Below are 59513 nucleotides of genomic sequence, written 5' to 3'. Positions count from 1 at the left end.
GATGGTTGATTTAGGTGGTTTCCAGTTGAATGCGTTAGTGGAACATGATAGTTATGTTGGAAAAAGTAGGAAGTACAACTTGTTGGAAGTAATCATCAGTTACTATGACTTTGTTAGTTGTTAGGCTTTATTCTTAGATAAACGATCCGGTTGTATAGGAAGTCTAAAGTTCATTAAGCCAATGAACTTCTATAATTACTGCTACCAAGGGCAATGGACTTCATTCCCTTTAGATAAAGAACTAAGGTGAAGGAGTTTAGTCGAATCATACCCTTTTGTCAAAATATCTCACTATTGCATTATTCTGGTTCATTAATCAGTTTCTTAGGCCATGGAAGTGGTTCTGATGAAGCTGTTCCTGGCGTGGGGAAAATAGTGTTGGTTCAAGCTGCTGGAGGAATTGTTGCAGGTGCAACAGCATCCTGCATAACAACCCCATTGGATACCATAAAGACTCGGTTACAGGTATTCATATAACCAATTAATGTATGTGGTTATTTTGCTAGCTTAGAGCTTGCTCATCTTCATTTGACCAAGTTATTACTAATATGTGTTTTTTTTTTTTGTTGTAATAATTATTCCTGCACTATAGGTGATGGGACACGAAAAGAGACCCACTGCAAGAGAAGTTGTTAAAGGCTTGATAAGAGATGATGGCTGGAAAGGTTTCTACAGAGGGCTAGGTCCAAGATTTTTCAGCATGTCAGCCTGGGGCACGTCAATGATATTGGCTTATGAATATCTGAGTATGGACTCTTACCTATTATGCTTCCTTATCATATATTTTGGGTCTTTTCATGATCTTTCTTTCACATCATGTTTTCCTTACCTAAGATTCAACTTTAGGCTCAAGTTTCTTTAAAAGTCATATGTAACACTCTGTGAAGGGAGAACACTTATGCAATCTATATATTCAGGAATGATGAATTCCTCCTATTTGGCTTCTTCTTCTTCATTTTTTCCCTTCTTGAAAAGTCCTGCTATGTGGTTTCTCATGATACTTGCAAAAACCGAAAATTTGAAAATTGATTTCTATTGTTGTTTCCTTGTGTTCTTTCAGAGCGCTTGTGTGCAAAAGATGAATAGAGGTAATTCTTCTTTCGGTCCACTTAGCATGGAATGATAGGAATTTTGTTCTGACGTGGGCTGGTATTGAGCATTTCTGATGAAGGCTTTAGACTGGTAAATTCAGAATTGGGATTATGGAAGTTTTGATCGGGCGATTGGTCCTGATATTATTTGATGCTTTACTTAATTTTGGAGAAGTCCTCAAATTCTTTTAGGAATTTCTCTACTAGATAGTAGTGATATCATTCTTCGGGTAATTGAATTTATTTGAGCTGTAGGAAGTGCCAATTTTTTCTTCTGTAGCAAGTGTATCTTCACCCCGAGCAAGGAATTTGAACTTATTAACACAGTTCTTTTTATAAAATTTGTTTTTTCGCTATATTGTCTCCTTTAGTTGTAATTCTCAATAATTTAGAACACCAAATTCATTCACCGGAAATGATTGTAATTGTAAATGTACTTTTTTATAGTTGAAATGTTTGATCCCTGAAATTATTGATGATTGTTACGTGTTAAACTAGTTATGGAGTAGATCAAAAGATATAATGAACTTAAAACTCAGGCTGGACCATGGTGTGGCAAAATAGTAGTTTCCGCTTCCCATGGTGAAATTGACACCAAAGCTTTCAACAAATCCCCACTTGGTTTGTTAAAAAACTTAGCAGAATCATCTGCAACGAGTGCAGTAGAATTATGTACTTCAGATTCATCATCATTGGCAAATTTACTCTAGATGAATGTGCATATTGAGCTTTTTATGAATTTTGTGAGAGAAAAAACCCAAAGGTACCAAAAGATATGCTATGTACACTTGACATGGATGTCAATATTGAGCTTTTTATGAATTTTGTGAAATTAAAAAAACACAGAGATAACAAAAGGATTATAGAACTTTATAAAGTAGTGAGGGTGAATTTACACCAATACATGGATGAAAATCACCTCAAGATACCATTTACATCTAGTGGCTTCAAATTCTTGGTCTTGGTTTTCTTATACTCTGACTGGTTTCTCCAATACAGCTGAGAAGAAGAGCTCATCTCCAAGCTTATCAGTCTTAGGTACAACCCTCCATAGTAATGGCTTGTAGCCTAACCTGTTAAACTCATCCAAATACAACTTCATGTCCTCCATATGACAGAAGAAGCGGTCTATCCAAAGAAGACCCTTTGGCCGAAGGACACGGTCCCAATCAAACAACACAAACTGAAGGAGTTCAATTCCTATCCAGCCATCCAAGAACGAAGTAGAGTGGATCATGTCAAGGGTGTTGTCAAAGAAAGGCAATCTTGAGCCAATTGATGTGTAAAGAGGAAGAAGGCCTCTTAAGGCAATGACCTCATTGAAAGGAGCCCCTAAGTTTAAGGTACTAGAAGCAATGGTAACATTCTTTTCCCTCATGATAGCAGCAAATGTTCCTGTTGTCGGGCTAAAATCTAGGCCGATTCTTATCTCCTCCGGCTTTAACCCTAGAAATTCATCAATGGTGAACTCTGCTGATTCAGACTTGTTTGTTGGAGTATCCCACCCTTTTTTTGAAAGGTTGAAGCAGTCTGAGCATTTGAAGAAGCCTCTTCGGTCCTTGGTTTCTTTGGAGACAAGGCAAGAGTAGTCTTTGCACTTGTAATTGTTCCATAAGATGTTAGCACCACTAGGTTGAGTCCAAAGGTAGGAGTTTATAGGAAATGGCTTGGTGTAGTGTGGAGGTGATTTTGTGAAGCATCTTCTTCTTGGTAATGGATCACATCCATGAACTATAAGCTTCTGAGCTATTTCCCAATCATCCGGGCATGTACTGTGAACCTTGTAACTCATAAACCGGTCTAAATTGGTGGCCATATTGGCACAAGCCAACCCAATTGATGGAGTTACTTCTTCTACCCCAAGAAAATTCTTCTTCCCAATTAGCCTGTTTTGTTTTGGTGAAGTGTAATTGTGAATCTCACCTGAACTGAAGACCTTCCCACCCATAAACTGTTCTTCAGCTTCCTCGGGATCACTGAAATCTTCATCGACATTGCTCATCTCAGCTTTAGCAGGGGGAGAATTCCTGTAGAGCCTTGATAAGCTGTCTGCAAGTTTGTCCAGAGAAATGGCAATGTGAAGCACCTGATCCGAAAATTTCGCAATTGCTTTTGAGTCTGAACTTTCATTATGCAGCTGCTCCAGTAAAACCCCCAGTTGGATCTGCAAACGAGAGATATCTCCGTGCAGGGAATGAGGCAAAACAATTTGGTCATGGGAGGTATTGGCAAAAGTAGCAAAAATGGATTGTGGATATGAAACATTGAAGCCAAAAATGAAAACTGTGAGGGGGCTGACAAGGAGAATAGCACATAACATTGCGGCAAGAAGGCATCTGACTGGCTTAGAGGAGCTTTCCTTCTGCATTTCTAAGATGGGTTATTTCTCTTCCTTAAACACTTCTTCTGGGGAAAACAACCATTTGAACTGTTCATTCAATCTTTCAAGCTGTTGACTGGAAGAGTGAAGTTGGATCTAATTCTCTTAATTTTCTAGTGCGTTTTCAATAATCCCTAGGTGCAAGTTACCATACTTTATAGTCAGTTATCTTTGAACCTAAGTCACCCCTCATAGCAAACCATCTTGATCTATGATAATATTATACTAAATTTTTTGCCAACTTTCACATAAGTTTTCCCCATGCAGAGCATTTTGTACACAACTCTGCACAAAATTTGAAGTTTTTTTTTAATATATTAAGTGAAATAAATTGAGATAATCTTTGGTTTTATTCACTAATAAACAGACTGAATAGGGGTAATGGCCAGATTAGGTGGAATTAGCATTTGATTTCTCAACTACAGAACTTGGAAGAACAAGAGCGCTTTATAACAGTTTCTCATATGGAACTCAATTAACACAAACTCAAACGACATTTGAGGGTTCCTGTGCATAAAGCACTTGTACAAAAACGAAGAATCAACGGCTATAAGAAAGAAAGAAAGAAGAAGAAAACAAGAAAGATGTTGATCGTTTAAACTCTTCAAGACCACCTTCATAGGGGTTGAAGATGGCTGACTTCCACTTCCAGAGTAACGGAAATATCTTTGTCCAAAATTGCGACTGAGAGTACAAAGAGATGCCTCAAAACTGCCCGAAACAAAGACAACAAATCAGTGTCCGTAACTTATCATCATCATTGTTTGTAAGTTGTAAATGTAAGAGTCCACACAGCAAAAGCTATTGAAATACTACCTCCATTAATTACAAACACGGTCCTCATCTTCTTCTTCTTCACCTTCTTCATCATCATCATTATCATCTCTGCTTGCCTCTGCATATTCTTCAAGTGATGCAGAGGGGAACAAATCCCAGCCTTGTCATCTTTGTCGGTTGTCGCTTTCGCTAAACCGGTAGCTTTGCCTGCGTTCATCTGTTGCAGTACAATTTGAGCTTACAAAGTATGTAACTTTATTCATATACAATACAAGAAGCTCAGAAAAACAAATGGGTTTCCATTAGAGAACATACCGCACGTATCAGAGTCCTCCTATCTCTTTCTCGAGCATTTTTTATGGCCTGCACGTTATAAGTTGATAAAACAAAACAAACGCATCAATCCCATTAGCCCATTTTGTAATGCAAACGCAATTAGAGAATTAAAAATGCAAAATAAAAACAAACCTCCTGAAGCTTTTTTTGCTCAGCTTCCACTTCCGAAGGGTCTTTTCCAACGATGCGTTCGACACGGCAACAGCACTTTGCACAAACACCTTGTTCCTTGGCGCAAGCAGAACAGAGTTTATGGTGAGACTGACGAACAGCGCGCTTGGTACAACGTTGGCACTTGGTTGGCTCCGTTAGGGTCTTGTACTTGCCGTAACGGCGTTTCCATTCGATCTGCTCCTTACAGCGAGGGCAAACCCCCGTTATCTCCGACAGCGGCCTGAACCGGCCTCCGACCTCCGTTTCGTTGATTTTGACGCCGAGGTTCGGCTTCCATGCGAATTTGTTTTGGTGCCTACCGTTCATCATAATTCCTTACACGTCTCAGAGCAAATACAGCTTACGATTTTGAAAATGCAAAGCAAAAGCAATCAACTGTGCTTTGGGAGTTGCAGAAATTCAATTCATTTGCCCAAACCAAAAGAAAGAGAAGAAACTCTAGGGTTTTAGCGAAGGCAGCGAAGACTAACCCGATTTAAAATTTGGGTTTCCTGACCCGAATTCGATTTGGATATGGGCTGTCCTGTAAATGATTTGGGGTTTTGGTTTTGGGTCAATTTAGCTCTTGGGCAAGTAGACATAAAGTAGCCCAACAAATTTTGGGTTGGATTTTGAAATTAAAGTCATGCTATTTTCACACGAGGTAATACCATCTTTGATCAAGAATAAAGGGCATCAACAGTAAAATTAAATGTTTGAAAATAATTAAAACATTGTGATGTAGAACCCAATTAGAGCATGGCATGTAGGATCTATGGCTGGGAGTACAAAGCTTGTATGCCGGCAATATCATCACTGTGCAAAGCTTGTCTTAGGAGACTTTCCTACTAGAGAAAGAATATAATTAACTACACAATATCAACTACTTCTGATTTGGAAAGTGAAGTGTGCATAGAGACTTCTGCAAACGACTGAATTCGTCAACTCCACTGCCCTGCTGGCAGCTGCTACTGTTCTTGATCGAGAATCTTTAATTTAGAAAACATATGCAGACAAAAGTTCGACATGCAAGTCTTGGAAGCAGCTGTCGAACTTGCATGGATCCATGCAAGTCTTGGACCACTTCTGCTCAAGAAATTCAATAATATCACAACTCAAAGTTGAAGACAAAGCTGATTTAATCATCAGAAAGATTGGGCCCTGTTGCATGGTTGAAATAGTCTTATGTTATACAGGGCAAGTGCTTAAAACATGAGAATTCCTTCAAAATCAGGAATTCAATTTCTAATTTTATGTGATTTTCACTTACTTTTTAATTCTTTGATGTGAAGTAAACGTAAGAATCTTCCATAGATAGAATTCAATTCCTCATAAAAATTTCAATTCCTGATTAGTAAACACACCATCAATCCAAAAGAGATCGCAAAGGTGTTTTTAGAAATAGTTTTTCAATTTAGAGAAAAAGAAAAAACTTTGGAAAATAGCAGAAGATGACAAACTTCTTTTGCATTTCCAAGCAATTTCTTCACTCACTTTTTTTTTCCCCAAAAAATATATGTATGTCGTTGATAAAATGAAATCTTCACTTACCCAGTTGACATGACAACCAAAGCCTTACATATGGGCGCAAAGTACAAGATCATTCACCGCGACGTGAAGAGCACGAACATCTTATTGGATGAGAAATGGGTGGCTAAGGTTTCGGATTTCGGGCTTTCGAAAATGGGCTCCACAACCATGTCCAAGACCCATATCAGCACAGTGGTGAAGGGTAGTTTCAGGTATTTGGACCCAGAATACTATTGTCATCAACAGCTGACGGAGAAGTCTTACGTGTACTCATTTGGAGTAGTGTTGTGTGAGGTATTGTGCGCGAGCCCAGCTTTGATATGTACAATGGAGAAGAAGCAAATGAGCTTGGCTGAGTGGACCAAAATCTGACATCGGAATGGGAAAATTGATCAGATCATTGATCCGAGCTTGAGGGGTAACATTGGAAATGCGTGTTTGAATAAGTATGTTGAGATCGCAGTGAGCTGCCTCCAAGATAATGGGATTGAACGGTCTTCGATGAACGACGTGGTGTGGGGCTTGAGTTTGCATTGCAGCTTCATCAACAGGGCGGATGAGGAGATTCGAATTTGAGCGAGGAGAAGAAGGGTAAAGATGAGGTGTCGTTAGTGAATGCTGCAAGTAATGCATGGTTTAGTTGTAGCTAGGAAGACTCGTCATTGGAGTTGAAGTTTAGTAAGGTGACCAAGAGTCTTAGTGATCACAATTCTTCAACCAACGAGTCCATAAAAGCAATGTCTGGGACAGTCTTCTATGAGATTAACGATCCCAATGGAAGATGATTGCCCAACAATTTTTAATGGAATTCATATATATGTATGATAGTATATATGCTACAATTTGCAATTCAATTTGTAACTTTGTTGTTTCTTAAATTCCATGAAATTAAACTTTCTTGCAATTGGTGTTTTTCTTTTTTAAAAAAATTTATACAAAATAGTAATGTATTCGTATGATAGTATTGTGACATTATATAAAGTGAGGATCGTTATTAACAAATAAAATAATCTAAGTTTGATAAGCGCAGTCTTGTCTTCTCAATCCTCCATTTTCTGTTGCCAACTAATAAAAACAGGGCATCAACATGACAAATGTTCGAATTGAAAGTGATCATCATTGAGAATGGTAGTTGCAACTTACAATTTCACATCAACACAAAATAAAACTAAGTTGGAAGGAAGAGCATTACGACCTAGAGGATGAAATGCATATGCTTCAAATTATTTGGTTATACATGGACAAAGACAATGCAGCATATAATTCCATTTCAAATTCGAATTAAATCAAACACCATCAAATCAAAGTCTTCTCTCTTGGTCTTTTATATATCTAAGACGAAGACTTTGCAAGTCATCTAGCCCTAGTCATCTGAGGCTGATAGAATCAGCTGGTCGCAGACTTTTCTACTAATCAAGACAACAGGAGGGTACAATTATTACAATTCCCAATTTGTTGTTATCTCAAGCTCCACCAGAGAAACTTCCCAACCTTCTCACATTTCCATCTCTAAGTCTTTCTACCTACGTCATCAATGACGAGATATGAAAAGGGTAGAGAGTGGGGATCACATATGTTCTAGTCAATTTGCACTCCACAACTTCCAACCATTGCAAATTGATTGTGGGGTTGGAATTTTGAACCAATTGGTAATGGGGGATAGTGACTCAACCCCTTATAAGCCTTTACAAAATTGTTTAACTTTCCGATATAAGGTAATTCTTATCCTCGCACGATGCTACATGTGTGGTGAATTGGAGTGGGGAAGGGAGGCTGCCACCAATGGGGCGGATGGCTGCTAGGGATTTAATTGCTTCTGGCAAATAGATCAATTTGAACAAAATCAGCATTTGTTATATAGTTGAATATGAATTGAACTTAATTTTTTTTGTCCCTTGAATAAATATATGATTAATTATATTTTGCAACGCACTAGTTTGGATTTCAAATTCTCAACCATTATGTGCAGTTTCGTAGACTAACTTATTCTTATCAACTCTAACTTGCGATTTTAGGTCAACAAAAATAAATGTTTGAAATGAGTGCATCAATTGGGGTTATTTCTAAGTATATATATGGGAATACTATCCTTGTGGATCCGTATGCACATGCTTTTCTGTTTCTTTGTCGTATACAAGGGCTTAATTGGTACTTTGCAAAATGATTAATTTGGACAAGATCATGCCTCAAGACACGTTTTGGACTAGGCACGTTTTGGATGGGCGCGTGCTTGAAAATAAGACGTGTTACAGTCCCCAGTCTGTTCTCTTATTATCTTTTGCAAATTGTAATCCAAAGACTTGTTAATTGTTCCAAGTCCACGGCCAACCCAAAAAAGAAGTTTAAGTTGTTATCAAAGTCTCTATTGAATTGACTGATGTTGATCAAGATTCTTGAATTTAGAGTAGATGCAACCAAAAGCTTGACTTGGAAAAGTCTTTGATGATCATATGTGTATGTCCCCACTTTTGTAATAATTTTATTTGAGGGCACCTTTTAGGATCTCGCACAAATTTTTTTTCAACGATCTAAACTATCTATTTTTTACGTTTCATAGATCATCCTTGCAAAAAAATTAGACAAATCGAAACCGTTTCAACATCCAATCGTGTCTCTACAAAATCAATTAATACGATCTTCAAGAAAGTCTAAAATTTCAATAATTCAATTGATATCGGATTCAAGTGATTTTTTGTAAAGATGATCTTTGAATGAGTATCTACAAAATAGACGGTTTGAATGAATGAAATACAATATAGAATGAGCCCAACAAAAATTTCCCTCAAATAAATTTATTTGTCAACCAAAGTTATATATATCATGAACATGTATATAATAACCCAAGCATCAAACAAACACCTTGAGACAATTACCATGTTGTTTATCTCAAGCTCCGCCAGAGAAACTTCCCAACCTTTTCACCTTTCTATCTCTGAGTCTCTCTACCCACGTCATTGATGGCGAGATATGGAAAGGTCAGCAGCAGTGACACAAATTTTACATGCACAGGACTTACTATATCTTGACTGATACGGAGCCAGCCAGCCGCCTAATAATAATTCTTTTTTTTTTTTGGTCTGATAATAATAATTCTTTGATGGAATAGAACACACCTGACTTGAAACCACTAACACAACACACCTGACTTGAAACCAACCAGCTTGCTATAAAGCAGAGCAGCAGCCTTCCCACTTCATCCACCACCAACACAACACACCTGACTTGAAACCACCCTGTCTTTCTTACCATGCAGAAGAACGTCCCAATTCTTACTACTCAACTTTACCTTTCCTTGTTTCTCCACATTATCACCAGCCTACTCGTGGCGGCTAGAGATTCGCAACCTATCTACACTCCGGTGGATGATATCACCCTTCAATGTGGCTTTTCCGGCCACCAACTCAATCCGTACGACACCAGAACTTGGACTGGAGATATCAACTCAAAGTTTTTCCCCTTTGAAAACCAAGCAGCTGGCAGCCCCTCCATATCCAGACAAGCACCTTCTTCCTCCTCTGTAAGCCAAGTACCTTACAGCACCGCGAGGCTTTCTCGCTCTGAATTTACATACAGATTTCCAGTCACCACCGGCCAAAAGTTCATCCGCTTGTATTTCAACCCAGCTTCATATGGCCCTGACTTCGACCGATCCAATGCCCTCTTCTCAGTCAAAGCCGCTGGCTTCACCCTTCTCAAAGACTTCAACTCTTCAGTCACTGCCGATGCTTCTGAGTCTGATGCAATATACAGAGAATTTTGTCTCAACGTTGAGTCAGAACAGAGCTTGAACATCACTTTCATGCCAAGCAGAGCAACTGCAGATGCGTATGCGTTTATCAATGGAATTGAAATTGTGTCCATGCCCAACAATCTTTACTACACCTCTGCTCAAAATTCAGTTGGAGTTAATTATATAGGCAGCGAAAACACATTTCGGATCGATAACGGCACTGCGCTGGAAATGGTGTACCGATTCAACATCGGTGGAAGATCACTGGTTTTCAATCAGGACACTGGTATGTACCGAAACTGGGATGGCGAGCAAGAAGAGCACAAGTACTTAGACGATTTAAGCTCTAAGTTTAGTGTTTTACCACAAAACAGTAGTATCGAACTCAGCTTTACTGAAATAGCAGAGTACTCTGCTCCAGAAGAACTTTACCATACTGGCCGGTCAATGGGCATGAACAAGACCATAAACAAGAGCTATAATCTCACTTGGAATTTCCCAGTTGACCCCAAGTTTTATTACCTGGTTAGGCTTCATTTCTGCGAGTTTGAACCTGACATTGCCAATCCCGGAGACCGAAAATTTCTAATCTACATAGCCAACGATCTCGCTGAAGGAGGAGCAGATATCATCAAGTGGAGTGGTGGAAATGGGAGACCAGTGTACCGTGACTACTTTGTGTTCATGACATGCCCTGCAGCTTCAGAATGCCAGAAGAAAGTAAATCTCTCCATTGCACTGCAAGCAAAGCCTTACGATTTTATGACGAATTTCCCCGATGCAATATTGAATGGGCTCGAAATATTCAAATTAAATGACACAAGTAGCAATCTTGCCGGACAGAACCCAAGCCCACCTCCTCTGTCGACCCCAAAAAAGGCGTTGCCGCCAAGCCCAGAGACAACCAACACCGAGTCAACGCGGACTCCTATGCTTGCCATTATCGCCGGTGTAGTTTCCACCGTCACAATTGTAATGTTTCTTGGGTTAATCTTGGTTTTCAGGCGAGAACAGAAACTCAAAGACTCCCGGCGCTCCAGCAACGGAACAACTAACTCATCTTTACCGTCTGCTTTGTGTCACTACTTTTCCTTGGCGCAGATCAAAGCCGCCACCCGAAACTTCAGCGATATTTGTATTATTGGGCGCGGCGGGTTTGGCAATGTGTATAAAGGGTACATCGATGGTAGGGCTACTCCCGTTGCAATCAAACGGCTGAAACCCGGGTCCTCGCAAGGGGCCCACGAGTTCAAGACAGAGATCGAGATGCTCTCCCAATTACGCCACCGTCATTTGGTGTCGTTGATTGGATATTGTGTGGATGAAAGTGAGATGATCTTAGTGTATGATTTCATGGACCGTGGGACCCTTAGTGACCATCTCTACCACAAAGATAACCCATCTCTTCTCTGGGAGCAACGGCTTGAGATCTGTATCGGGGCGGCGCGTGGACTGCATTACCTTCACACGGGAGCAATGTGCACAATCATTCACCGTGACGTGAAGAGCACCAACATCTTGTTGGACGAGAAATGGATCGCTAAGGTTTCTGATTTTGGGTTGTCAAAAATGGGCGCCACCACCATGTCTAACGCCTACATAAGCACTGTGGTGAAGGGTAGTTTTGGCTATCTAGACCCGGAATACTATCGTCGTCAGCAGCTGAGTGTGAAGTCTGACGTGTACTCCTTCGGTGTAGTATTGTGTGAGGTATTGTGTGGAAGGCCAGCGGTTGTGCGTATGGTAGAGAGGAGGCAGATGAGCCTGGCTGAATGGGCCAAGACTTGTCATCGCAATGGGACACTTAATGAAATCATTGACCCTTGCTTGAAGGGCAAGGTTGCGGGCCTTTGCTTTAATAAATTCGTGAAGATTGCGATGAGTTGCATGCATGATAATGGGATTGAACGACCGTCGATGGCTGACGTTGTGAGAGAGCTTGAATTTGCTTTGAAGTTTCAACAGAGTGCAGACGACAATATGGACTTCAATATTGTTGAAAACAATATTTGTGAAGATGAGGTTGCCTTCATCAAAGACAAGGAAGGGTCTGGTAAAAGTGAGCAAAGTTGTGCGACCGACCAATCCATTAAATGGATTTCTGAGACAATCTTCTCTGAGATCAACAATCCAGATGGGAGATGATCTCGATGAGCAACAACATTTTTAATGAAATTTGAAGAATCTAGCCACAATTAATGGGAGATGATTAATGATCAACATCATTTTTAATGAAATGAGAACAATCTGGCTACAATGAGAGCCTCCCTTAAAACATAAATATGAAAGTGCTTTATCTCTTTTTTTTTTTTTTTTTTTTATACAGGCAATATTCTACTTTAATCTAATCTAAACTACAAGTAGTGGCGGAGTCAAACCCCTTCTCAACTCTCTATTCTCTCTCTCTCTCTCTCTCTCTCTCTCTCTCTCTCTCTTGTTCTTCCCAGCCATTTCACTCTCCTTTTCTTTCCATCTTTCTTTGTGTAAATAATTTAATTGTGTGTATGATACAACAATTAGAACTTGATGTGTAAAATCTGTCATCTAAAAGCTTATTTCTTGATTTTTACTTTAGGGGATATTGAGAGGTCAAAAAATGATGCACGAGAAGTTCTACGAGAACTTGCAATGCTTATGCTCTCATTCCCTTTATTTTTATATTTTGCAACAGGGCCCTCTAACATCAATTCTTGGCTCTGAAATTTGAACTCGGGTGTAGAGTGGAGAGTATATGCTCTAGCTAACTTGGGTAGGCCCACATTTGCAGTGCGTTCTCTCTTTAGCAAATGCTTTTGCACTCCACAACTTTGAACTATTGAAAATTGGTTGTGGAATTTTGAACTAGTTGGTAATGGGAGCTAGTGACACAACCCACTATAATCCTTCACAAAATTGTTCACCTTTTCGATATAAGGTAATTCTTCATATCCTCACATGATGCTTCATGTGTGGTGAATTGGAGGAGGCTGCCCTAAAAATGATTTGGGGTTTTGGTTTTGGGTTGATTTGAGGCCATATGGACTAATTTCATGAGGTCAATTTGGCCCAAGGGCACGTAGACATAAAGTAGCCCAACAAATTTTGGGTTGGATTTTGAAATTAAAGTCAATGCTATTTTCACATGAGGCAATACCATCTTTGATTAGTCTATGATCAAGAACTGCATGCATAAAGGCATCAACAGTAAATTAAAAACATTGTGATGTAGAACCCAATTAGAGCGTGGCATGTAGGATCTATGATTGGGAGTACAAAGCTTGTATGCCGGCAATATCATCACTGTGCAAAGCCCTCTTAGTCTTTCCAGCATAAACGTAGGCATACGTAATGGCATTTTTAACCGTACTGTGTTGATTAGGCATCCACGTGTAGCCTTCCATTTGTGGGCCCAAAAGCATGGGCCGAAACCTTACCCGGCCCATCAAACGGGCTCCCGTCTCCATGATCACACCGTTGAAAACTGATCCTAATTAAGGTCAGCAGGTGGACCCCAGCCCCACCTCCTGAAATGTAAATATGGATACCTTGACCCACAATCCAAATGCATGGTTACGAGCCAGCGTCAAAGCCAACGGCCCAGATTTGGTTTGGGCTCCAGGCTCAAATTTGTAGGTGAGATGTTGCTTTGTGGGTGGCCATTTCAGATTTCCAGCAAAGGCAGCATAGTGTTTATTTGGAATATTTTTAGGAGTTTCACTAAAACACCCAAAATGGGAGCTGAAATTATAAAAAAACCTAACACCCCAAACACTTTATAAACACACCCAAAACCCATTATTACACACACTCAAAACCCATTTATAAACACACCCAAAAAATATACAATTGTTGACTTTGGGGTTGATTTTGAGTGTGTTTCTATGTTTAAATAGTGTTTGGGTTTTTTTATAAATACATGTCTAGAATTGGGTTTATTTATAAATTTGTATATTTTTAGGTCAGATTCTAAAAGCTCATCATATCCAACGGTTATATTTAAGTCTTCCAAACCGTCGTCGTTTAGATATCCAAAGCCCCTGAGTTAGCTTCTGAGCCTGAGTTATCCAAAGGCCCCATTGCCTGTCCCTCTCCACCCCTTTGAATTGACTGAACTATAAAAGCATGAATTGCTAGAAGGGAAAATAAAACTCTCACATCACAGGATTGAAAAGAAAGTTTGTCGCCATCTCTGCCTAGTTGGCCCTCTGAAAATTCAACACTCAAAAAAAGAATATTTCCCTGCTCCTGTCGTTTAATTATTGATACTACTGTCTTAGGAGAGTACATGCATGCATGTATTGTACATCCCATTATTAATTGGAAAAAAAAAAGTTATTGTGCATGAATAATATAAAATAAAATTTGTTATTGTTCATGATGTTAAAATTTCAGAGGAATGGACTCTTAGTCCACTATTAGTAAAATCAATATTGTCTTCAACTTAATCACTGCTTAGCACGTGTGGGGTTTTATGCAAAAGGCTTCGATGTTATTTGTTGAGGCCTAAAAATCGAGGTTGGGTCAAATAAATTCTTGGCCCAACATAATGTCTTATTAAGAAAAAGACTCGGTTCGGAGCATGCAAAATTCCTCATTCATGCTTGCACAAGCCACGACCACATGCCATGCCAAATAAATATGTGATCTCTCATGCTAAGAGTTGAAATAAGCACTAACTCTATGAGCTCATGCTAATTACCTCGTCAAGCATCATGCCTCTATTCAAGGACGATAAAATTAAAACACACCGATTGACATGCCATACTAAGCGGAAATTATTATTTCACATCCAACCACGCTACAGCTTAAGTAGGCCCAAGCCACAAATGCCCTGGCTTACTTGAGTGGGTTGTGGTATGGATAATTAACTTTCATAAGTTGATGAGCCAAGAAATAAGTTTTCCAAAACTCAAGCCCATTTTTTGAGCTCAAACACATGGGCTAGCATGAGAGAGAGAACATGACCCAATGCCTTAGAGAATACATTAGTTTGCTTAGGAAACCCTATGTTAGTTAGAGCATCCAAATACTTTGTTAAATGCAACAGTAAGTTGCTTCCAAGCTTGATCAAACATATAAGTAACAAGCTAAAGACCCAACACTGTACATACAAGCCCAGCCCAAAGCCTTATGAAAAGCTGTCATCGTGCTCCACCTTTGATGAGATTCCAAACCAGTCAAACAAAGAGCCATGGCAGGAACCAACAGAAATCCATGAGTGTAGGAAGAATACCCATCTTCTTTTCCCTTACCAGCTTCACTTGGAAAACCAAGGAGGAAAGCAAGCGGCGCCTCACCCTCATGAGGAGGTCCAGCTACGTCAAACCCTTGGAACCACAAAGGGTTCCTTACCCATGCTCCTTGGATGGGAGAATTTCACTAAGGAAGATAAAGTGGAGAGGAGTGATGAGTCGATTTTATATTATATATTTAACCCTATTCTTAGTATATTTTGGTTAATATTTTGGAAGAATTTTGATACTTTGAATTATATTTCTAATATAGGTCTTCCAACTTCCTCTGGAGCAAAACATAATCAAATGGACGAATTTTGGAGTAATTCCAGTTGGAGGACGTTCGTGAGTCACTTAGCTTGATCGTGTCAGAATTTCAGACTTTTCCACCAAGCGATGATTTCCTGGCGAATAAATAAAGGAGCTGCGCTTATGCTTAATAGTGACGTTCTGGGCTTTATTGCGATTTTAGAGCCCAAGATGACCTCGGATGGGTTCGTGGCCTTCTGGAGAAGTGTTCGGAATATTTTTATCTTTAAAACGAGCTATCTTGGGCCAGATTTGGAGGAGATTTGAGACCAAAACGTGGCTGGGCAGATTTGGGCAGATTCTCCTAATCCAATTTGGACTTTATTTCCTAGTATTATTTTATTTTAACTTAATTTCCTTGTGGGGATTGGGTAGCTAGGTTTTAGGAGGTATTTAAGCTTCTTTTCACTGCAATTTTGGGTCTCCTTTTAGAACTTCTTTTTGGCTTTTGAAGCAATTGCTAGGGTTTTGGATTTTCGCTACTTTCAGGTGTTTTCATTCTTACTCATTCTAATGATATTTTCTTGGATTTCAATTATGATTATGTGTAACTAATTCCCTTTGCTAGGGCGAGGCCGTAAGCCTTAGCATGAATATGTAGTTTTATTAATTTGCTTATGAATGGATGCATGTTTGCTTTGAATTATTAATCACTGTGTTTAAAACTATCTATCTATTTTAATGACTGATCACCATTAGGATATGTAGACAAGTAATTTGATGCAATTTCTGTTGGAACATCACCCTGAAATTGAGGAGGGCTTCTTGTGATTAGTAATTGTAAGTTCACTTAAGGCGAACATCACGCTCTTAAGGGTTGCATGGTTTTTCAAAGGGTTTTCACAAAACTTAATGAGTCTTGCATGTTTAGATTTGATCCGAACATCACAGACGGATTGCATGTTAGATATACGTTTTCGCTTGAACATCACAAGGAAAATATGCATTAGGAAAACCTAACCTTCAAAGCATATATGTGGAAATTCATAAGTAATTGATAGAATTGCATAGGATTGCGATGGTGTTGGCTAAACCCTAGTTTTCTCTAAATTCTTAGTCTTTAAAAAGAAATCGTTTTTCTTCTTTGCTATTATTATTTCCCAACTTTCAGATTTCTTTTACTGTTAGTTAATCTTTTCAAATTCATGAACTTCAAATCTTTGATAAAATCTATTTTAGTTATTAATTAAGAGTTAGTTTAATTACAGATTAGTCAAACAATCTTTGGGGACAACGACCTTGCATGAGCATTTATACTACAATTACCTTGTGATAAAGTGGAGAGGAGCAATGAAAAGGGGAAGGAAAAGTTAGACGAAATTAGGATTCTTCAAGCCTATAAAAGAGAGCCTCAGCTACCCAGAAAATCATCCACAGCCTAACCCATCTAGAGCTTGACCAAGCTTTGTCAAGCAACTGGAAACTCACTCAATCCACAACTAGAGAGCAAGCTTCCTCTCATACTTGCAAAAACCAGCAATTTCGTGCACTGTTCATCTTCCTCCATTTTCTTATTCTGACAAGCTGCCAAAAGAACATAGTTCTTCCATTTTCTCTTCCTAGCCACATATGCTTGAAAACCTCTTCTTCCTCACTTTAAACACTCCCTTTTCTCCCTAGGAAGCCATATTTCCTTTTTGGTGCTCAACTCATGCTAATTTTGCTCCCATGCCACAAGCCCCTCATGCTAAGCCATTAATCGATTTATCATGCTTATTTGATGTTAGTGAGATGAACCTAAGAGTGTTTTTCTAAAGTCTCATCAGATTTTATGAAAACCCTAAACCCGACTGTAATGGAGCAATATCTAGGCTCGAAGCAAGGACCCACAGCTTCACAAGTCCTCCAGAGAAATCCTAGAGTTAAGTCACTCTTCGACCAACTTGGTTTCGGGCCTCAAGCGAAGGAAGTAGCTGTTGTAGCCCTCATGAATATTTCTGCAGGAACCAACCCCCATTGCTTCACTGCTCAACCTCAAAGGTCATTCTTGGAAAATGACAATACAACATAACATTTAACTTTACAAAATTTTATTACACTTGCCATTCATGAACCAGATAGCTTGCTTTTAATTCGTATTTTTACAAATAAAAAACACTTAATCATAATTTATATAAAAATGTCATGCATTTAGTAAGTTCTAGTTCGAAATCGATGAACATAAATTTTATCAAAACAATGCGATTTTGTTTTTGTTCTTTTATTAACGGAACAGGACGCATTCAAACTTCTCGGCACGTAAAAAACAAGTTCCACTAAACCAGTAGCTAGTTGATGAATGTGATTTTGATTAAAACGACGCTTACCAACTCATAGCTGGAGACCATTTAACGGGTTGTTTGCTAGTGGTGAATGAGACTTTTCTACTGAAGAAAGAATATATAATTAACTACACAATCTCCACTACTTGTCGTTTGGAAAGTGAAGTATGCATGGAGACTTCTGCAAACGACTGAATTCGTCAAGTCCGCTGCCCTGCTGGCAGCTGCTACTGTTTTTGATCGAGAATCTTTAATTTAGAAAACGTATGCAGACAAAAGTTTGGCATGCAAGTCTTGGATCCATGCCTCCACTTCTGCTCAAGAAATTCAATAATATCACAACTCAAAGTTGAAGACAAAGCTGATTTAATCATCAGAAATTTTGGGCCCTGTTGCATGGTTGAATCAGTCTCATGTTACACAGGACAAGTGCTTAAAAACATGAGAATTCCTCCAAAATCAGTGAATTTCATTTACTTTTTAATTCATTGATGTGAAATAAACGCAAGAATCTTCAATAACTGGAATTCAATTCATGATGAGAATTTCAATTCCTAATTAGTAAATATACCATCAATTCAAAAGAAATTGCAAGAGTGTTTTCAGAAATAGTTTTTCAATTCAGAGAAAAAGAAAAATCTTTGTAAAATAGCAGAAGATGACAAACTGCTTTTGCATTTCCAAGAAATTTCTTCACTCACTTTTTTTTTTCTTCCCAAAAAGTGTATGTATCTCGTTGATAAAATGAAATCTTCACCTACAGAATTGACATGACAACCAAGGCCTTACATACCATACACCCAAGCAACTCACCAAAGCTTTGAACTTTCCTCAGTAGAAAGAAAAAAAAAAACCTCTTATCTTTCAAACATCCACTCTCCAACCCCAAGATCTAAAACCCAGTTTTGCAAAGCTTATTCTCCTTGTGGCTAATTAGTATTGAACACAGCGTCATTAGGATTTCCATTTCCAATTAGAAATTAATTAAACAGGCAAGTTCTGTGCTTACAATAATAAACAGCAGCTTCCTTTGTTTCTCTTACAATCATGAAGAATCCAAGCAGCAAACACCTTCATAAATCAATAACCATGAAACCCTTTCTCACTCCTCTGTTCCTTCCCCTGTTTCTGCACATCATTGCCGTGCACGTGGCCGGTGATACTTCTCCTATCTACACTCCGGTGGACGATATCACCCTTCAATGTGGCTTTTCCGGCGACCAATTCAATCCAGACGACACCAGAACTTGGACTGGAGATATCAACTCAAAGTTTTCCCCCTTTGAAAACCAAGCAGCTGGCAGCCCCTCCATATCCAGACAAGCACCTTCTTCCTCCTCTGTACCTTACAGCACCGCAAGGCTTTCTCGCTCTGAATTTACATACAGATTTCTAGTCGCCACCGGCCAAAAGTTCATCCGTTTGTATTTCAACCCAGCTTCATATGGCCCTGACTTCGACCGATCCAAAGCCCTCTTCTCAGTCAAAGCCGGTGGCTTCACTCTTCTCAAAGACTTCAACGCTTCAGTCACTGCCGATGCTTCTAGGTCTGATACAATATACAGAGAATTCTGCCTCAACGTTGAGTCAGAACAGAGCTTGAACATCACCTTCAAGCCAAGCGGAGCAACTTCAGATGCGTATGCGTTTATCAACGGAATTGAAATTGTGTCCATGCCCAACAATCTTTACTACACCTCTGCTCAAAATTCAGATGGAGTTAATTATATAGGCAGCGAAAACCCATTTCGGATCGAAAATGGCACTGCGCTGGAGATGGTGTACCGATTCAACGTCGGTGGAAGATCACTGTTTTTCAAGCAGGACACTGGTATGTACCGAAACTGGTACGGCGAGCAAGAAGAGAACAATTACTTAGACTATTTAAGTTTAAATTTTAGTGCTTTACCGCAAAACAGTAGCATTGAACTCAACTTTACTGAAATAGCAGAGTACTCTGCTCCAGAAGAACTTTACCAAACTGGCCGGTCAATGGGCAAAAACAACACCATAAACAAGAGCTATAATCTCACCTGGGAGTTCCCTGTCGATCCCACGTTTTTGTACCTGCTTAGGCTTCATTTTTGTGAGTTTGAACCTGCTGTTACCAAGACCAGAGACCGAGAGTTTCAAATCTTCATCACCAATCAAACAGCTGAACAATTTGCGGACATAATCAAGTGGAGTGGTGGAAATGGAAGACCAATTTACAAGGACTACCTTGTGTTCATGCCTGCAGGCCCTGGAAGCCAGAAGAAAGTTAATCTCTTTCTCGCACTGCAAGCAAAGCCAAAAGATTTTAGGACCAACTTCAACGATGCAATCTTGAATGGGCTCGAGATCTTCAAACTCAGTGACACAAATCAGAATCTTGCCGGACCCAATCCCGACCCACCTCTAACCCCACCAAAGATGTCTCCGCCGCAAAGCCCTAAAATTTCGAAGAAGAGTTCAACTTCTCTGATTGCCATCGTCGCTGGTGTAGTTTCCGGCGTACTTGTTTTAGTCTTCGTTCTCGGAATTTTCTTGCGTTTCAGGCGAGGAGGAAAAGTCAAGGACTCAATCTCCAGCCACGGAACAAAGTGGGGTCCATTTTCTTTTTCGACGAACAAGTCAACCAAGACTCGTAGCTCGTCTCTACCGTCGGATCTGTGTCGTTACTTCTCACTGGCTGAGATCAAAGCCGCCACCCAAAACTTCAATAGTGTTTTCATTATTGGCGTTGGTGGGTTCGGCCACGTGTACAAAGGGAACATCAACGTGGACGGTGGCGCCACCTCTGTTGCGATCAAACGGCTGAAACCAGAGTCATCGCAAGGGGCCCTCGAGTTCAAGACGGAGATCGAGATGCTTTCGCAGCTTCGCCACAACCATTTGGTGCCGCTCATCGGGTATTGTACGGATGAAGGCGAGATGATCTTGGTGTATGATTACATGGCACGTGGGACCCTCCGTGACCATCTCTATCACACTGATAATCCACCTCTTGCATGGGATCAAAGGCTCCAGATTTGTATTGGCGCAGCACGTGGGCTGCACTATCTTCACACGGGCGCAAAGTACACGATCATTCACCGTGACGTGAAGAGCACGAACATCTTATTGGACGAGAAATGGGTGGCCAAGGTTTCGGATTTCGGGCTTTCGAAAATGGGCTCCACCAACGTGTCCAAGACCCATATCAGCACGGTGGTGAAGGGTAGTTTTGGGTATTTGGACCCAGAATACTACCGTCGTCAACAGCTGACAGAGAAGTCTGATGTGTACTCATTTGGGGTAGTGTTGTGTGAGGTATTGTGCGCGAGGCCGGCTTTGATCCGTACGGTGGAGAAGAAGCAAATGAGCTTGGCTGAATGGACCAAAGTCTGTCATCGGAATGGAAAAATTGATCAGATCATTGATCCGAGCTTGAGGGGTAAGATTGGAAATGCATGTTTGAATAAGTACGTTGAGATCGCGGTGAGCTGCCTCCAAGATAATGGGATTGAACGGCCGTCAATGAACGACGTGGTGTGGGGGCTTGAGTTTGCATTGCAGCTTCAACAGAGCGGAGGAGGAGTTCTGAATTTGAGTGAGGAGAAAAAGGGTGAAGATGAGGAGTCGTTAATGAGTGCTGCAAGTGATGCGGGGTTTAGTTGTAGCTGGGAAGACTCGTCATCGGAGTTGAAGGTTAGTAGGGTGACCAAGAGTAGTAGTGATCACAATTCTTCAACCAACGAGTCCATGAAAGGGATGTCTGGGGCAGTCTTCTCTGAGATTAACGATCCCAATGGAAGATGATTGCCCAACAATTTGTTATGGAATTCATGTATATGTATGATAGTATATATGCTACAATTTGCAACTCCATTTGTAACTTTGTTGTTTCTTAAATTCCGTGAACTTAAAACTTTCTTGCAATTGCTGTTCTGCTTTTTTTCTTTTTCTTTTTTAAAAATTTATACAAAACATTAATGTATTTGTGTGATAGTATTGTGACATTATATGAAGTGAGCATCGTTATTAACAAATAAAATAATCTAAATTTGAATAAGCGTAGTCTTGTCTTCTCAATCCTCCATTTTCAGTAGCCAACTGATAAAAACAGGGCATCAACATGACAAATGTTCGAATTGATAGTGATCATCATTGAGAATGGCAGTTGCAACTTACTATTTCACATCAACACAAAAAAAAAAAATTAAGTTCGAAGGAAGTGCATTACGACCACACACTCGAAGAAAATAAACGTTTGATGAAAGTGCAATTTGGGCAACAATATTAGCTACTTACCTAGAGGATGAAATGCATATGCCTGAAATTATTTGGTTGCAACTATACATAGACAATGCAAGGGGTCATTATTTGGCCTGTGAGCCGAAGTGGGTAGCACGAGGCTTGATGGGCCAAAGTTGGGTTTGGCCTGATAGTTAGACCTACTTAACTCGTTCCGTTTTAAGGTTGGGTAGCGCTTAGTCTTAGGTTTTGAAACCTTCAACCAACCCTCAGCCTAACCTGATAAGGTTTGCCCATGTTCCAGCCCAAGTAAGCCCGCTTATTACCTTCTTGTTTTTTTATTTCCCATGATATTGCTTTATTTTCATTCTAAACATTTAAGTAAATGTCTCGTCCTTTTACTTTAATTTATTTTTATATTACTATATTTACTTAAGTTTGACTGCAAATAAAGAAGTGCTTCCTATTTGAATTTAATAAAAAAAACTAAAAAATCAAATCCACAACAAATCAAAATATGAAAGTGAAAATGCAACTATACATGTATTCCGAAATTCGAATTAAATCAAATACCATCAAATCAAAGTCTTCTCTCGGTCTTTTATATATCTAAGACAAAGACTTTGCAAGTCATGTGTCCCTAGTCATCTGAGTCTCGTTGCAGACTTTTCTAATAATCAAGACAACAGAAGGGTACAATTATTACAATTCCCACTTTGTTGTTATCTCAAGCTCCACCAGAAACTTCCCAACCTTTTCACCTTTCTATCTCTGAGTCTCTCTACCCAAGTCATCAATGACGAGATATGGAAAGGGCTTTTGCACTCCACAACTTCCAACCACTACAAATTGGTTGTGGGGTTGGAATTTTGAACTAATTGGTAAAGGGTGATAGTGACCCAATCCCTTATAAGCCTTTACAAAATTGTTCAACTTTCCGATATAAGGTAATTCTTATCCTCACAAGATGCTACAAGTGTGGTGAATTGGAGTGGGGAAGGGAGGCTACCGCCAATGGGGCGGATGGCTGCTATGGATTTAATTGCTTCTGGCAAATGGATCAATTTGAACAAAATCAGCATTTGTTATATAGTTGAATATGAATTGAACTTTTTTTTTTTTTTTGTCCTTTGAATAAATATATAATTAATTATATTTAGCAATGCACTAGTTTGGGTTTCAAATTATCAACCATTATGTGTAATTTTGTAGACTAACTTATTCTTATCAACCATAACTTGCGATTTTAGGTCAACAAAAATAGAAGTTTGAAATGAGTGCATCATTTGGGGGTATTTCCAAGTATATATATGGGAATACCATCCTTGTAGATCCGTATGCAAATGCTTTTCTGTTTCTTTGTCATACACAAGTGCTTAATTGGTACTTTGCAAACAGATTAATTTGGACAAGATCATGCCTCAAGAATGCTAACTAGGCACACTTCGGATGGGCGCATGCTTGAAAATAAGACAACGTTTGCATTACAATCCCTAGTCCATTCTCTTATTATCTTGTGCAAATTGTAATCAAAAGACTTGTTAATTCTTCAAGTCCACGGCTAACCCAAAAAAGAAGTTGAGTTGTTATCAAAGTCTCTATTAAATTGACTGATGTTGATCAAGAATCTTGAATTTAGAGTAGATACAGCCAAAAGCTTGACTTGGAAATGTCTTTGATGATCATATGTGTCACGACCCGACTCCCCTAGCGATATTGTCCGCTTTGGGCCCTCTCTGCCTCACGGTTTTGTTTACGGGAGCTCACGAGCAACTTCCAGTGGGTCGTCCCCATCCCGATTGCTTCTAGCCTCAACTAGCTTAACGGGTTCCTAGAATCGAAGCGGTGGCTCCCAAAAGGCCTCGTCTAGGAAGAGAGTGTCCACACATTTAAGCACTTCACCTTTCCTCCCGGCGATGTGGGATTGCTCACCGTTCTTGCTTCCCCAAGACACGGGTCTTACAATCCACCCCTTGGGCCCAGCGTCCTCGCTTGCACACTTCCGCCTCGAGTCCGCTCGATACCATTTGTCACGGCCGACTCCCTAAAGACGATATTGTCCGCTTTGGGCCCTCTCTGCCCTCACGGTTTTGTTTCTGGAGACTCACGAGCAACTTCGGTGGGTCACCCATCACCGGATTGCTCAGCCTCCAACTTCGCTTAACCGGAGTTCCTAAGAATCCGAAGCCGGTGAGCTCCCAAAAGGCCTCGTGCTAGGAAGAGAAGTGTCCACACATTTAAGCACTTCACCTTTCCCTCCCCGAGCGATGTGGGATTGCTCACCGTTCTTGCTTCCCCAAGACACGGGTCTTACAATATGTGTATGTCCCCACTTGTGCAATAGAAGTTCCAATCAGATATCTACACACCCACGCATAACATATCTTTAACTCTCCCCATAAGCTATTCTAGGAATCTAAATTACAATAGGAAAAGAAATATTGTACAACACATAATTACATATTTGTTTCTTAATCCATCCTATGAACATTAGGAAATCATTGACCTTCTTAACACTCCCCCTCAAGTTGGAGAGTGAATGTCGAGAACTCCCAACTTGCGAATCATGGTAGAAAAGGGTTCCTTTCCCAACGGTTTAGTGAATACATCCGCAAGCTGATTTGCCGAAGTAACAAACTTGGTTACAACCGAACCATCCTGTATTTTGTCCCGAATAAAGTGGCAGTTCATTTCTATATGCTTGGTTTTCTCATGGAAAACGGGATTGGCTGCTATATGTAAGGCTGCTTTGTTATCACAATGTAGCATTGCCGGTTTCAATTCAATATTCGTAAATCCTTCAGTAATGAACGTAACCAAGACAACTCACAGCATGTACTTGTCATGGCTCTATATTAGGCTTCTCTGAAGAGAGTGACACTGTTTTCTGCCTCTTTGTTCACCAAGAAACAAGTGAAGATCCTAAAAAAACACAATAACCCGTAGTGGATCTATGAGTCATTGGACAACCAGCCCAATCCGAGTCACAAAAAGCTCGCAGCGACAAATCATTTTGAAAAGAGAAAACAAGCCTGTCCTGGAGCACTTTTCAAATAACGCAACACACGCAAGGCAGCTTCCATATGTGGTCTACGTGATGCATGCATGAATCGGCTTAATGCATGTACCAAATACATGATATCAGGCCGAGTAATAGTTAAATAAATTAGGCGTCGCCACAAGTCGCCTATATTGAGATGGATCTCTAAGCAATTCACCTATATCAGAGAGCTTTATGTTTTGCTCCATGGGAAAGTTCACAGGTTTAGCACCCAAAATTCCACCATCCTTCAGAATTTCCAAAGTGTATTTCCGCTGTGAAATAGAAATACCTCTCTTTGATCGAGTGACTTCAATACCCAGAAAATATTTCAAATCCCCCAAATCTTTAATTCAGAAACGACTATGCAAAAATTGCTTAAGAGTGGATATAGCCTTGAGATCATTACCCGTAATAAGAATATCGTCAACATATATCAATAGGGCGGTAAAGGACTTTCCATTCCGACATGTGAATAACGAGTAGTCCGCTTTGGACTGAACATATCCGGCAGCTTGAACAGCTGTTGAGAACTTGGCAAACCATTAACGAGAAGCTTGCTTTAAACCATACAACGACTTGTTGAGGCGACACACCAAGTTCTCCCCCTGTCGCTGAAGACCATAAGGTGGAGACATATAAATTTCTTCATGGAAATCACCATGAAGGAAAGCATTGTTGACATCTAATTGGTGAAGGGACCAATCCTGAGCATTGTTGGCCAGAGCCAATAAACAATGAACAGTAATCATTTTAGCAGGTGAGAGAAAAAGTGTCATGATAATTGATACCTTCCAACTGTGTGTAACCCTTGGCCACCAAACGAGCTTTATAACGCTCTATGGTGCCATCCGAGTGGCGTTTGATTTTATAAACCCAACGACAGGGAGGGAGTGAGAGACCAAGTGTGATTGGCTTCTAAAGCTGCCAATTCAGATTACATGGCGTCCTGCCAGTGTGAATGGGAAGCTGCTTCTGTATAAGAGCTGGGCTCAACATCCTGACTAATAGTAGCAACAAAAGAATGATGTTGTGGTGAGTAACGATGGTAAGAGAGAAAGTTACAAAGAGGATACCTTGTACCTTTGGTGAAACCAGACGACGAAGGCAGCGACGGTTTGGGAGACGTCACTTGGTTGCAAACATAATCACGTAAAGCATGTGGAGGACTGTGATGTCGTTGAGAACGTCGTAAAACTGGTGCAGGAGGGGGCTGAACGACGCCGGTAGGAATGGGTTGATCAAAAGTGGAGGTGGCTGGATGCGAGCGCAGAAGGAGAATCTGGCTGGGTCATTTCTAATGGAGGGACGGAGGGGCTGAACGACGCTGGCAGGAATGGGTTGATCAAAAGTGAAGGTGGCTGGATGTGGAGATGTGGGGAATGAGTCGGAAATAGGAGGGTTAGACACAAAATGAGGAAGGACGGGGGCTGGAGGTGTTGGAATGGATGGAAGGGACGCATAGGGAAAAATAGTTTCATGAAAAACAATGTCACGACTAGTGAAAAATTTATGAGTGGTAAGGTCATAGAGCTTGTAGGCTTTTTGACCAACCGAGTAACCAAGGAAAACACAACGTTTGGCTCTAGGAGCGAATTTATGAGGGACATGCACATCAGTAGCATAGACAAGACACCCGAAAACCTTAAGATGGGAATAGGAAGGGATCTTGCCATAAAGGCGTTCAAAAGGAGTTTGTTGGGAAAGAAGTCGTGTGGGCAAACGATTAATCAAATGTACAACGGTGAGAACACATTCTGCCCAAAAACGCAAAGGGAGATGGGCTTGAAAGCGAAGGGCACGGGCTGACTCAAGGATATGACGATGTTTGCGCTCTACAACCCCATTTTGTTGGGGTGTATAGACACAAGAGTGTTGGTAAGTGGTGCCATTTTGTTGAAAAAAATCTTTCATAGAAGAGAATTCCCCCCCATTATCAACTCGAATATTAGCAATGGATGCAGCAAATTGAGTTTTGACAAAGGAGAAAAAGTTTGTAAGTAAATGTTGTGTTTCACTTTTGTGCTGCATAAAGAATACCCATGTGAAACGAGAATAATCATCCACAATTGTCAAAAAATATTTAGCACCAGAAAAAGAAGGAATTTTGTAGGGGCCCCAAATATCACAATGAATTAACTCAAATGGTCTAACAGACGAAATTGAACTAGCAGAAAAAGGAAGTCGACATTGTTTTGCAAGTGCACAAACATCACAAGCATTATTGGATTTGAAAGGAAAATTGAGCAAATTTTTTGCCATAAAATCTAATCTAGAGGAAGATAGATGCCCTAATCGACGGTGCCACAAGTCAGTGGAAGAGGTGACATGAGAACAAGATGGATGGCTAGCAATGGCAGCGGAGGATCTGAATTTAGGGCTCGATGTTGCTGACGCCAATGCGACCAAGTAATAAAGTCCGTCTCGTTGTTTACCCAAACCAATCGTCGTCTTCGTCGTCAAGTCCTACAAAATACACCAAGAGGGAAAAAAGGTTACAGAACAATTGAGACTTCTTGTAACTTGACTCACAGCCATCAAATCCACCTTGAAAGATGGCACACCAAGCACATTTTTCAGAGAAATAACAGAGTTCAAAGGTAAAGTTCCAGTAGATGTGATTGGAGCCTGTTCTCCACTGGGCATAATAACTGGCGGTAAAATAGTGTTCTGACGACTGTTGACAAGCAAATTTGGAGAAGAAGTAATATGATCGGTTGCACCACTATCGAGGATAGAAAAGAAAAATTGAGATGGCAAAAAAAGAGAGAGCTAGGGTTTGTCTTCCTGCTCTGATACCATGTAAAATAGGGAAGAAAGATATTTGCCTGAATGATTTTCATTGAGTCAGAGGGTGTAACTTTATATAAGAGATTTCCTATAATGATGCTAAGCTATTCTAGGAATCTAAATTACAATAGGAAAAGAAATATTCTACAGCACGTAATTACATTTTGTTTCCTAATCCATCCTATGAACATTAGGAAATCATTGACCTTCTTAACAATCCGCCCCCTATACATGTGTATATATATATATATATATATATATGGATTCCTCAAATAATTTTAATTGGTACTTTGCAAACAGATTAATTTGGACAAGATCATGCCTCAAGAATACTAACTAGGCACACTTCGGATGGGCGCATGCTTGAAAATAAGACAACGTTTGCATTACAATCCCCAGTCCGTTCTCTTATTATCTTGTGCAAATTGTAATCCAAAGACTTGTTAATTCTTCAAGTCCACGGCTAACCCAAAAAAGAAGTTAAGTTGTTATCAAAGTCTCTATTAAATTGACTGATGTTGATCAAGAATCTTGAATTTAGAGTAGATACAGCCAAAAGCTTGACTTGGAAATGTCTTTGATGATCATATGTGTATGTCCCCACTTGTGCAATAGAAGTTCCAATCAGATATCCACACACCCACGCATAACATATCTTTAACTCTCCCCATATAATAATATATATATATATATATATATATATATACGGATCCGCCCCCTATATACATATACATATATATATATATATATATATATGGATTCCTCAAATAATTTTATTTGAAGGAAACCTTTTAGAATCTCGCATGAATTTTTTTTCAACGATACAAATCATCTCTACCACAAAGATAACCCATCTCTTCCCTAGGAGCAACGACTTGGGATCTGCATTGGTCCAGCGTGTGCGCTGCACTACCTTCACAAAGGAGCAATGTGTACCATCATTCACCTTGACGTGAAGAGCACAAACATTTTGTTGGACGAGAAATGGGTGGCTAAGGTTTCAGATTTTGGATTGTCGAAAATGGGAACCACCACCATGTCCAACGCCCACATTAGCACGGTGGAGAGGAGGCAGATGAGCCTGGCTGAATGGGCCAAGACTTGTCATCGCGATAGGGCACTTAATGAAATCATTGATCCATGCTTGAAGGGCAAGATTGCAGCCCTATGCTTTAATAAATTCGTTAAGATCGCAATGAGTTGCATGAATGATAATGGGCTTGAACGACCATCCATGGATGACGTTGTGAGGGGGCTTGAGTCTGCTTTGAAGCTTCAACAGAGTGCTGAGGATGATTTGGAATATAATATTATTGAAGCCAATATTGAAGATGAGGTTCCATTCATCAAACACCGGGATGGGGTTAGTGAACAAAGTTGTCCAACTAACCAATCCATTATAAGGATTTCCGAGACAATCTTCTCTGAGATCAACAATCCATATGGGAGATGATCGATGAGATCAACAACGTTTTTATTGAAATGAGAACAATCGGGCTTCAATATCATGGCATAGCCTGTACAAATTTACATACAATCAATATGTGACTTGGAAGTTGCGAGTGCATTAAGATCCTAACACTATTCGTGGTTTTGTTACTGTCAAAAACTTATTCCTCATTTTTTTCTTTTCGCTACGTAAAAATATATTCTTCATTGATCATGCGTAATAGATTCCTTTTCCTTGGAATTGTTAGAAAGTACATATATAGTTGAATATGAAATGAACTTCAATTTTCTTAGGGTGGTCAGATTTTCAATTTTCTCTTTTGATTAAATATATGGTTAATTACATTTCCAATCCTTGTGGTTTAGTTAAAAAAGTATTAACCATCATGTGCAATTTTGTATGATAATGTATCTCATCAAAACTTAATCCTGCTACTTCAACTCCTGACCCCATACCAATCCAACTACTAATCTAATCCAACCTTACTTACCAAACATGACCGAATGCATATGCTTGTATCTTATCAAAATGCACCATCCTTTTGGTTCCCAAATGTTAAAAACATGACATAACTTGTAAACACAAATAAAACTTTGATCTTACTAAAGTGCATCAATTGCGTTGGCCATTGATATATATATATATATGTAGAAATACCATTCTTGTATCATATGCACGTGCTTTTCTGTTTCTCTTTCGTATACAATACAAGTGCTTAATTGGTACTGAGCAGTGAATGACCCACTAAGAGCATCTTCAACAGTTTTGGAATTCTAAATTCCATGAAATTAAACTTTCTTGCAATTGGTTATACAAAACATTAAATGTATTTGTATGATAGTTTGTAACATTATTTAAAGTGAGCATCGTTATTAACAAGTAAAATAATCTAAGTTAGAATATGCGTTGTCTTGTCTTCTCAATCCTCCATTTTCAATGGCCAAATGAACCATACTGTGCCCAGAAGTGTAAACTGATAAAAACAGGGCATCAACATGACAAATGTTAGGATTGATAGTGACCATCATTGGGCATCAACATGATAATGGGATTGAACGGCAGTCGATGACTGACGTTGTAAGGGAGCTTGAATTTGCTTTGAAGCTTCAACGGAGTGCTGACAACGATATGGACTTCAATATTGTTGAAACCAATATTTGTGAAGATGAGGTTGCCTTCATCAAAGAAAAGGAAGGGTCTGGTAAAAGTGAGCGAGTTGTGCGACCGACGAATCCATTAAATTGATTCCTGAGACAATCTTTTCTGAGATCAACAATCCGGATGGGAGATGATCGATGAGCAACAACATTTTTAATGAAATTAGAATAACCTGGCCACAATTAATGGGATGATTATGTATGATGACTTATGTGAGTTGGCATAATCAATCACTTAAGTATATTAATTTTGTTTAAACTCTTACTCTATCTATAATAGGAGAGGTAGTGTTAAGGTTTGTTCAATATAAAAGAATCGGTCACTCCTCTCATAATACACGAGTTGTATATCGTGCTTGACTTATTGATAGATCATTCCCATAGTTACCATGTCTTCTTCACTGAGTATAAAGCAATCGATAATTCGGCTTTTATTCCTGTTTATTGTGTTTAACTTCAGTTATGCTTACATGTGGTATCAGAGCCTAACAATTAAAACCTTGAATTCACATGATTAATTAATTAATTAATTTTTTTTTTCTAACCAGCTGCTTGGAAACTAGTTGTTTAAAGAAACAATTGAATTGAGAGCATGAATTTTATTTTTCAATCTGTTGTTCCGTACAATTATCATGCTGGTACTAACCAATTGCAACAGGTCGAGTTTTGAAGTTTTTTTTTTTCAATGTTGTTTCTGATTGGAAAATAATGTAGATGTTTACAAAATCATCACCAAATTTTTTATTGAGTTCGATTCAATTAAGTGATGATTCTTGAATTTTTTTAAATACATTAACAAACACCAGGATTGATTGACTCATTCAATGTTTTGGCTGGTGGCTTAATGTTTTTTTAAGGTATTAAAAAAAATACAAATTTATATATAAACCTAATCCTAGACATGTATTTATAAAAAAACCCAAATACTATTTAAACATAGAAACACACCCAAAATCAACCCCAAAATCAACAATTAATATTGTATATTTTTTGGGTGTGTTTATCAATGGATTTTGAGTGTGTATAATGATGGGTTTTGGGTGTTTTTATAAAGTGTTTTGGGTGTTGGGTTTTTTATAATTTCAGCCTCCATTTTGAGTGTTTTAGTGAAACTCCCTAAAAAAAATTATGTTTGTTACACATAAACTTGATATGTTTAAAATTCTTTTGGACCAATTGAATAATCTACCAAAGTGGCTTATTTGATGTTATTATTAGGGGTGGGCATATAAACTGGAAAACTGGAAAACCGAACCAAACCAGATGAAAAAAAACCGAAAAACCGAGTTGATTAAAAAGTCAACAAAATCGGACGGACCAGTTCAAACCGGTTTGGTTCTAGTTTTACACAAGATAGCACCGGATTGGACCGAACCGGACCGGCTGTATTAATTAATTTATTTAAAATATTCTATACTTAAGCCCAATTCTCCTTAACCCAAATAAAAAGCCAGCCCATATACCTTTTATTTTCAAAGCCCATTCCATAACCCTACTTCACCTCTCTCTTCTATTTTTCCTTTACCCGAAGCCAGTGTCTTTTCAGTCATTCTTTTCACTCTTTTCACTCTTTTCAGCTTTCTTTTTTCTTTTTATCCCTCTCTCTCTCCACCTTCCCTTTTTCTTTTCTTTTCTTCATTCTTCTCTCTGCGACTTCTCTCATTCTCTCCCCTCCATTCCCTTTTCTTTCCTTTTCCTTTTCTTTTCTTCTTTCTTCTTCTTCTCTGATACTTCTTTCTTTCTCCTCTTTTCCTTTTCCCTTTTCTTTTCTTCTTTTTCTTCTTCTCTGCGACTTCTCTCTGTCCCCCCGTTCCTTTTTTTTTTTCTTTCTTCTTCTCTGCGACTTCACTCTCTCTTTCTCTATGCCTTTTTTTTTTCCTTCTCTGCAACTTCACTCTCTCTCTCTCTCTCTCTCTCTCTCTCTCTCTGTGATTTGATGAAGAGGATGAAAGGGGTTCTTGCTATGGAGCCTTCTTCATTTGCTGGTAACGAAGATCCTAAGACTAGATTCAAGCATCAGAGTCTCATGCAAGGAGAAATCTGGTGTGTTGTAATTTTTTTTTTTTTGGGTTTTGTTTATGATTTCTGGTTTACCTAGCATTGGATTGTCTAGGGTTATTTTGCTGCCAAGCGATTTGAGAATGAAAGCAAATATCAAATATTTTGGATCAATTTTTTTTGGGTTTCAGAGAAGTAAAAATTGCTTAATTAGATTTAAGTTTTTATTTTTTATTTTTTCCTTATTCTCCGCTGATCTCCCTCTTTATTTATTACTGTGTATGTGACTTGCCAGAGAACCGGCTCAAACCGGAAAACCGGACCGGAAATAGCCAGTTTGGCTTGATCCGGTTTCTCTCTTGTTTTTCTTAAAAAATCAGACCGGACCGGACTGGATAAACAGTACCAGTTCCGATTTCGGTGTGAGCTGCAAACCTGACCGAACCGGACCATGCCCAACCCTAGTTATTATGAAAGAATTATGAAAGAACTCTTTTGGGCCCCCTCTAACATCAATTCATGGCTCTGCCACTGACAACAAGGAAGGTAATTCAAACTCAAGTATAGAGTGGGGATCAAATATGCTCTAGCCAACTTGGGTACGTCTGCAGTGCATTATCTCTTTAGCAAAGTGCTTTTGCACTCCACAACTTCCAACTATTGCAAATTGGTTGTGGGGTTGGAATTTTGAACCAATTGGTAATGAAGGTTAGTGATCCAACCCCTTATGAGCCCTCACAAAATTATTTATTTAACTTTCTGATATAAGGTAATTCTTCATATCCTCACACATGCTTCATGTGTGGTGAATTGGAGTGGGGAAGGGAGGCTGCCACCAATGGGGCGGATGGCTGCTAGGGATTTAATTGCTTCTGGCAAATAAGATCAATTTGAACAAAATCAGCATTTGTTATATATAGTTGAATATGAATTGAACTTAAATTTTCTTTGGGTAGTTAGATTTTCAGCTTTTAAAAAAATTAATATATATTTTAATTAAACTAGAATTTTGATTTTTGTCCTTTGAATAAATATATGACTAATTATATTTTGCAGTGCACTAGTTCGGAGTTCAAATTATCAACCATTATGTGCAATTTCGTAGAATAACTTACTCTTATCAACCATAACTTGCGATTTTAGGTCAACAAAAATAAAAGTTTGAAATGAGTGCATCAATTGGGGTTATTACCAAGTATATATACGGGAATACCATCCTTGTGGATCCGTATGCAAATGCTTTTATGTTTCTTTGCCATACACAAGTGCTTAATTGGTACTTTGCAAACAGATTAATTTGGACAAGATCATGCCTCAAGAATACTAACTAGTCACGTTTTGGATGGGCGCATGTTTGAAAATAAGACATCGTTTACATTATAGTCCCCAGTCTGTTCTCTTATTATCTTGTGCAAATTGTAATCCAAAGACTTGTTAATTCTTCAAGTCCACGGCCAACCCAAAAACGAAGTTAAGTTGTTATCAAATTGAATTGACTGCTGTTGATCAAGAATCTTGAGTTTACATTATAGTCCCCAGTCTGTTCTCTTATTATCTTGTGCAAATTGTAATCCAAAGACTTGTTAATTCTTCAAGTCCACGGCCAACCCAAAAACGAAGTTAAGTTGTTATCAAATTGAATTGACTGCTGTTGATCAAGAATCTTGAATTTAGAGTAGATGCTGCCAAAAGCTTGACTTGGAAAAGTCTTTGATGATCATATGTGTACAGTGAATGTCCCCACTTGTGCAATAGAAATTCCACTTAGAGATCCACACACCCACACGTATCATATCTTTAACTCTACCTATGTGTATATATATGTATCATGAACATGCATATAATAACCCAAAGCATCAAACAAACACACCTTGATACAATTACCATGATGAAACCAATTCTCAGCACTCATCTCTACTCTTCCTTGTTTCTGCACATGATCGTTGTCACCATATTCGTCGCCGGAGATTCGCCACCTATCTATAAGCCAGTCGAAGATATCACCGTCAATTGTGGCTCTTCTGGCAACAGATTCAATGACCGTGATCAGCGAAATTGGCCTGGAGATATCGACTCAAAATTTTCACCCTTTGATCGCCAGCCAGTTGGCAACACATCCATATCCAAAGTAGCACCTCATTCGTACACCGTCCCACAAGTGCCTTACGCTACAGCTAGGCTTTCTCACTCTGAATTTACCTACAGATTTTTTAACCTCACCCCCGGCCAAAAGTTCGTCCGTCTGTATTTCTACCCAGCTTCATACCCCGACTTTGATCCCTCCAAAGCCCTCTTCTCTGTCAAAGCCGGTGGTTTTACCCTTCTCCACGAATTCAATGCGTCAGTCACTGCTGCTGCTTCTGGGCCGGAGGAGACGGTATACAGAGAATTCTGTATGAACATTAAGGAAGAAGAAGAACCTAGTCTAAGCATCACGTTCACTCCAAGCAAAGCAATCCAAGATGCCTACGCGTTTATTAACGGAATTGAAATTGTATCAATGCCCGTCAATTTTTACTACACTCCACCCGAAGATACACGTGGGATTCAATATGTAGGCAATGAAATCAACTTTCGTATCGAAAACAGCACTGCTCTGGAGGCGGTGTACCGAATCAATGTGGGCGGTAGCGCACTCTTTTTTGATAAAGACACTGGAATGTACCGCAATTGGAATGCTTATGGAGACGAGCAAAGTCACTTGGAAGAGTTGAGTCTTGAGCATAGTGTTATGCCGCAAAATGTTAGTATCCAACTCCATTTTGTCAAAATCAAAGAGTACTCTGCTCCAAAAGAAGTTTACCAAACCGCTCGGGCAATGGGCAACGACACAACCATAAACAAGAGCTACAACCTGACATGGCAATTTCCTGTTGATTCCAATTTCAATTACCTGGTTAGGCTTCATTTTTGTGAGTTTCAGGATGGAATTTGGGAGGTCGGAGATCAAGTGTTTCTAATTTACCTGGGTAATATACCTGCTGAAAAAACAGCGGACATAATTGACTGGAGTGGCGGGAATGGGTTTCCAATATACAGAGACTACTTGGTGTCCAGGCACCTTCCAAGCTCAACTGGAACTGGAAGCAAGGCGAAAGTGAATCTCACCATCACACTGCAGGCAAACCCACATGATTGGAGGACTTTAATCAGCGATGCAATGTTGAATGGTCTCGAAATCTTCAAACTCAACAACTCAGACGGCAATCTCGCGGGACCCAACCCCGATCCACCTCCTATGGACCCAACAAATACGACGTCGTCGTCAGGCCCAGAAAAAGCCAAGTTGAGGAATACTCCTTTGCTGGCTATTGTTGCTGGTGTAGTTTCCACCACAATTGCACTGCTTTTTGTTCTAGGGTTATTCTTGGGTTTCAGGCGACGACAGAAACTCAAGGTCTATGGTGCTGGCTCCACCCGCGGAGCAACCAACTCAACCAAAAGTCGGCGCTCATCCTTGCCGTCCGATTTGTGTCACTACTTTTCCTTGGCGGAGATCAAAGACGCCACCCGAAACTTCAGCGAAATTTGTATTATTGGGCGTGGCGGGTTCGGTAACGTTTACAAAGGGTACCTCGATGGTGCGGCCACCCCCGTTGCGATCAAACGGCTGAAACCCGAGTCATCACAGGGGGCCCACGAATTCAAGACGGAGATCGAGATGCTGTCCCACTTACGGCACCGTCATTTGGTATCGCTGATTGGATATTGTGCGGATGAAGGTGAGATGATCTTAGTGTATGACTTCATGGATCGTGGAGCTCTCAGCGACTATCTCTACCACAAAGATAACCCATCTCTTCCCTGGGAGCAACGACTTGAGATCTGTATCGGGGCAGCGCGTGGACTGCACTACCTTCACACAAGTGCGCAGTACACTATCATTCACCGAGATGTAAAGAGCACGAACATCTTATTGGATGAGAAATGGGTGGCTAAAGTCTCGGATTTTGGGCTTTCAAAAATGGGAACCACCAGCGTGTCCAAGACCCACATCAGTACAATGGTGAAGGGTAGTTTTGGGTATTTAGACCCAGAATACTACCGGCGTAACCAATTGACAGAGAAGTCCGACGTGTACTCTTTTGGCGTGGTGTTATGTGAGGTATTATGTGCGAGGCCGGCTTTCTTACGAACAGCGGAGAAGAAACAGATGAGTTTGGCTGAGTGGGCCAAGAGCTGTCATCGGGAAGGGACACTTGATCAAATCATTGATCCGAGCTTGAAGGGTAAGATTGGAAAAGCGTGCCTGAATAAGTTTGTTGAGATGGCGATAAGTTGTATTCATGATAATGGGATCCAACGGCCGTCGATGAATGACGTGGTGTGGGGGCTTGAGTATGCATTGCAGCTTCATCAAAAAGCGGAGAGAGATTTAGATTTCAAGGGTGAAGACGAGGTTGCATTAATGAACGATAATGATGTTGCACCTGGGTTTAGTACGAGTTGTTGTTGGGAAGAAGAAGACACGTCGAATTCATTGAACACTAGTGGGCTGGCCAAATTAAGCAGTAGTGACCAAAATTCTACTACTAACGAATCGATTAAAGGGATGTCTAGGATAGTGTTTTCTGGGATCAACGATACCGATGGGAGATGATATTTATTTGTATTAATATGTGCCTTTTTTCTTTGGTCGAGCTTGTAATTTGGTTTTTTCTTATATTCTGTGAATGAATTCATTAGTTAAACTTTCCAAGTAGAGTTATTGTCTGTTCATTTTTCATGACAAATGTTGACGCGAAAAAATGGTTCGGCACTTTTCCGAGCGGCTTAGTGATTTTATTTTTCCTTCGGTATGCTATAGGCCTCGGTAGGGCATTATACATGTAAAATAGCAGCGCAGGTAAGTCCTAGAACAGGTGTGATATCGGCGAAGGCTCTCACGCTTAAGTAAGTACAGTTTAGTAAGTTTGAACTATGGATCGATGCGGTATCAGTGAGTTACGATTGATTCTCCAGAGTTGGGATAGTTGTCTCTTTTATAGGCCGGGAGGTGTCAATTTGTTTAGAGTTTCGAGTGGGGTGTAGCGTCATTGTTGGAACTGCTGGCGCGTGTCCTCGGGGTGAGGTTGCTCTAATGGTGGGACCGTGGGAATCATACCAAGATAGATGCTGAAAGCTCCTAGCTCGTTTGGTCAGCGTGTCCGATATTCATTGGCTGTTCATTTGGTATAAACAGAGTCCAAGTCCTCTTGCGAGTTCTCGGAAGGATTTGAGTTGTCTTGGAAGGGATGCCGTCCTACCGCAGTTCGATGGCGTAGATTTAGTGGAAGGGCTCAACTTTGGCTCTTTTGTTCTTGCTCGTTCGGGTGCGTCGGGAAGTCGAAGGTCGCGTCGAGTGGATGGGTGAGGGACAATCGGCGCTTGTCTTCAGCGCCTCGCGTGCCGCCGCCATCCCACCATACGATGGGTGACACGTGGCGAGAGTAATCATGGTGCGCGCGCGCATGTCGCCGTTTGGTTTTCAGAGGTATACCGTGCGACCCTCTCCTATAAATAGAAATGACCCCAAAGGCGAAATCACTTTGCGCCGTGAAGCTAAAGCTCTGTTGAAGGCGATTTCCGGCAGAGCTTTCGGTATTCAAGGCGATTTCCGACAAGGGCTAACGGTAACGTGCGATTTCCGGCATTACAAACGGTAGGAAGGCGATTTTGTCAAGACGATCTAAAGCGCAGATTCGCGTTTCATTTTCAGAGTTTGAACTAAGGTACCGTTCGGCACCTCCACTTTACTCTCTTACATATCTTAAGAGTTACGTCCTTCCTTGGTTTGAACTAGGTGACCATAGGGTTCTATTTGGTAGTCTAGTCGCCATAGGTAGTGATGTAGGGATCGGTAGGATAGCATCCGGCATGAGCCTTGATTTTCTTTTTCCCTGTTTTTGTAGATGTCTGATAGCGAGTCATTCTCCGAGCGTGAGCCCAAAGCGTTCGATGAGAGTCATCGAAAGGTCTCTTGACTCCGATGGTGAAGCGGGGGCCTGATCAGGATGGAAGTGATACCGATGTTGAGATACTCGGTGAAGGGGGCTCCCAACACGACATCGGAAAGGGGCTAATGACCTCTCCGGTGCCGTTGTCCATTGTCTATAGCGACGGTCGCCATGGGGTCTAGGCATGCCTGGGGAGCGAGCTAGTCGCCGATCGAGGCCTCCACTTTCGGCCGTGGAGAGTCACCACGAACCATCTCTCCGGCCGAGGGTTTGGTAGTCTATCCCGGCAATCCTAGGGTGCCAATGGGAGTTAGAAGGAGCTCGTCTTGTGATTATTGGAGCCTAACGGGATCAGACGAGAGAAGATTGCGAGGTTTTGTCTTTGAGTACTTTATACCAGATCGGTAGGCATGAGGATCCCAAATCCTACCGAATCTCGCATCAGAAGAATGGCGAAGTCTTTTTCACGGACATACTTTTGCAAGGGGTGAGGCTCATTACGCAGCCCGCCGTTCAGAGAATCCTCCCAACTTCGGGTAGCGCTTATGGGTGTGGTCACGACCGGCATGGTGCGACGAGGATAGCATTCGTCGAGCAGTTCTCCCATCTGCAGCGTGCGTCACAGTCAAGAGTACATCGATCCGCGGATTGGGTTGAGGCTAAGCGCTGAAGGCTACGAGCAACGGGCCATTTTGTCAATGCCGTGCCAACCTCCCGAAGGCGTGGAGAAGCGGCGGGTGCTTTTGTCCGTGTGTTTGGAGTCGCCTCGGGACATCCGTTTGTTTCCACATTCCCACCACGTTCCAAATTGCGGTGAGGCTAATCCTATCGCTTCATTCATGCGCCTCCTAGGTGTGTCTTCCTTCGAAATGTTAATTCATGCTTTCCCTTTTTGTGCGAGAGTAAATTAAGCAGCCGTAGAGCGCTACACAAGCGGAGATCCGACAGATCGAGAGGGTGGTGAAGGTCCTAGCCGTGAGAGAGGATTTATCCGAAGTTCCTCTTCACCACCAATCTTATCAAAGCTCAACTTGTCAACCTGCGAAGTAAGTGTACTTGCTCATTTCGACATAGTTTATGGCCGTAATAGGAAATCTGGCCGATCTTTGCTCTACGTGATGACGAAAGAAAAACGCCAGGCGAAGAGGATGAGCAGTCCTCAAGCGGCGCCTCATGCTCGGCATGCGGGGAAGAAAAGGAGGCGGCATGCGGGATCGGCACCGACGTCTTCGGGAGAGATTGACCCGATGACCTAAACCTCAACAGCGTCATCGTCGGATGAGCGAATCAGCGCATCTGGCGGCGCTGCGGTCCGTCTCGGCGAAGTATGGCTGCGAGTACCTCCTCCAAAGCTTGCGGCAAAAGGCGATCCGCAGTCGTCTGGGCCTATCCGCTCAAAGCGCGGGCGACATGTCGAGCTGCCGGGCCATCTTCTTCTTGAGGACGACGAGGCACCTCGGCTATCACCCTGCCTGTCCTTCAAAGGCGGTCCAGTTTGTGAACGACATGATCCTCGGTTCACAAATGGGCTGTCCGAGATCGAGGACCTCGAAGCTCATTCGGGAGGAGGCGGCCGCGCCTTCCGTCTTCAAGCTTCGGTAAGGGCTTAACATTTCTCAGCCTTTTCCTACCGTATCTTTCCCTCATTGTCTAACATTTTCCTTTGCTTTTCAGGCCTCAATGGACATGTGGCTGTGCGTCAAGCGAGCTATTAGCGCCACCAAAAAGGCGAAGAAGGCTTATGAAGATGGTAGAGCAAAGGTTGCGAGAATGGTAAAGCCATCAAGCTCGAGCGAACAGCGAAGGACATGCGGTTGCCAGGTTAAAGTTTATCAAGCCAAGCTCGGTGAGATGTCGGCACCTTGGGCGGCGCGCGAATAGCAAGGAGGCTGCTGGAGTCGAAGGCGATCGTGGCCTTTGGGGAGTCGGGCGGTCGGGCTTAGAGATCGGGTCGCCGTCCGGGGCGATACTGGGGTACCGTCGGTCTACTGAGTTTCTACCTTGTTTGACAAGGAAGTGGGCTCGGAAATGGCGGACCTGCTCTCTACTAGCTTTCAAGCGGTACAACCGGGAAAAAGCAACCTTAACTTCATTGCTTGATCCTCCCCCTCTTCCTAAAGGCATAAGAAGAAATGGTCGAGAGTACGAGGAAAGGATGCCCTGAAGAGGCTCACTTGATCAGGAGGAACTGGAAGCGATGGGGTTCTTGTCGAACAGATAAGGCCGCCGCCTTTGACAAAATCTTCGTGCGCTCTGCAATGATAATCTTCTCCAAAAGTTTCTTCTCATTTTCAACTAAAGCTGGTTGAGCTCTTGGAGATGATAAAAGATTACGAAGTGGAGGGCGTCCCGGGAGAGCCCGGTGCCTGATCACAAGGAGGAAGAGACTGCCGTTTGATCTTTGTTTAAGTTTTTATTAAATGTAATATGTAGCTTTACTTTAAGTATGATTGACTTAAGGCTTTGATGCCGAGGGCATCCTTTAATTCAAGCACTTTTATTTTCATTTAATCAAGTAGCTTTACTTTCGGTATGATTGACTTAGCTGCCGTAAGCTCTCTTGCAAGCTAACCTCAGGGTTGAAACTAATCATCGATTCTTCGTCGGCGGGCGATTTGCCTAACTAGCCGTAGAGCTAGCATAAGATTCAAATTAACCTTTCAAGTGACGACGGCTAAATAAGGTGATCTTAAAGTTTCTTAAAGTTTTTTAACAAGCTTAGTAAAAGACAAGTTAACCCTCCGTTGGTAGGAAAGGATGCCGTGGTACCTCAATTGCCGAAGGAAATAAAAGGATTTTAGAATACAGACGGCTTGCGACTGATGGTCTCTACTCGTCTTTTTGAAAAAAAGAAAAAGAATATACCAATGTTGCAGTATAAGCGCAAAGCCTTTTCATTAATAGTTGCCGAAGGCAAAGATGCATTTGGAGTTCGTTTTACAATTGAAAACCTGCCGTAGGCTAGGGAACTCTACATTACCAGTAGGCTGTGAGCAGAAATAAGCCGAAGGCTTTAACAATGTTTTCTACATGTCGTAAGCTAAGTGACTTCATTTGAAGTAGTATTTCAGATGCTCTACGTTCCAAGGATGACTGAGGGTCTTTCCATTGGAGTCTCTGAGTCGATAAGTCCCCGATCTCTCGGATACCGATGATTTCGTAGGGTCCTTCCGGAAGGTCCGAGAGTTCCTTAGGATTCTTAGTTGCCGAGAGAGACTTTTCGCATGACCGGTCTCGGTCGAAATAGCGGGATCCGACCGCTGAGTCATAGTCACTGCAGAGACCCGCTTGTAAGCTTAGAAGGTTGGCTTGTGCTCGGTGTTCTTGAGTAGGTCGAGGCTCAGCGGCGCCTCATCGTTCGCCTTTGGTCAAAGCTTCCGTTCGGTAGAAGGCTCCCGATTTCCACCGAACTACCGGAGCCAAAAGCTATGGATGAACGGTGTTTTCCGATTGTCGTTCTGTAGGATGTCCGGATATCCCATAACGTCTCGGAAGCTTCTCGGCCGGGCTCATTTGGCTTTGTCAAGTCGTGCCAAGCTTCAATAGCTTCTTAACAATTTTATTCATTACTTGACTTGGCGTTCGATTGGGGGTGGTGGCGAAGCAAACAGTTGATCTTGAGGTCGAATCAGAACTCTCGAAGACCCGAATCAAGCGCGCTGCGTTATCCGTGACGATAACGTGGGATGCCAAATCGGCAGCTAATGTTCGTCAAACGAAATCTTCAACTCTGGCTGCCGTTATTGTTGCTAAGGCTTTGGCTTCTAACCATTTGATGAAGTAGTCCACGACAACCACAGCGTATTGACTGACCCTTGCCTTCTGGCATCGGACCAATTAGGTCTAACCCCGTTAGGCGAATGGCCACGCGGCTTACAATCGGTGAGTGGCTCGGCAAGAATGTGAGGGACGCTACCGAACCGTTGGCATTTGTCACACTTCTTGACCAACATGTTTGCATCTTGTGCGAGTCGGCGAAATATCCTTGTCGGAAGACTTTGTGTCTGAGCGATCGGGATCCTGAATGGTCACCGCAGACTCCGTTGTGGATCTCGAAGGATGTAGTCCCCGCTCTCGGTTAGGCGTTTTAGATACGGCGTGGTGTAGCCTCGCCAGTGCTGAACATCGCCGTGTCGTATCTTGCCGATCGTAGCAGGCTTCCGAGCTTGGGACTTATCGGTCGGAAGGATTCATTTGTCGAAAGCATAGATTGAAGACATCCTGTGTCTTACCGTAAATGCCGGTACACAGCCTCGCAGGTTATCGTGGCTTGGTGGGGATAATATCTCCACCGTACCTTTCTTCGATCTTGTCATTTATTGCCGAAGCTAAATGCGAGAGCGCATCGACGTCGTTTTCTCGACACGGGATCGCCGATCTTGTAGGCATGAAATTTTTGCGAGGAGTTGGTGAACCGCTGCGATAGATAAGCCGACATGAGGCATCCTTGGCTGCGAAGTGCGTTATCGATTCTGACAATGAGAGTCATGTGAATGCCGATCCGCATCTCGCGCTCCATGCTCTTGACTAGCAGAGGCCGGCCAAGAGAGCCTCATACTCGCCTCGTTATTAGAGGTCAGGAAGTTGAATCGCAGAGCATATTCGACTTTGCCACCGTCCGGTGGTTAACACTAAGCCGCACCACAGCCTTTGGGTTTGCCGAGCCATCCACGCAGAATCCAGAGAGGACGGAGTGTCAAAGCGCTCGGCATCTATTTTCTCCGCAAGAGGATAACGTCGGAAAGGATGTTTCCGATAGTGCGAGGAGGTGTGAGCTCGGAGATGAAGTCGGCGACGGCTTGACCTTTTGCGAGCCTTGGCTTGAATCGTATGTCAAATTCTCCCAACTCGATTGCCCATTTGACCAATCGGCTCAGCGTTTACGGCTTTGGAGTACTGAAGAGGGCTGGTTTGTCGAATGCGGTGATGATCTTGTGCGCTTGGAAGTATAGGCGAAGCCGGCGTCCGAGACGACCGGGGCAGTGCTATTGCTCTGGGTGGGTACCGCTCTGCGCTCTGGGGGCCTTGCTTGACATAGAAAATCGATAGCTCTACCTTCTGCGGCTTCCGTATCAATGCGGTGAGCCGACGACGTGTTGGATGAAGGTATAGGAGGAGGACTTCTCCGGGAGCGGTTTGATAATAGCGGTGCCTTGCTCATGTAGTTCTTCAAGTTTTGAAATTCTTGGTCACATTCGGAGTCCATGCGATATGATGTTGCCCCCTTTCAAGGCTTTGAAGAACGGCACGCACTTGTCGTAGCCTTGGAGATGAAGCGTGTCGGGGCGCGACACACGTCCGGTAAGGCTTTGAATGTCCTTCTGTGTCTTGCTTTCCATGTCAATTATGGTTTTGATTTTCTCGGGATTAGCCTCGATTCCCTTTGCCTGATCATGAATCCGAAATTTACCGGAAGATACACCGGCGCACTTTGTTGGGTTGCCTCATTCGTAGTCCTTTAGTTATACTAACATGAGGGCTAGGTTTTCCAGATGCCCCCCTCCGGCTTTTTACCAACATGTCGCTGACATATACTTCCATAATGCCGCCATGTGCTTAGCAAAATCCGCTTGACGAGCCATTGATAAGTTGCCCCGTGTTCTTAGTGTCAAAGGGCATGACGTTGTAACAATACAAACTGCGGTGGTGATGAATGCCGTATGCTCTCTATCGGTAGGGTCCATGAAGATCTGTTGTATCCTGAATAGGCATCCATGAATCTGACAGCACCGTGTCCCGGCGGTGGCGTCGGCGAGCTAGTCGATTCTCGGCAAGGGAAATTGTCCTTCTGACAAGCTTTATTAGTCGGTATAGTCCCGACGATACGCCATCCTCCTTGGCCTTCCGAACCATGGCTGAGTTGCGCCGAATGCGTAGCTTCCGATAAAGCCGATGGCTTTGAGCTTGTCAACTTCGACCGCATCGCCTCGTACCATTCGACATCATATGAACGGCGCTTCTACGGCCGGTTTATGGGTGGTGGAGATCTTGAGCTTGTGGTCGATGGCGTCAGGGTGATATCGGGCATATCGTCGTAAGACCAGGCGAAGACCTCCGCTGCGTAAAGAAGTCGATGAACTATCTTCGAGGTCATGATCTAGGTTGGTGCGATTTTTACCCACCGATCGGGAAAATCCTCGTTTAGGACCATGGTTTCGAGCTCTTCGGCTGGCTGCCCACCGGCGCTGGCGTTTCCTCCTGGGTCATTTATGGGCCCGCCACGTCGGTAGTCGTGCACAGTCATGGCTTCCATTGGTGGCTTGCAAGCTACCGACTTAAAGGTTGTGGCATAGCACCGTCGTCGCAGTGTTGGTAGCCGTCACCCCGGATGACGCCTTTATGCCGTTACGTGTAGGGAACTTCATCAACAACATGTGAGGGGATAAGTGGGCTTTGACCCTGGTGAGTGTCGTTCGCCCTATGATGACGTTGTATGCCGTTGGGCAGTCGACAATGAGGAATTGGTCGTAGGTCATTGTTTTCCTAGGGCGGTGATATGCCGACTAGCTGACTAGATCCCCAGAAAAAGCTGAGGAGGTGCGTTATTTGCCGATTGACAATGCTGCCGGTAATTCCTAGCCCTTTGAACGATCGGCAAAAATTATATTCACCGAACTCCGGTGTCAATCAAGCACGCCGACCTACATCGTAGTCGGCGATCTCGGCCCGAATGATCATTGGGTCATCGTGGGGATAAATGATCCCTTCCTCTTCTTCTTCACAATATGATGGGCTCCCACCCCACTTTCGGGACTTTGCGGCACCGATCGTCTTCTATGCCGAAGACCTGAGGTAGTGAGCGGCGCGCACACATCTTATTTCATTGAGCGGTTAGAGGGTCCCGCCAGTGGGGCCTCCGATCGTCCGATCATGTTGATCTGCCGATTCGCATTGATGCCGGTGCTCTGTGGTGGCTTGGCGATGTATTGATCCAACTTTCCTTCCTGAATTAGGCGCTCAACGATCTTCACGACTAATGCAGGTCTCGTTGTTGTGGTTGTTCTGCCGGTGGTATAGGCGAATTTGCCGATGTCCCGATTGTATCCCGCCGATTGGGCTTTGGTTGGTTGGCTTCGGATTTGGTCATGCTCGTTCATCGTAACGGTCTCGTATGTAGTGTTCAGCAGGTGAAGACTTCCTGGCACGATCGTGATTCGGTAGAGGCGCACGGTGGTCGTTCATTGTATTTCCGCGTCCATTTCTTCGAAGTTTCCCACGACGACTATCACGGTCCGTCCCTTCCGCTTGTGCCCCGCCGCCAAGAATCGCCGTTCGCCGCTCCCGGATAACTCTTGGTTGCGACTCCTCCTTCCCCAGTGAAGGCGGGTTTGGAGTTGAAATATTCAGCCGCATGAGCTGCCGCTGCTTCATCAACTCGTCATATGTGCGCTAGTTACTATGTGCACGAGATACCGGAAATGAGAGGACCAAAGGCCACTTTTGAAGGCACCGTAGGCTGCCCTATCGTTCGTTTCTGGACACCTCGAGTATTCATGACTGAGCGCGCAGCATACTCCCGTAGGAGTTCGTCTTCTCTCCGCGAATCGTGTATAGATCATCGGCGAGTACAAACGGTCTGTCTGGATCATGAAGTGATTAAGGAAAATCTGCTTTAGTTCGTCAAAGGAGTCTACCGTTCCTCGCTCAAGACGGTAGAACCGATCGTAGCCGCTCGCGATAGCGATGATGGGAACAGAGGCATTGCCCTCGTCGCCGAGGCCCTTGCATCCAACCGCCGATTGGAAGGAGTGAAGGTGCGCAAGGATCCTCTACGCCGTATAAAATGGTATACAACGGCTGCACTCTCCTGTCCTGTCTCGACTTCTTGATGCGCTTCGATAAATGGTCCTGGCGAAGTTTTCACCAGCGGGAACACGGATCGAAGTTCGGTCATCTTCCATATTCGGATTCTCTGAAAAGCGAGGCGGATAGCGGGGTCTCGGCTTGGGACCTCCCGGGAATCAAGTCTTCGGAAGTTCTTTTGACTCGATGGTCTTGCCTTCGAATACTCTTCGAATACTCCGGGAGTTTCCGAGCAGGTAGTTTGATTGGTGCCTTGGTGGGGACGTACTCTCATCATTCCAACCCCGAATCCAAACCACGACCTTCCTGGCGATTTATCTCCTATGACCTCATCCGTGAGTTCCCGCAGCGGCATTAACCTTGATTGGGGACCTATGCCGCTCGGCATCCTTCTTGTCGTTTATCCGATGACGACAACGGTACACACTTCTTCGGCACGTGAGGCTGGTCCTGGAGCCGACCACCAATCGCTTTGGAAGGCGCAGCGCTGCCTTTGCCCCATTCTTTCCCTTCTCGCCGAGGGTCCGCAGACTCTGGAAGACTCGGTAGCTTGAATGCTCTGTGTTTCACCGGTTAAACAACCCCAGGTTTCGTCTACTTTGGACGAGAGGAGATTGTTATGTTCTTGGAGCTTAGCCATTTCTCCGAAGGGTAGTCATTTGAGCTGAAGCTCCGCTCACCGTGGTCTGAAGCACTAGAGGATTACAAGGGGTGCTAGGGTGCAGCGCGGCTTGCTCCACTTGGCATACCGCACGGTAATCCATCCTCGCGCCAAACTGTAGATTGATTGTTATCGATTCCTGGCGCTAAACTGTTGACGCGGAAAACGGTTCGGCACTTTCCCGAGCAACTTAGTGATTTTATTTTTCCTTCGGTATGCTATGGCCTCGGTAAGGCGTTATACCGTAAGATAGCAAATGCACGGTAAGTCCTAGGGCACCGGTATGGTACCGCCAAGGCTCCAATGCTTAAGTAAGTACGGATTTAGTACGCTTGAACTACGATCAATAGGCAGATGCCGTGAGTTCGATTGATTACCTCAGCCGGGATAGTTGTCCTCTTTATAGGCCTTGGGAGGTGTGCAATTTGTTTAGAGTTTCAATGTGGGACGTGGACATCAATTGTGGGATTGCCACGTGTCCTCAGGGTAAGGTTGCCCTAATGGTGCGACCGGTAGAAATCATACCGAAGATAGATGCCGAAGGCTCTCATAGCTCTGGTTTGGTCCGCGTGTCCGATATTCATTGGCTGTTCATTTTGGTATAAACAACAAATAATACAACACAAAAATGAAGTTCAATGAATTCATAAAAGTCATGTATTTAATGTGAAAAGTCCCACAATTTAATTTCCATTCAATGATTAAAAAATTAAATATAAATATTATAATTTTCTACCAAATTCTCATTCCACTTTACTCCAGTGTTTACTAAAATTTGAGGAAAGAATAGTAAACTGGGACCCACACAAAATCAATAATCCCATTACTGATATTGAAGGGATTTGATTACTGAATGGGGAGGTGGGATTGGAGAAGAGGGAAAGTGAATCAGGTTTTCATGCCAAAACTGCCCTCCTACTTTTTGTAATAACCCAAAAATACCCCACAACTATAACCCAACAAATTGGTTTTGATTCTGAGTCCTGACAATAGTAAACGGTTTTAATGGAAATCAGTTTTATTTTTATGTAAAGAATGTTTGGTTGAAAGGTTTTGTTGTATTGTCAATAGTAGAGTACAGCAAAATATATACTACCAATATTACAAAATCTTTGTAGCGTGATTTGGATGTGTCTACCTATATCAAGTAACTACTCTATGTACAGTTATAATTAACATATTACAATAATAACATATCAATTACAATATATTATTCTAATAGTTAGTAAACAACTTAATTAGAATGCATGACTCTGATTCCTGCTTAACTCGACTCTTGGTTACTCCAATTCCTTCTTATCCCGATTCCTGTTTAGTAAACATATCCTTAGTAATTCCTCTCTACCTCCCAAAAAAAAAAAAAAAAAATTCTTTCATTATCCAACAAGTAATCTCTTTAAAAGGAAAACCATAGAGAAACCATTAAAGTTTTAGAATTTGTATTTTTAAAGGACATCAATTTATAATCGCCAGATGTGATGTCGATGGTATGGCTGTTGCCATCTCCACCCCAAAAAGCATGGGAAAGGCAAAGGCAAGGTTTGATACTATTCACATGAATAGTGCAGCCTTGGTTCCACCCCAAAGGGAAGCGCAAGGGCAAACACTATTTACTTTACATTAATTTTTTAAAAAAACTTAAACCATTAATTTTGATACCTTGGCACACACTCACGTATGTGCCAATTGATTTTTTTTTTTTCCTTTTTTCTTTTAGAATTAAGAAAAGATAATATTGGTAATAATGTTTCATAAAAGTAGGACCTATTATCTGATTTTGTTTTTAATTTTAATTTGTTTAATATGAAAAAAAATGTGAATTTACAATATTATCCTAATTTAATTAATAATTTTAATACTTAATGTTTGAATTAACTAATGATATTTTATGATATTTCGAATATTTCACCATTCTCTGCCTTTTGCTTTATATATATAGATAAGCTTTTCGGATAGGATTTACGGTTGTCACATGTCAATATTTATTATAAATACTCACCTAAAAAATTAGATAACATTTTTGGATAAAATTTTCAAATTAAAATTTTGGATAAATGAATAATATTTGTAGGTATTTATAGAAAAAATTTCCAGATTTTTTTGATTTTTTTTCAATTTTTTTAGTAAAAATTGGACAGCCGTTGGATTGAGCAAGATTTTTTATCAGAGGCTCTAGGGAAGCCACATGGCACAACAGTAAGGGCAATAGCCCAGTCCATTTTGCCTGTAGGCTTGCCCGGGCTGGTGGGTCCCATGCCTTGCCCGGGCTGCCTTTTCCGCGCTGGAGGTGTAAATCTCGCTGGGGGGGCCTGTTGCCGGGGCAGGGTGGCTTGCGCTGCCCTTGCTCTAATGGTAAGGTGTATGATTGAAGTAAGTTGTGTGGTGAATGAATTAAATATACACAGACGCATGAATCATGATCTCGGTGGACGCGGACCAGACCAACCAAACAAATGAGTGGTTTTTATTAAGTTCGTGGGCGAAGGGGCAGAAAGAAACTGGCAATATCCAAGGAGGAAGGTGCCAATGGAGCTTGTCACATTCTTTAAGTTGTAACCATAGAACGTGCAACTTTGCTAGTCGCTTTTAGTTTTTCAAGTGGTTGTTTGTACAATTAGCTCGCAACTTGCGCGGTCTAAAAATTGATTGATTACAACAACTAGGCCAAGTGAAAGAGTAACACTACTCTCGGATAGATATATAGTCATAGTGTAGTGGATGTGACACTTACCAACAATCGTATAACCCATACAAGCCGGTAGTTAACTGTGACAGAAATCGATATGGCAAATGCTATCCAGATCCCAGAACCAGTATGCGTCGTGACAACTGTCAGAACATGTACAACAGAGGAGGATGTCGTATTGGCTAGAAGTCTCTGGCGGATGAGTACTCAAAGCTAGGAGAGCCCCTTTTCTTTCATCGGAACTGGTAGTTGGGTCTGGCTTTTCGGGCTGGGCAGGATGAGCTGCTACTAAACCAGCGAGCAATTGCCATTTTTCTTTATGTTGAGAAATGCTGCCGTGGTTTCACCATAAATGTATTTTATTACAAATGTTATTAAGATATATATATATATATATATATATATATAGTTTCTGTAACAACAATTCCATTCTGCTTGTTATCTGTCCATGTTTTCATTATTTGATGATATCTCATTTTATATATGTCCTTCAGAGTAATTAATTTGCTCGACGGAAAGAAATTGTGAAAGCATTTTTTACTTACCACTCATAGCATTATCACTATATATTAGTTGTCTTTGAACGAGTGTTATTTAATATAATTCCTATACGAATCTCAACTTGATTTGATTTATCAATCTCTTGCTTTTCGATCTTGTTCTTGAGGTGATTAAATAATTTGTGGCCTTGTATTATCTTAGGAAAATCTCTTTGTTTTTGGAATTTTATGGTTTCATTTTGTGCTCAAAACTCATAAGGCAAACAAAATACCACACAGAGATAGGTCAAATAATTGTTATAATTTCAAAGAAACGGACAAACGGCCTACTACTAGCAATGAAGAAGAAATAATTTTTGTGGATTTAAGGTTGTATGTGAAATCCCTTATTGTTCTTTTATTTTTCGAAGCTGAATCATCTCTTATTTTTGAAACATAAGAAACATGTTTTTTTTTTTTTTTTTTGAGACTCAAATTCTATTTTTGAATTTAAAAAATTGAATTCAAGTAGAATACCAAACATGCCCTAATTTTTCCTTGGCAGTACTAATTGGACTAGTCACACAATGGATAAGAAGGGCCAGAAGCTGTGGCCTCCGCTGGCCTAAGAAAAGTAAGGGCTAGAAGAAGTGGCCAAGATAGAGAAATAATCTGTGCCAAGCAATCGCACTAGCATTACTGCAGCCGACAAAACCATCTGTGTGAAAATGATCATAAAACTCTGAAACTCTGCTGTCTGTTTGTGTTGAATTTATCAACGCACCACCAGCACCACGCAAGGACTTCCATAAGTTTTTGCCAAAAACCAAAAAAAGGACTTCCATAAGTTATAGCAAGCTACTGCTAGCTTTATAATAAGAGTCACGGGTGTTGTACAAACCTGCAGTGCGAGACAGAAAATAATTAGGGGTTCTTAGATTTAAGTTCAATACGATTAGTTGTTATTGGGTTTAGTCAACACGTTTTTAGTTTTAGATAGGTCATTTGATATTTATTACTTTTTTGTGGTGTCGATTTTACTCTTAGAGGTAAATAAGGAAAATACATTGAAAATCTAAATTTAATGCATTATTTCCTTATAATTGAATTTTTGAATTTAAATTTGATCAATATATAGATAAAATATAATTTAATCAATGAAAGTTAAAGACCCACATAATATACCAATTGATCAGACCAGCATCCACATGAAAATGGGTCACCAATCTCAATCAGCATCTCTAATACTGTTGGTGATGCTAATGGCCATGTCGACGGAGCTGCCCATCACAAGCCATTGCATGATGATGAACAAGAGCGGCACTCCCTTTATCAACTGGTGTAATAATTCGCTGGTCGAATTCAAATTTGACGGAGACCTGCTTAAAAACAACATTAATGGAGCAGAGGGTGAATCGTGTTAGAATTCAGACTATGATCTGAATTAGAACTTGCATTCTATAAATGCTACTGAATGAGTAAAGGTTTCAGAGAGATTTGCGGAGTGAGAGAAAGCTTGAGGAAGGAGCAAAAAGATGAATTCTGTTGTTCTTCTCACACACTCACTGTGCACTCATAACAGCTAGGAACAAGATATTCCCAAATTACATCATCCAAATCTAGCCATCCATTCATCTATTCTAAGATTACATCTTAGCTGTCCACTTGGACTGTAATCCAAGGGCTCACATTTAAATATGTAAATTTAAACTAAATACAAAATAATATCAGCTAAAACACTTATATTTCAACACTCTCTTCTAAGTGTTTAGCTGAGATTACTCTTAGTAATTCCTCTCTACCTAAAAAAAAAACTCTTTCATTATCCAACAAGTAGTCTCTTTAAAGGGAAAACCATAGATAAACCATTAACGTTTTAGAATTTTTAATTTTAAAGGACATCAATTTATAATCTCTGGATGCGATGTCGGTGGTACGACTACTGCCACCTCCACCCCAAAAAGCAAAGGTAAGGCAAAGGCAAGGCAAGGTCTGACACTATTTATATGAATAGTGCAGCCTTGTCTTTTTTGGTTCCACCCCAAAGGACAAGGGCAAACACTATTTAATTTACATTATTTTCTATTTTTTTTAATACTTAAACCATTAATTTTGATAAGCTTTTTGGATAAGATTTACTTGCCACGTGTCAATATTTATTATAAATACTCACCTAAAAATTTAGATAACATTTTCGGATAAAATTTTCAAATTAAATTTTTGGATAAATGAATAATATTGGTAGGTATTTATAGAAAAATTTATAGAATTTCTTTATTTATTTTTAATTTTTTAGCCAAAAATTGGACAGCCGTTGGATTGAGCAAGATTTTTTGATCAGAGGCTCTAGGAGAAGCCACGTGGCACAACAGTAAAAAAAATATTGAAAATCATCCGCTGACGTCAGCAGCATGAGGGCAACAGCCTAGTCCATTTTTGCCTGTAGGCTTGCCCGGGCTGGTGGGTCCCATGCCTTGCCCGGGCTGCCTTTTGCGCGCTGGAGGTGTAAATCTCGCTGGGGGGGCCTGTTGCCGGGGCAGGGTGGCTTGCGCTGCCCTTGCTCTAATGGTAAGGTTTATGATTGAAATAAGTTATGTGGTGAATGAATTAAATATACACAGACGCATGAATCATGATCTCGGTGGACGTGGACCAGACCAACCAAATAAATGAGTGGTTTTTATTAAGTTCGTGGGCGAAGGGGCAGAAAGAAACTGGCAATATCCAAGGAGGCAGGTGCCAGCTTGTCACATGCTTTAAGTTGTAACCATAGAACGTGCAACTTTGCTAGTCGCTTTCAGTTTTTCAAGTGGTTGTTTGTACAATTAGCTCGCAACTTGCATGGTCCAAAAATTGATTGACTACAACAGCTAGGCCAAGTGAAAGAGTAACACTAATCTTGGATAGATATATAGTCGTAGTGTAGTGGATGTGGATCCATATATAACAAGAATTAAGTGAAGAAGAAAAACACTCTATCGAATTCATTAGAAATATGGGATCATCAGTCGTCGTAGGTGTTTTTGTTATTATGCTGACGACAGCGATGGTGTCTCAGCTGCCCAGCCCAAGCCATTGCCTGATGAACAAGAGCAGCAGCAGCACCGCCTCCTTCTCTAACTGGTGCATTAATGGGAGCACCCACCAATATTGCCAGCAGCTTATTATTCCACAGGAGGAGGACGTAGATCAGTTGGAGTCGGAGGCTATGAATATGATCATGAAGCATCTGCTGGTGGCGGATGATTCACATCACGAAATTAGCGACGAAATTAGCAACAGAATGCTGCTTGTCGGTGATAAAAACAAACTTACTTCACAATCGTTTCTAAAATTCAAGCCGGTAATTGAGTGTGACAGAAGACCATATGGCAAATGCTATCCAGATCCCAGAACCAGTCTGCATCGTGACAACTGTCAGAACATGTACAACAGAGGAGGATGTCGTATTGGCTAGAAGTCTCTGGCGGATGAGTACTCAAAGCTAGGAGCCCCTTTTCTTTCATCGGAACTGGTAGTTGGGTCTGGCTTTTCGGGCTGCGCTGGATGAGCTGCTACTAAACCAGCGAGCAATTGCCATTTTACTTTATGATGAGAAATGCTGCCGTGGCTTTCACCATAAATGTATTTTATTACAAATGTTATTAAGGATATATATATATATATATATTTATGGAGTTTCTGTAACAACAATTGCATTCTCCTTGTTATCTGTCCATGTTTTCATTATTTGATGATATCTCATTTCATATATGTTCTTCAGACTAATTAATTTGCTCGACGGAAAGAAATTGTGAAGCTATTAGGGCTTTTGTGTGGAAGCCGTGGCTTCAGCCCCTCCCCACAGATATGCTTGCAATTGTTCGTAATGATAGAGACTAGTTTCTGTGGAGGAAGATTGATTACAAAAAGGGTCGCCTCTGTTTGCCGTCTGGACTACTTTTCAGAAGCTTTGGATTGTTGTGAATCTGAATCGAATTCATTATTTTGCCGGAACCTTGATTGAAAGCATTTTTTACTACCACTCATAGCATTATCACTATATATTAGTTGTCTTTGAACGAGTGTTATTTAATATAATTCCTATACGAATCTCAACTTGATTTGATTTATCAATCCTTGCTTTTCGATCTTGTTCTTGAGGTGATTAAATAATTTGTGGCCCTGTATTATCTTAGGAAAATCTCTTTGTTTTTGGAATTTTATGGTTTCATTTTGTGCTCAAAACTCACAAGACAAACAAAATACCACGCAGAGATAGGTCAAATAATTGTTATAATTTCAAAGAAACGGACCAATGGCCCACTACTAGCAATGAGGAAGAAAAAAAATTTGTGGGTTTAAGCGTGTATGGTGACATCTCTTATTGTTCTCTTATTTTTCGAAGCTGAATCATCTCTTATTTTTGAAACATTTTTTGGGGAAATAATGTTGAACAGCTCCAATGACAGGACCCACCCCAAATTCCTCGGAACTCGGGACGAATTCTGTGGAAATTCCGACATCACACATATGCCGGGCCTACTTACTAAAACTATAGTCTCCTTTCTCAAAAAGGAATAGGGTCACATAAACGGCATTCGGTCTTCAAATAATCTGAAGTAAAACCACCAACAAAGCTCTTAAGTCAAATAATGAAATTAAACCATGTATTTAATGAACTCAACTAGTTTACGCATACCCACCGTAATTAACCCCAAACAACCTCCCAAAGTCCATCATGCGGTATTTAACAAACAAACACAAACGCAAGTAAATTAAGGACTCGGTCTAAATCGTACAACGATCCACAACGGGTTCCAAAACTGTCTTACTCACAACCACATTTCAACAGCACTCACTTATCAAATGGGAAAACGAAAAATCAATCAATCAAGCCTCGTTTTCAAACGAGTTTAATGACCATTGACAAAGTCGAAACCGAATTCATCCAAAGACCAAAATAACTTTAGTTCGCAGCTGCACCTAGGTAAGACCCCAGGCTACCTACGTACCCCTTTTATGAGGGATGGAGCCACACGTAGTTCTAACATCAACAGTCACAACTAGGATAATATACAATCTTTTTCCTTTTAAATAAAACCAACGAATGACTTCAGATTCCTTATTATATCAAATTCAATAAGGCAACCCCTGACCACTTTATGAGTTCCTTTCTTTTATCAATCTTTTCCGCTCAATCATACCCTATCCAACGCGTATGTTGCTGAACAATAATTCCCTATGCAGGACTTAAACATTCATACTTGAGCAAGGTAATCACAAAACACAAACTCAAGAATCTCAACCCGCAAACAAATCCATATATATAAGTATTTAATATATATATAAATATAATTACATCCACCTCTCACCATCCTCATGTACCAGGGAAAACAATCCAATTCGAGGATCATTTGACTAGACCACATAGAGGAGTCCTAAGCAACCATGTGGCTAGGGAACGAGCCATCCAACTTGGGGACTAACTCTCAACTAGCACGTACAGCTGAAACCCTCAAGACTCGTACGCCTGTGACAAGTCCTACACGCGCAGACTACCCAACCAAGGGTCTACGGTAACACCCCATTAACGTATGCCCGGGGTTCCAACATATCCAAACCATATCCATAATTACAAATATCCATTTCCATTCCAGAATCCGTATCCAAGGAAGCCCACACGCCCGAAAAACGCCATGTGTGGGTATAGTAACCAGGGAAGGTACATATAATGGTGGAGTTCGTAACCCTTATAATCATATTATAAAAACAATGTTCCCTTCCTTAATTCAATTGTTCCAAATATTTATTCATAGTATAGACAATAAACTCTTAAGCATATAATCCATATCCAGGGAGGTACATAAGGCAGTGCTAATAGCACTCAAACTAACATTCTAAGCTCACATCTTTCCAACATCTCACAACACCCCAAGTACCCTACACATAATCAACATAGATAGCTCTTTCTCAAAATATTATATATATGAACTCAAGATACTCAAGTATGTCAAAACCCACATATATCACAAATACTTTACAAAAATGATAAATTTAACTATTAAATATCAAATGAATTTCAATAAACCATTAAATTCATATGCATAAAATTTCCATCACAAAGCCATGCTATTTATTTGAAAACAATGTCCACTCACTAAAATCGTAGCCGAAAGTTCCTATGGGGTTCCACAAGGTTTAGGATACATGTCCGAAAGTTTGGGCCAAATCGGACGGTCGAATCGCTCACGATCGCAGGATCAGACGGTTATCATAAAACGCAAACTTTAAGTTATTGAATTGGAACATTCGGGGCTCTGATTCACGATCCGCGAAATCCTACACGACCCTAGGAATGCCTAGACCAACATATATTAAATTAGAGTTGATGCAATTGTCCGAATTTGTCGAACCTAGATAACGCCCAATATGCGACATCCGATCGACGATCAAACGATAACCAAATTCAAATCCGAGCATACCGTTATGCTTGGGACGACAAGAGGGTTATTTTAAGACTCTAAGACATGCCACCACATGGCCCACGTTGCACCACACGCGCTGGCAGCGCGTGGGTGTCCATAACAATTTTCGGAGACCGAAAACTCCAAATCGCCGGTCAAGACCTATACTTATACGAAGAGCACACTGAGTGGGGAAATTTTTTTTCTTGGACCTACCCCAAAGAGTAGCCGAAGGTGGCCGGAATCACGGGCCGAAACCGGCCAAAACTTTTATCGCTTAATTGACAACCAAACTGCAGAAATTGATCCTAAATAACCCAACCAGCAGCTAGATCGCAATGAGAGGATGGAAAAGCATACCTGGATGGCAAGATTTGGTTGTCGAAAACGTCCAATACATGCTTCAAAGTTAGCTACTCAAAGAAACAAAATATCAGAATTCACATAACATAGAGAAACCGAAATCATCACGCTTGTAGAAATTGAAAAATCCATTCCAACTTGTTTATAGAATTGAAATCATGTTTAGGGCTTCAAGATTAAGCCCTAACTAACAAGAAATTAGTTACTCATGTTCTTGGATGAACTCAAAAATAAATACATAAGAACTGAAAATTAAAAGAAGAAAGGAAAAGAAAGAACTCGTTGGCAGCTTTCTCCTCTTGCGTGGTTGATCTCCTACATTATTTTATATTTATCTAGTATTTAGGTACGTTATCTTATATTTACCTAGTATGTACGTACATTATCTTATATTTAACTAATAATTAGGTATATTATATCATATATACCTAGTAGTCAAATAAATATTTGTTGGGAGGATATCATCAATAATTCTCCTACTTTCATTGTTTTATATGAACTTCTTTTATGTCATGGCGGTAATAGAAGGATTCAAAATTTAAAATATGAAATCTATTTAGAAGGAAAGAACATTAATTTGAATTTTCAATTAATATTCTTTCTTTATTTACCTCAAAGGGTAAAATTGACACATGAAAAAATTAATAAAAGTCAATAAACCCAAATATACAGTAAAAAAGGTGTGGAGACAAACTCCTAAAAAAAATCATATGTGGAGACAAAGCTTTCTACTAAACGTGACAACGTGTACATTATCACAGTCCCCAATTTGTTCTTCACGTCCACTGCGAACCCAAAAAATAAGTTACGCAGTTGTCAAAGTCTCTATTATCTTGACTTATGTTGTTGATCAAGAATCTTGAATGTAGAGTATATATATGCAGCCAAAAGCTTGACTTGGAAAAGTCTTTGATGATGACCCCATGGCCCCACTTGTGCAAAAGATATTCCACTCAGAGATCCACACACATAACATATCCATATCTCTCCCTCCCTTTACTTCTCTTTGCTAATAACCCAAGCATCAAACAGACACCTTGATACAATTCCCATGATGAAACCAATTCTCAGCAAACCTCTTTACTTTTCCTTGTTTGTGCACCTGATCATTGTCACCGTGCTCGCAGCCAGCGATCTGCAACCTATCTACTCTCCGCTTGAAGATATCACCGTTAATTGTGGCTATTCCGGCAACAAGATCAGTGAAGATGATGGCCAAAATTGGACTGGAGATATCTGTTGGCGTGACTTGTGGATATTGACTTACTTTCCTTACACACCAAGGATTCCTATTTTATTTGTAATTGATTTACTTTAATTCCTGATTTCCTACTGTAAATAGATTTAGGAATTTATTATTTACTTGCCTATTCGGTTTCGTTGTATTATAAATATGACCTCCTACAAGGAGAAGAATACAGAAAATTCCACAAACAAATATTCTCTCATAGTTCTCATATTTTAGCATGGTATCAGAGCGGCGATCTTGGAATTGTTGACTCTAGTTTCAAACCCCCACCGCCGCTATGGGGGTTGATGATTTTTTCAACCTTCCTGGAGGTAGCACCATCGACTCCTTCTCTCCTTCTCAACCAACCATAGCTGAGTTGAGTGCCCAAATGGCTCAGCTCCTACAGATACAGACTTTGGCCCCGAATTTGATCATGAATCAGGATCCTATTTTGATGACCCCGAACCCGATCCGGAATCAGGATCCTATTTTGACGACCCCAACCCCGACCTCGACTATGACAACGACGACCCCGACCTCGACCCGAAGACGACCTCGACCCCAACTCCGATGATGACCACAACCCCGAATTTGTCTATGATTCGCACTGATCCCGATTTCGACTCCGACTCCACCTCGACTCGGCCTCGATCCCGATCCGAATTCCTACTCTACCAGTATCCTATGCATCTTCCGCTGCACAGATTATGACTTCTCGACTAACGACACCGACACATGGACTAGATTGCGATATTGTGGTGATCCGAGACACACTCGTGAGACTTGTTTTAAATTGCATGGCTACCCCGATTGGTGGGCTAGTCTTACATATCGAGGACAATGCAATACGACCAGTAATGGTACTGGTTATGGATTCCATACTTCCGATAAGATTGATTCCAGGAGTTGGATAATTGATTCCGGTGCAACTGATCATATGACGTTTGATCCTAATGATTTTCTGAATACTACACAACCTCGACGAACCCGTATTGCAAATGCCAATGGCGTTACTTATCCCGTGACAGGGGCTGGCACTGTTGCACTCTCATCCTCTCTCACACTGTCTAATACTTTACTTGTTCCATCTTTATCCACTAAATTGTTGTCCGTTAGTCAGCTTACTGAACAATTGAATTGTTGTGTACTCATTTACCCGAGTTTTTGTTTGCTTCAGGATATTCACACTAAGGAGATTCTTGGTCGTGGTACTAAGAGAGGGGGGCTATATTATGTCGATGACTTCAGTCCTGGCATGGCTAACAGTGTGACGCATCCCTTTGATAGCAAACAAAAGCAAATTTGGTTGTGGCACCGTCGATTGGGACATCCGTCTTTTAGTTATATGAAGCATCTTATACCAGATTTATTCTCAGGTTTCAAGGACTCCGACTTTACATGTGATACTTGTATTTTGGCTCAGAGTCATCGTGTGCCCTACCCGCTGAGTACGAACAAGTGTACTACTCCATTTACGT

General features: G+C 41.2%; 4 protein-coding genes and 2 pseudogenes across 7 annotated transcripts in view; 4 read left to right on the top strand and 2 right to left on the bottom strand.

The window, feature by feature from the left end:
* LOC103330136 (Mitochondrial substrate carrier family protein) overlaps positions 1-1447 on the top strand; it is a 3168-nt gene extending 1721 nt beyond the window's left edge. Inside the window, exons 4-6 of the mRNA XM_008232693.3 lie at positions 321-465; positions 593-746; positions 1061-1447. Coding sequence (XP_008230915.1) covers positions 321-465; positions 593-746; positions 1061-1086 — 325 coding nt within the window. The 3' untranslated portion in view covers positions 1087-1447. The remainder of the gene's footprint in view (positions 1-320; positions 466-592; positions 747-1060) is intronic.
* A 595-nt stretch (positions 1448-2042) lies between these two features.
* LOC103330263 (putative methyltransferase At1g29790) lies at positions 2043-3598 on the bottom strand. Its single transcript, XM_008232802.2, has one exon. The coding sequence runs from the start codon at positions 3457-3459 to the stop codon at positions 2062-2064; it is 1398 nt and encodes a 465-aa protein (XP_008231024.2). The 5' UTR covers positions 3460-3598; the 3' UTR covers positions 2043-2061.
* A 692-nt stretch (positions 3599-4290) lies between these two features.
* LOC103330135 (small acidic-like protein) lies at positions 4291-5756 on the bottom strand. The gene is given in 4 exon segments (XM_089050716.1): positions 4291-4405; positions 4408-4465; positions 4564-4611; positions 4717-5756. Coding segments are annotated over 4 exon segments (570 nt in total). The 5' UTR covers positions 5068-5756; the 3' UTR covers positions 4291-4292.
* Positions 5757-9087: 3331 nt separating this feature from the next.
* On the top strand, positions 9088-12385 carry LOC103330262 (receptor-like protein kinase FERONIA). Of its 2 annotated transcripts, XM_089051397.1 has the most exons (2): positions 9088-9147; positions 9527-12385. In XM_089051397.1, exons 1-2 carry the CDS (start codon positions 9088-9090, stop codon positions 12140-12142), a joined length of 2676 nt encoding a protein of 891 aa, XP_088907523.1. In that variant the 3' UTR covers positions 12143-12385. The 2 variants fall into 2 exon arrangements, with proteins under 2 accessions (XP_088907523.1, XP_088907522.1); XM_089051396.1 differs by lacking the exon at positions 9088-9147 and having other exon boundaries at positions 9374-12385.
* Positions 12386-18484: 6099 nt separating this feature from the next.
* Positions 18485-21680, top strand: LOC148918101 (receptor-like protein kinase FERONIA pseudogene; annotated as a pseudogene). The gene has a single exon (XR_016126477.1). The product of XR_016126477.1 is annotated as a receptor-like protein kinase FERONIA pseudogene (transcript).
* A 12451-nt stretch (positions 21681-34131) lies between these two features.
* Positions 34132-37132, top strand: LOC103330133 (receptor-like protein kinase FERONIA pseudogene; annotated as a pseudogene). Its single transcript, XR_016126476.1, has one exon. The product of XR_016126476.1 is annotated as a receptor-like protein kinase FERONIA pseudogene (transcript).
* Positions 37133-59513: the final 22381 nt, after the last annotated feature.

This window comes from Prunus mume, linkage group LG4 (assembly GCF_029339155.1).
Source record: "Prunus mume cultivar Tortuosa linkage group LG4, ASM2933915v1, whole genome shotgun sequence".
Lineage (NCBI taxonomy): Eukaryota > Viridiplantae > Streptophyta > Magnoliopsida > Rosales > Rosaceae > Prunus > Prunus mume.
Note: the sequence above shows the minus strand (reverse complement) of the source record. Positions and strands in the feature narration are given on the sequence as shown.

Coding starts and splice junctions, on each gene's coding strand:
- LOC103330263 (XM_008232802.2), bottom strand. CDS start 3,459: ATGCAGAAGGAAAGCTCCTCTAAGCCAGTCAGATGCCTTCTTGCCGCA.
- LOC103330262 (XM_089051397.1), top strand. CDS start 9,088: ATGAACATGTATATAATAACCCAAGCATCAAACAAACACCTTGAGACA. Junction 9,148..9,526: donor TTGAGACAATTACCATGTTG/TTTATCTCAAGC, acceptor ATGCAGAAGAAC/GTCCCAATTCTTACTACTCA.